Source organism: Prinia subflava, chromosome 1 (assembly GCF_021018805.1).
Source record: "Prinia subflava isolate CZ2003 ecotype Zambia chromosome 1, Cam_Psub_1.2, whole genome shotgun sequence".
In the NCBI taxonomy this organism is placed as follows: Eukaryota; Metazoa; Chordata; class Aves; order Passeriformes; family Cisticolidae; genus Prinia; species Prinia subflava.
The window spans coordinates 39,890,742-39,962,830 of NC_086247.1; the positions used below are offsets into that span (position 1 = coordinate 39,890,742).

General features: G+C 39.1%; 1 protein-coding gene across 1 annotated transcript; it reads left to right on the forward strand.

The window, feature by feature from the left end:
- Nucleotides 1-1,157: 1,157 nt before the first annotated feature.
- Nucleotides 1,158-49,014, forward strand: ATP6V1H (ATPase H+ transporting V1 subunit H). The gene is made up of 14 exons (XM_063394224.1): nt 1,158-1,324; nt 2,659-2,785; nt 11,147-11,249; nt 13,037-13,126; nt 18,274-18,387; nt 21,058-21,162; nt 22,200-22,253; nt 24,378-24,475; nt 25,897-26,089; nt 29,053-29,231; nt 29,995-30,120; nt 32,306-32,407; nt 37,224-37,337; nt 48,666-49,014. Exons 2-14 carry the CDS (start codon nt 2,682-2,684, stop codon nt 48,724-48,726), a joined length of 1,443 nt encoding a protein of 480 aa, XP_063250294.1. The 5' UTR covers nt 1,158-1,324; nt 2,659-2,681; the 3' UTR covers nt 48,727-49,014.
- The last annotated feature ends 23,075 nt before the right edge of the window (nt 49,015-72,089 follow it).

The following is a 72,089-nucleotide window of genomic DNA, read 5'->3' on the forward strand; positions in this document are numbered from 1 at the left end:
TAATGGATTTATTTAGTCTCTATTTATTACAGACTAGATGACACAGAGTGTGCACAGGGCTTAGAGAGCTTTTTTCTGATGAAGCATAAAGACATTCAAATGCTGTTACTTGGACTGTACCTGGGATTTGTGCTTGTGCTATGAAAAAAACAAGTTTTTTTTTTTTCTTCTTTTTTTTTTTTTTTTTTTTTTTTTTTTTTTTTTTGTGGTATGAAGGAAGACCCATTTAGAAAGAAAAATTCAATGGAAGAAGTATAAAACAGCACCACAGTGACAACTGTCCTGGAGTTAAACCCCGCCCCGCCCCGAGATACTGGCCAGGCATAATTTAAAGAACAGTGTATCCTCTAAATGGAAAATTCAGAGACCCTAGAAAAATTAAGTTAGCAGCAGACCAGCTCTAAGCCAGCTCTACATTGGCTCTCTTGATCTGCTCACACACAGAACCCTGATTATTTTTGTTTTCTCCTTACATGTTAGCATAATGACTTTTTGGGATCATTTCTGACAGGGAGTGGCGTGTCTGTGCACTTCAGCATGGTATGACTGGAAAACCTCACTCAGCAGATGAATGCACGGAGATTTTTTTCCTCGGAAACGAAGTTTAAGCCCAAAGCTTCTGAAACACTTGGGCCTTTACTCTCAAGTTTCCTTCCCAGTCTCGAGCTGTCTCGGTGGAAAAGCCGAGCCGTTTCTGCAAATAGCTCAGGTGGGCACCTGTGGGCTCATGCTCTATTCCTGTTCTCCCAGAACGGGATTAGATCCCCTGTACAAAGTCAGACACGTATACACAGGTCTGGCATGTCAGTCAGGGCAATCCCAGGCACAAATACAGGCTGGCCAGGGAACGGACTGACAGCAGCTCTGAGGAGAAGGACTGGGGGGTGTTGGTTGACAAGAAGTTCGAAATGACCCACAATGGGCACCCACTGTCCTGGGCCGCACCTCTGGCAGCGGGTTTGGAATCAGATGATCTTGAGGGTCCCTTCCAACCAAAGCCATCCTATGGCTGTATGGCATATGCAGAAATATACACATGTGTGTATTTTTGTGCTCTAAACACCCGCGTACACTTCCACCCTCACAGCCGTGCAGTCACTGGCCGGGCCGCGCGCAGGCGCGGGCGGGGCGGGCTGTCCCTCGCAGGCCGCCGTCGCGCTCACGTGAGCGCCGTCACGTGACGGCAGCAGCGCGGGGGCCGGCGGGTGCGCGGTGCTGCCCGGGCTGCCCAGGGCCGCCCGCGGCCTCCTCTCGCTCTTCTCCCTTCCCTCCTTCCGTCCTTCCTTCCATCCCTGCACGGCCTCCGCCCCGGCACGCCCCTGCGGTGAGTGGGAGCTGCCCCGAGCCCCGGCGCGGTGTGTCTCCCCGCACGGCCTCTCGCGAAGGGGGGTGCGAAGGGCTCCGCCGCTCCCACGAGGGTCCGGGCTCTGCCGGGCCCCTCAGAGGCGGCCGTGCCCGTGAGCCCGTGCAGGACCGTGCCTGGCCGCTCCCTGTCCTGGGCGCCTCTCTGCTTCTTGGGCTCAACTGCAGCGCCTGAAGCCGCTGTTACCGACCGCCCTCGGGCAGCGTTTAAATGGCTCTGGGGAGGGTCAGTAAGAGCCTGGAAACCTTCGGTGGTCACTGAAGGACGTAGTGGTGCCGTCTGTGTGCGTGTCTGCTCATAGAAGCGGTTTCAAAGGGAGGGCATTTGTCCTCCACTGTTTGCTCAGGATAGTTCCTCATTTTTTTCCTTCCTTTTGTTAGAATTGTGTTTTCCTTCAGTCATAAAAGCAAGGTGTGCTTGCTAGGGGTAGGTCTGAATGTGCCAGTTTGCTCTTGCTTGGTCTGTAAGGGGGGCCAGAACAGTCCAGAAATAGGCTGTGTGGAGAGGCTGGGTACAGTTTAGGTTGTAAGGAATTCCAGCTCTAGCTGGATCTGAAGTCTCTGCCAGCACACTCCTTGTTTTGGCATCAAAGTCAGGTGGAGATTGAAACCATAAAGGAAGGGGAAAGAAGTGGTGAAGGTCACTATCCGTGGTGATGTGGTATATCCTCATAAAGAGCTTCTGTTCCTATTTATTTTTCAGTTTGCTTTCTGGACACTAATGATACTTATTTTCTTGTTAAATCCGTGTAGCATGGTTTTCATTTATATACTTGTTTTTTTCCCCTGAAGTTGTAGTTTGCATGTTTCTAATGTCTAAATGCTCTTAGACAAATGCCTGAAGTAAATCAGTCCAAATGTGTGGGAGTGGGGAGGATATGCACTGAATTTTAACCCTGGAAAGAAGATTTGGAAAGAAGACAGGTTCTCTTATCTGTAGAGCTACTTGGATGGTGCAGAAGAGCCACATTAATTCAAATAACTTAATTTCATTGTTTAAGGATGCAGAAGATTGGGAGTTGTTTATTGGGAGTTATTACTGGGACTCTGTGCCTTTTATTTTAATAAACTTATGATTGGCTACAGTTGAGTGTGTAGGTGTGGTTTATTTTTGTTTGTTTCCAATACGCCATGTTTTAAATACTTCATAAAACTTGGATTTTTTTCAGAAGCTAACTAGCACAGTGTTAAGGCATGGGACATCTGAAAACAGATTTCCTTTTTTCATTTCTTTAAAATATAGGACAAGTACTCTGCTGTTTAATAAGAGGCTTCAAATCTGATTTGCATTTCTAGGTACATTTTAATTATCAGTCAAGATGGATATCCGAGGTGCTGTAGATGCTGCTGTCCCTACAAACATCATTGCTGCCAAAGCTGCTGAAGTTCGGGCAAACAAAGTAAACTGGCAGTCATATCTCCAGTAAGTAAGAAATGTCCTCACTTTTTTCCTCTTTTAAGTGTTAGGCCTTTTGAGATTTAAGGCTACAGTGGAGCATTATGTTGCAGTGAGGAATGTTCTGTCTACATGGAATTAGTTGGAAAAAGTCTACATTAAATGGAAGTGGCTGTGGAAAATTTTCTTATGACTTATTACCAGAAGGGGAAGTCTACTTTTGTCAACTGAATGCTGTAATAGCAGATAGTACTGGTTTGCACATATGTGTGGTAGAACTGGGTTTTTTCCCTGATGATTCAAACACCAGTGCCAATTTTAGCCTTATTGGTTGACTGCTGAATTAAGAGGAGTTTACAGTAATAATTGTCTTAAGTGTAGGTATGGGATGTCTATTGCTGAGGTGCTCTTTGTGGGGATACAAACTGTACTAGCAAAACTGGAGTGGGAGTCCAGGAAAATGAGCTGTACTGCAAGTAAAGGAGCATTAATACTGGAGGACAACCTAAGCAAGTAAATCTGGGAGTAGGCTGAAACAAATACTTCATTCAGGGGAGAGATGTACTGCTGTTCCAGGCAAGCTCGGAGTTTCCTTTGGCATGGATATGATGGCACTAGGAGAAGCAAGAGAAATATTGTCCTGAGAGGATGTAGAGACAAGCTGAGGAAAACTTTAATGGATGAGGGAGGAAATGGGGAGAAGAAACAGATTTTCACTAGTCCTATATACCCTGAAGTGAAATGCAACATTCTTGCTGCCTGTTCTGTGTAACAGATGGGTATGAGAAATAGTGACAAAGTGTAAACTACTATTTATAATAGCAAATAACTTTATAGTTAATTGCTTTGTAACTAAAGTGGCAGAAATATTCATGATTGTAGAGGTACAAACCCAAACCATACTGATGATTCTTTGTATTACCAACATTATACCACTTAAAAAAACAGGGTTTTTTTTTCAGATTGCTGTGGTACATATAAATATGTCAAATATTAAATATATCAAATAACCTTGCAAAACTGTACCCAGTGGAAGCTTACCAATGACTACCTGCTTTGGCCTGTCCTGTGTATTTCAGACTTGCTTATTCCATTAATTGAATTGTACTATTCTTTTCTATGTGATTGTATATCTGCATGACAAATCTGCATAAAGGAACTGATCTTCTGGGAAAACTTGTTTTTTTTACTAGGCTGTTTTTAAGATGGATCAGTTCCTGGTTGAGTGTGGGACTCAGTGGCTTTGCAGGCAAAAGAGAAGGGGTGGTAACGTGACAGTGGCAGCTCCCAAGCACTTTTCACACGATCTAAGTGGCTTTTGCTGTGACCGTGTGCCCTGTTATCTGGCTGATAGGAAGTGTGTCCCAAGGATACCTGAACAGCTGTTCCTGTGCTGTCCTATTGGCTTGGACAGCAGGTTTGCGGTCACTCAGGATGAAAGTGGGAGTACAGTTGTTCACTGTGCATGGAAGTGAATATGAGATTCTTTCACTGCTTCTCTGGTGTTTCTGTAGGGCTGGTGAGAAGAAACTGTTACTTTTGTTGGTACAGGGGATGTTCTATTTGACAAGGAGTTGTATTTACATAGTGTTATTTGTTTGGCTATGTGGTTTGCTGTTGACTATTTTCATTCATTCTTGGGATTCTCTTTCTCTGGTGCAGTATTATAAACAGGGAGGTTTGCTTGTAAATCTGGCAGCAAATTTTTATATCACTTCTTTTGACCAGAGGGCAGGGTTCTTTTTCAGATTTTACCTGTAGAATTTGACTTGATTTTGTTCTGGAATCTGGGAAGGAAGAATAAACTAGTTATTTCTTCTCTTGGAATTAGCCAGGTTTTGGAGGCTCTTGTAGTGCATCTGGCTATTGTTTGTGATCCTGTGAGAGGACGAGTGAGACTTAATGATGCTCAGTGTCCTTTGTGTGTCAGTAACAGTGTGTCCTCTTTATTGTTGCTCTGAAATAAGTGTAATTTTTATGTCTCGTATTTACTGATAACAGCCTGGCTGTCTGGCTAAGCTGGTTTCAAGGATTGATTTAAATGGTGCCACAGGGGCTGTGGAGCATCTTGAAGATAACTGCTTTAGCTGAGGAGTTTCCTTTTAATGAGTTACTCAAAAACATCAGAACTTTTGGTACTTCAGAAGGAAGTAAACTCATACTTTGATGTGGGCATGTCCTTTCATCCAATGGACAGGTTTGGATGTGATGGTGTCTTTGAGGCTGAGCTTGAAGGGATTTCTTGGAAAGCCAGTCAGTGCAGTTATATTGATTCATTTCTGGAATGAAGCACATTATTAAATGAGTGGAAAGTACTTTCTTTGATGCACTTGTTACAGGGAGGTCAGAGTGGTTTGGTTTGTTCTGGATTGTAGGGCAGAAGGAAAATGAGGTGCTTGAAAAGACAGTTCTCTTTCTTTTGAGCTTGTTCTGACTGCGCACTTACTGTGATAAACTTGCATATAAATATATGAAGGCATTACTTCAAGTTATCGGATGTTTTTAAATTAGAGGAAATACTTTTGTTTTCCCTATATTAATACATCAGCTCAGGTGTGACATGATTTATGCTTCTTAAACTAGAGACAGTATTTATGTAGTTGAAGAAACTACAGATAGTACTGATGTAGTTGAAGTCAAAGATCTTGAGAAGAAATTCTGATGAAATGTTTTTTGTCCTCTGGCTGTGGCAGTTGTATGTGTATAAAGGTGCTTTAAAGATCAAATCACTTTCAGCAGCATTGGACTCAGGGTCACACAGAAGGGCATTCTGAACTTCTTTTCTGCTCTCTCTGTTCTTCAGTGCAAAAGTAAAATGGTTTACTTGTACTGGTCAGACTTCAATAGCCTGACTTTTCTTGTGGAGTCAGTTCAAGCTAAAGATTAACTGGCATAGTGTTTATTCCATCTCTGGAGGTTGTAACTGTAAACTAAATATCAAACTAAACTAACACATAACTGCTGACTTTTGATGTTTTTCTGTATACTGTTAGATATGACAATTTTCTGTATTACCAGCTTGCTAGTGTGTTCACTGCTCCAGACAAAATTAGGATGTGGAAAAAGATAATTTGTTTTCTGGTGCTAAAAATTATCCTTTCTTTATGTTGGATTCCAGCTGGAATCTGTATCTGAGGGAGAAGAAAGTAACGAAGCTTGTAACAGTGGAGGGTGATGTGTAGATTTGCCACGAGTCCATTAATTCTGTATGAAGTTTGCTGCCTTTGGATCTTGAGACTTGCAGCAGTTTAGAGGTGTGGGTGCCCTCCCTGAGTTGAAAAGGCAAGTCGCTGTTTTGCTCTGTGTGGTTGCTTTCAGCATTTGCCTCAGGGTGTCAGAATGCCAGGGGAGGGTGTGTAAGCTCACTTGAAACAGGTTTGGATTTGATTTCTTAGGGTAGTAAATGAGTTCTGTGGAAAATTGAGCTTGTTACAGAGGTTAACTTGCACCTTACTGCACTGTAGGTTTTCTAGATACACAGCATTTGACAATGTTTTATATTCAATAGATGAGATACTTGATGGCTATTTATTCATAGTTTCCTGCATGTTTTCCAATACTTCACATCCACGTTTATGAACTCTGATGCTAAAATATCTTTTCTATTTTCCTGGGCGTGGAAGAACCTTCTAAAGCAGGTTAAATATCTCAGACTTTAAAACTCAGCCCTGTCTTAGAGGAAATATAGAAGTTTCCTAATTTGTAGTGTATGTGGGGTTTCCTTCCATTTTTTTTCTTTTTTTCTCAAATCTGGTTGAGTCTTGCAGACTACATTCAATCTGTTTTACTGTTTTAATTTTGTAGTGCTAAAACTGTTGAGCAGTTGGATAAATTTAGTCTCTAGGTACATGCAAAGCACTGTAGATACATCGATATAAGAAATTAGGCCTTGATATGATGGCTTCATATGAACTTCATATTTGCTGCATTGACTATATAGTCAATTTTTTATATTAAAACCCCAAACCAAACAAAAACCAAACAAAAATACCCTAACCTCCAGAGTGTCTTTTATTAAATTATTCAAACAAACAAAAAAAAAAGGAACAAGAGTTGCTGGAGGAAATGCATAATTGAAAGAAGGAATCACAAGCTTCTGAATCATATTGAGTGACCAAGTGGATTTAAAAATGGTGGTCTTGCAAATTCGTGCTTTCTAAATCCTAGAGTTTCAGTTTTGTCTCCTCTAGCAAGTGCTCTCAAAAGCAGCTCTTGGTATCCCAGGCATAGAGCATTGAAAGGTGGTTACAGAGCTCCTGGTCTAAACCTAATATGCTCAGACAGGAGGAAAAAAAGAGAAATTTTTCATGTGTTGAGATAAAAAGACTTTAATAGGACAGAAAAGGAAGAGATTAAAAAAAGATAATAAAGGGTTCATACTAGATCTGGAACACAGAGCTGTACCAGCTACTGGGAAGAATATTGACTATCCCAGCTGAAACCAAGACACAGTTGAAGCTCAAAGTGACTTTTATCTTGGCAAAAGACATAGACACATCCTAGAAAATAACAAATTAAATGGCTGCTAGGAAGAGGGATGGAGAGAGGCTTTGGTTGCTTGTTAGCTAAAAGGAGATGGAGGGAGGCTTTGGTTGTGTATTTGCTAAAAGGTGCTGGGAAATTTCTGTTGCTTTGAAGAGGGTGTGAGGAAAATGTGTAATAGCATCATGGGACTCAGTATCAGCCATCTGAGGCTGTTCTGCCCTTTCTCATGTTTTTTGGTTGGTTTTTCTTCCCCTCCCTGCCCAGCACTGGTTAAGCTTTACTGTATAATCAGTTATCTCATTTTAAAAAGAGATCAATGGAAATAGATACATTTGAAATTACTAAAACAATTAATCAGATGTATGAGTTCCTTGATAAAATATTAACAGCTTGTTTAAAAAGCTGTCAGATCCCTTGTAAGATCCCTTGTAATGTTTTATATGAGTTGGAAGATGTATTTTTGAATGGTGCTAATAAAGCAATAAAAAGTAAACTTTAATGTCTTTTTTTCCTCACAGTAATATCAATCCCCACATTTTTTTTCCTGTGGCCTAATGTAGGATAAAAGCAAAAGCTTGAAAGCTTTTTTCCTTTGCAGTTGGCTGACCTCTTCTAATAGCCTGACTGTAAAGAAGTACCTCTCTTCATGGGCTGAGGTTTTCTCCAACATTAAAGCTGAAAATTAAGGGTTCATCTTATGTTGTTTGTGAAGTGTTTTGTAAATGGCAATATTCATATAAACAAGCAGCTTATCTGGTTATTTTTGTATCAGTAGGATCCATGAGTCCCTAGCTTGGTCAGCATTATTTGAAAAAAAAAGAGGCTTCTAGTTATGGGTCTTTAAATCCAGTATTTGTGGCAGATGGGTTGTTCACCTCTTCCCATAACTATTCAAATCCATGCTTAATAGGCAAGAAAGAATGTAGGTCAGTGTAAAAGGCATGGTAGCAGCATGGTCCTCATTGGCTAATCACGTACGATTCATCTATATTTAGTTAAGCTTTTGCAGAAGTTGGGCAAGGACTACCCTACCCTTCCTGGCTTTAGGAATCTTCCATCTAGTAAATCTTGGTTGCCTTTCCTCAGTGCATATGAGGATATCTGTAGCGAAGCAGCTGGAATACAGGAAGAGCTCACATGGCACTGAACTACTTATGTTCTTCACTTGAATAGTAAATAGATAAAGATGGCTCTGTCATGGGGCCACACTCAAGACACAAGCATTTAAGTAAGAGGAAGGAAAAGAACACGTAGGTCTTACTTCTCTATTCCAAGAATCCAGGTGAGCCCATTGAAAAAAAGAAGTGAATGCTTCCTGTAAAGTTTACAATGTCTTTAATGTTATCTCTAGTCATGGAAGGTCTGAAAACTGACCTTGAATATGGAAAAGATGGGTGGAAAGTCCATGCTATGTAGTTTGCAAAGTGGAAGAGGCGTTTCATTGAGTGAAAATGTTAAGAGATGAGTCTTGGAAGTAAGTGAAGCAGGAATGTCTAATGCTTTCATCCCCTGTGACTGTGCATGGTTTTCTTCTTTCCTGAAGCCCTCCTGGTATTATCTAGTAAAGCTAGTCACCTGTTAAAATCTTGGATATTTTTAGGATTACTTGATTTAAAATTACTTTTCTTACCTGAAGAGTACCTAACTGTACTATTTTGACAAGTTTTTATTTCTTGTGATGTGAAAATTTGTATTATAAAAAAACCCAGTAATGTTCTGGAAGTCTGTCTCACTGTTCAGCTGAGTCAGCAGCTTTGAGATAGCACTGATGATGGCAGTAACAACTTGAATATTAAGCTGAAGAGAAGATTAAGTAGACATCTGTTATCTCACAGGTGTCCACAACAGTTCACTATATCAAGCTGCCTTGCTATGTATATGAATGAACTTGCATGATTATCAGTTTTTAAGCTCAAAATGTAATTAGTGAAAGCTAAAAATAAATTAGGAACCATGATCTCTGTTCTCCTTACAATTTTCTTCAGTGCTTATGGCAAACTTAAAGTAACAATTAATTTTGTTTTTCAGCACTTATTTCTTATTTTCAGCACTTATTTCTTGATTGGATTGGAGTGTTATTCATCTTAAGCATTATCATTTTGGTGTAACATGCTAGCTGTGTGTATTTCAGTTCTTACCTCTGATGTTGCATTCAGCCCCTGGAAGTTTAAAAATTATTTAGAGAATGCTGTTCAGAGGCGATGCATAGGGAAGGCTTTTGAGAGATTATTCCACCATTAGTTTTATTTTTTTTTTTTTTTACATGAGGCACTTTGCAGGAGGGAGCGTGTTATGTTTTTTGTGGGATACAGTGTTGGTAAAGTGATATGGTTGATACTATATCCCCTCTGCTCTGCCCTCACAAGACCCTGCCTGAAATGCTGCATCCAGCTCTGGGGTCCTCAGCACAACAAAAACATGGAACTCTTGGAGCAAGTCCAGAGCAGGGCCACCAGGATGGTCAGAGGGCTGGAGCACATCTACAGAAACAGGCTGAGAGAGCTGGAGTTGTTCAGCCTGGAGAAGACTTTGGGGAGATCTTCCAATACCTTAACAGGGCTTATGAAAAAGAGGGAGAGAGACTTATGTATGGGCATATAGTGACAGAACAAAAGGCAATGGTTTAAAACTGAAACAAGGCAGGTTTAGATTAAATGTTAAGAAGAAATTCCTAACTGTAAGGTTGGGGAGACAGTGGAACAGATTGCCCAGAGTGTTGTGGCTGCTTTATCCTTGGAAGTATTCAAGGCCAGGTTGGATTGGACCTTGAGCAATCTGATCTTGTAAGTGACATCCCCTGCGCATGGCAGAAGGGTTGGAGCCAGATGATCTTCAAGGTCGCTTCCAAGCCAAACCATTTTATGGTTCCTCAAGATGAAGAAAACGAGGTTTGTATGGTGGGTTGGCATTTACTGGTCACTAGGTGCCCATCAGGACAGGACTCTCTTGCTCCATCAAAAGAACAGAGGGAAAAACATGACAAAAATCTCTGGGATTGAGGTGTAAGGACAGGGAGATCACTGCCCACTTACCATCATGGGCCAAACAGGCTTTACTTGGTGAAATTAAATTAATTTATTGCTGATTAAATGGAGTAAGTTGATGAAAAATAGGAAAAAATCTGCAAACCACCTCCTACCCCTCCCATTTTCTCAGGCTCAACTTTGCTTCAACTTCTCTGGCTCCTTGCTTTGAGTGGTGTAGGACAATGGGGTATGGAGGCTGTGGTCAGTTCATAACACTCAAATCTCTGCTGCTCCTTGCTTCTCACACTCTTCCTCTGCTCCATCCTGAGGTTCCCACTCAAGAGTTATGGTCATTCACAAACTCTTCCAGCACGGATCCTTTCTGCACATTCCAGTCTTCCAGGGGTGGACTGCTCCAGCATACATCACCCTTGAGGTCCTGCAAGAAAACCTGCATGGACTGCAGTTTCCCATAAGGCCTGCTTTGGCATGGGTGTCCTCCATGGACTGCAGGTCTAGGACTTCCATGGGCTGCAGGGGGACAGCTGCCTCACCATGGTCTTCACCAGAGGCTGCAGGAGAATCTGTTCTCTAGCACATGCATCACCTCCTCTCCCTCCTTGTGCACTGGTCTGTCAGTCTGCAGAATTGTTTTGTCCACATATTGTCAGTCCTGTGTCATGGCTGCTGTTGCACAGCAGTTTTTACTCCTTAAATATGTTGTCACAGAGGTGCTACTGTCATTACTGGCTCAGGTTTGGCCAGTGGTGGGTCTGTCCTGGAGCTGGCTCTGTCTGACATGGTGGCCACTCACGGTGTCTTCTCACAGGAGCCACCCAAGCAGTCCCCTGCTAACAAAACCTTGCCATGTGAACCTAGTACAGTTATTTCCAATTTACTGTTCATGTCACTTACAGTTTAATGTTTTCTTTTTCAGAGGTCAGATGATTTCGGGTGAAGACTGTGAATTTATTCAGAGATTTGAGCAGAAAAGAAATCCAGAAGAAAAACAGGAGTTGTTGCAAACAGAAGGCAATCAAGTAACTTTCTTTTAATGAAGTCCCTTTTGGGGAGGAAAGAAATTTTCATATCAATTCTTATTTTATTTTTGGCTGTATACAGTTAAGATGTTATGGAATAAGTATAAAGCTTGCTATTGTGATTCTTTTATTTTTCCTTTGCATGGGTTGCATGTTATTTCATTATTTTTAAAACCTACTAAACAATTGTTAAATGTTGTCTGACTGACTTTTGTGGGACAAGCTATCTCAAGTCTTCTCTCATCCCAGTTTACTTAATCATGCACACTTGTGCTTGATTTTTTTTTTTTTAGCTTTTTTCCTTATAGTTTATTGATGACAGCTGCTACCAGTAAGATTGCTGCTTATTAGCTAAGCAATTATAATTTAGTTACAGCGTGGAGTCCATTGGCTGCTAAGGTGCGTTGAGTTAGACATGGGGGTGTCTTGTCATTTTAGGCATGGTAAGATAGGAGACCTTTGCAGTGGACAGAGCTGATTCAGGGCTGAATCAGCCCTTTGCTCTTACAGAGTCCAAGCAGAATGCACAAAGACACTTTAATAATATTTGAACCAGTAGAATCTCAGCCTGAGGTTCTAGTACAGAACGTCAGACATCAAGAGGATTGGGAGAAGCAGGGAGGAAGGTGAAGAGTAGATGCTTTCAACACACAAACATTTCTAGCCATTTTTAACTTTAATTTTGGGCTGTTTGTTTTGATTTTGTATTTTTTTTTCTCCAAATTGTGCTGTGTTACTGTTATCTAATGGATCATAGTTCGCATAGTAACAAAAACATATGTGGTGTACCTTATGTCACTATACTGATGCCTTAGGGCTAGGTTTTTTTCTGTTTTGTCTGATAGCACTGAGTGGTGCTAGGATCTTCACGGTGTGATGGGGGTAGGGCGGCCTGTTTCAAGGACATTGTCTCTAAGCTCCAGGCCCGAGTATAAACAACCTGGAAGAGAATGGCAAGTCGAGAGGGGGGTGTTTGGTGATTCGGGGTTATTGATTGGACGGTGCATTGCTATATGCAAATGAATGGAAACGTGTAAAAGGGGTAAGACCTGGGGACAAGCCCCTTTTTTTTCGTCTCCATCTTGGGAATATTCGGGTTGGGCCACCTCTGTGGGTCCGGAGACGCAAGGGCATGGGCTTGAATAAACACTCATTTTGTTCCTTTCACTCTATTTAGTCTCTGTTTCAGCCTCAAGGCATCAATACAATTACAACGTAGCAGTTCAGAATTCCATTTTCTTTCTGTTTTAGTTGAATGTGGTGAAGGGGAAGGAGGAAGTGTAAAAAGTAATGTTGTAACTGTTTCAGCCTGTTGCTGAAACTGTAACATTCTTCAAAGACGACCAAAGGTTTTTCTACAAGGTATATAGTAAGTGAATGGAGGAGTTACCTGTCTTCATCCATTCAAATTGCTGAAACTTTTTTTGTACTCTCAGTTGCTGTTCTGTCAGTTTACTTGATCTTCTCATTGGCATAAAAAAAGGGATTCTGAGGCACACTTTTCTAATCTGACTTTCAACCAAGCGTATTGGTGACTTTCACTAGCAAGTACTTATTTAATTTGAAAGCCATAAACCAATTTGTAAAGGGTAGCAGCCAATGTGACAGAAATTTTTCTTTGTGAGATAATGTCAAATATATTAATCTCTTACTGCAATTGAATAAGATGTTGGGATGCTCAATGCTTATGTAAGACAACTGTGAATTAATAAGGTCCTGTTTTATATTATCAAAAGGAAGAAAGACAATTGCTAATATTAATTTTAATGTCTCTTTTATTTTTCTAGTGTGCTAAAACATTTATAAACTTGATGACTCATATCTCCAAGGAACAGACTGTTCAGTACATTCTGACTATGGTTGATGATATGCTGCAAGTAGGTCAATAGTCTGTATTATTTTTAAGTCTTTAAATGCATACTTGAATGTCTCCCTAGTGTAATTAATGTATTTTCAGGTGTTTGTCATACTGTGTTAAAAATATTCTGTTAAATTTTCAGATCCTGTCTTCAGAGATTAAATGCTAGACCTAAAGTTGTAAGGGTAACATAGCTTGTAATATGTTCAAATTCTGGAAATAAAACAAACTTCTATGCTTGTCTATTGGTTCTCAACTATGTTTAATTCAAAACTTGGTCATTAAGGCTAGGGTTGCATAGTGTTGTCATTTTATGTGATCTTAATTTGCAGAATTATTTTCTAAGTAGTTTTCACATTTGATATGTTGGCTTATGTTGTGGTAGACTTGCCAGTGTTAGATTAATGGTTGGTTTTGGTGATCTTAGAGGTCTTTCCCAATTTAAACAATTCTAAAATTCTGTGACCTCCTGTGGTACAGGGAGGATATGACTTACCACTTGAAGTTGTTGAAGCTTTTCCTATGAAGATGATTTGGCCACCCTCAGCAAGAAGGTGTAGTTTCTTCAGCTTCAGGTTGCCAACATAAGTTAGGTTGTTTTGGGACAACATGTTCTGAAATTCTGCATAGTTTAGTTCTTAACCAGGAAGTTTTAATTCAGTGTAACATACAGCTCTTTGTAGCTGTGGACAACAGTGGCTTATAAGAGTAGGCTATTAAACTTGGTCTCAGGACTGCTGAGCCGATTGGCACAACTCAAGAAGAGGCTTTACTCAGTCAGATAATCCTGCTTTTATGTTTCCTTGCTCTGAAGCTGGCTAAGAGAAGGCATTTGGAGTGATGTAACAAGATGGGTTGAGTTATGTGAGGTTTTTTCCTGCTATTCACAGGAAAAAAAAAAGTTAAAAAACCCCACCTATCTGTGTTTGATAGTTTCTCTTCTCTTGTTTTATGATATATTTGATCCAAAGTTACAGTGAAATGTGTTTGGGGTATTGCCCGAGATGAACCATGTGAGTTTTAATTCCAGCTCTGAGAATTCAGTATTTCAGCTGGCAAGTTGAAAAGTGTGAACCTCCCCACAGTTTGTGTAACACAAGGACCATGATGTTCTTTCATGTACCTTTCATGTGCGCACAATAGAGCCCTAAGTGAGTGCCCTAACATCTAGGCTAATAGGATAATAGCTAGTGGTGGTGGCAGCAATTTACTCATCTGTAGCTTGGTCACCTTTTCTCATTTAGTTTTACTTTTTTTTCAAGTGTGATATGAACATTGAGAAGCAGAGAAGACGAAAATGATCCTCAGTGCCATTCTCAGATTAGGACACTGAGTTGGGAATACCTTGTTTCGGTTTACACATTGGATGACAAATTTTGGCTCAGTGTGTGAGAACTCTGTTTATTACGGCTATTTTTGTGAGGCATGGGTGTTGCTCTCTGTGCATCAGTGGCCAGAGAAGTCATCTTACTTGCCCTTTTTCAGAATTTGTGAGTGTTCGTAGGTCTTGTTTTGCTAATGTGCTTTGGCATTAGCACATAGCCTGCAGCTACAGTATATGATAGCTGATGATACCTCCTGTGCTGTGGAATTAATATCCCACAGGTAATGTTTTCTGTGGCCCAGTTTTGAACAGATAAAATAGTTCTAGGTAGTCACAGAAAGTAGTTTTGAGTAATAACTTTTTTGCTCTGTTGTTTCTGTTGTAAGTGCTTAGATGTATGTGTTTTCTTGACTCTATGACGTGGCTGTATTTTGGGCCTTATGCTGCTTTAGAAGTGTCATGTATGGAATTCTTACTGTTAAATGTAATGGCTTTAAATTATTCAGGCTTTATAGTGATACAGCAGAATAGGGATATTGGTGCACACTACATATTTGCTTTTGTTTGAAGTTGGATGCCTTTTTCACTTTAGAAATTGTGCTTCAGTATCCAAAAGGCTGTGCTGACTTGTGCAATGCTGTGTGATATCACATGATTCAGGGATGCTGGCATAGAAGGCTTGTGAGCAAGCATCCACATGGTATGAACTCAGAGTTTCCTAACCTGTGATATCTTCACTCAGCATGGTTGAAACAAGTCTTGTGTTTTGTTTTGGTCATGTTCAGGGGTTGGAACATACAGTCAGTGGTGCCTTATGAACCCCTGGTTGCATGTTTTCAAGGTGTAAGATTCTTGTCAGAAAGCAGCATATTGGTCAGTAGTGGTGTGACTGTGAGTTTAGGCAGGGTCTCTGCAGACTGCCTGGGCACAGGAGCCCACAGTATATAGAACTGCAGAATGGTTTGAGTTCGAAGGGTACCTTGAAGATATGTGGTTCCAGCCCCCTTGCTGTGGGCAGGGACACCTGCAGCTAGACCAGGTTGCTCAAAGCCCCATCCAGCCTGTTCTTGACCTCCAATGATGGGACATCCCCAGCTTCCCTGTGCAACCTGTTCCGGTGCCTCACAGTCTTTCCCTAATACCTAAACCTACTCCCAGTTTGAAGCCATTCCCCCTTGTCCTGTCATTACATGCTCATATGAATAGTCTTGCCCCATTTTTCTTGTGGATATGCAATGTCCAGCCTTTGCCTGTCTCGTCTTAGTTCAGTACATTCAAAAATTTTAAGCAAGAAATTGTTCAAGGACATGGCCTGACATGGTGCCCTTGACTCTGAGTAAAATTTGCCTTGAGAACGTATATTTGCTGCAGTTTCATGAGATGAACAAATAATATTTGAAGCTGATTTTAATACCTGGAACTTCTAGAAACTATCACAGACAGCAGTATCCAGCTTTTGTCTGGTAATGACTGACTGTGGTTCTTTTATTATCTTTCTATGCTTTGCTTATGAGATGGTAAAAATTATGTCAACTGTGTTTTGAGCTCACCAAAAACTTACCTGGGTGTCTAGGATTGTTCCAGCAGTTTTACGTACTGATTTGATGGCCTTTCTTAGAAAGATTGCTTTTGAACACTGAGCAAATATGAAATTAGTGTGGTGTTTGCCATATAAGATTATTTCCATTCTGCTTACTTCTGAAGGTGGAGAGTATTAGCATACTACCATCTTGAGGAAGCATTTCTTAGCTTCTTCATCTGGTAAATTCTTGGAACAGTTTCTTTGGATTAGTGACCTTGTTGTACTGCATAGTCTGTTACTTATGAAATCTTTAAGGACCTACACTCTAGTTGGTGCAGGCAGCAGTACCACCCAAGCTTCATTATGCTTCTTCAGAATTGACAGCTACTAAATTAATCAACTGTTGATGTGAGAGGTTCAGAATTTCCTTGTGATCAGTGTAGTCAGTAGCTCCCTAGGAAGGTGCTACACTTCCTATTTCAGGGCTGCAGGTTCCACTTCTTCCTTTCTGTCTTGATCCTGCACCTTAGCATCAAACCAGACAAGTCTTCTGACTGACAGCATGTTGAAATTATTTCAGCATTCCTGCTTCCAGACTTGTCTGTCTCCTCCTTAGTCATGTTGTAAGCTGAACTCACTGATCTGGTAAGTGTTGATCTTTCTTAGCTAGACTGTTCAGCACATGCAGATGCTGACAGTGATTGATTTGATCAAACTGCCATTTCTCATCAAGCAAGCCCTCACAGAGTAAAAGCTCTCCACCAAAGGCTCTGTGTTCCTGAGATCTTACTTTTATTTATTTCATAGTTTGAACAACAAATTCTGAGAACGTTTCTGGGTGCCTTTTTACACATGCCATGTAGAGAATGGATCACTCTGAGGGTTATAACTGGCAGATAACTCAGATAATCTGAGCTTCCCTAGTCAGTGATCAGGGCAGCAATTTGCAGCCCATGTGGTACAACACTGTTGTGGTTTAACACTAGCTGGCAGCTAAGCACCACACAGCCACTCACTCAGTCCTCCAGCAGGGGGATGGGGTTGAGAATCAGAAGAGTAAAAATAAGGAAACTTGTGTTTTGAGGTAAGGACTGTTACTTTCAGGGTTGAAGCTCTAAGGCATAGTAAGATGTCACTGTTTGAATCATGGATAGACTCAGGTTGTCTTGTGCTTAATGGTTCATATTCCAACAAGGAGGCTTGCGTAGCTGGTTCTTCACCCCTAGAGTTAATAACAGGGTGCAGAATTGATGGAGAAAAGCCTTTCTAGCTAGGGGAGTTTGAAAATTAAAATGTCTAGATAGTGGAGACTGAGATACTGTCCTTTTGTGAATTTCTCATTTGCCTTCCTTGGGAGGAGTTGTGTATTTAATGGTAATAGTTTGACTTCAGTGGGGAGACATCTCTTCAGAAGGAAAGCTTCCAGTCCACCAGGCTGGAAAGCACATGGAAATGCTTGGGGAAAAGCAAGAATTCAAATGTGAGATTTTTTTGGGACTGTCTGTCTATATTCTAGGCTAGTAAGAAACAGCAGAGCTTTTCTTTTTCCTTCATGATTGTATGGCCTGTTCTCTGGCCTGCTGTAAGGAGAACTATAAAAAATTAATAATTACTACACAAAACTATGTTTTGTGTAGTAATTATTAGGGGAAATACTTCAAGAGTCTGTCCCCAGTGCCCAGGCTCAGGTAGTGGTTGGTCTCTTGTGGTTCAGTGTTGGAGCTCTGGGGAACAGACTTCTGGTGGCAGTGTCCTCTTATAGATATGTAGATTGCCTGAGATAACTGCTGAATCAGGTGCAGCCTCATCTGGAGAGAAGAGCACATTTCCCATTGAGAGGAATGGAAAAGGTCATTTATGCCCCCAAGGTTTCACTTATAGAAGAAGTTGAACCACAGCTGTTGTGTGGAAGTAGCAGTACATTGAAAACTTTGTATGGACTTTAATCAAGCATAATTGGTTAGATGAAGAATAGTGTTATTCTTAAAAAATTGACAGTATTTAGCTTGTTTCTCATTTGCCTCACTCCACTTGCATATTCAAAAGAATATATGTGGCTTTGCTCAGGCAGTTGTTGCAGTACAGGGGTACAACTGAGGCTTCAGGGTTTGTTTCCTCCACCCCAAGTCTCCAGGCTTAATGTTGAGTGCTGAAATTACTGTATCCACAAGTCATTTTTGAGTCTGAAAAATTTCCGTGGGCTCTTACAAGCGAGGATACACTCTGATAATCTATGCCAACATAGCAAGGAGCAAATAACTGCTTTATCTCAAATGCTTTTACAAGTCTGTCATCTTTTCCTCTCTCTCAATTTTTACAGGAAAATCATCAGCGTGTTTGCATCTTCTTCGATTATGCAAAACGTGGTAAAAACACGGCGTGGTCCTATTTTCTGCCAATGTTGAATCGACAAGATCTCTTCACTGTGCATATGGTAAGTTTTAAATGAATCTGTCTCTGAAGATGGTAGAGAAAAATGCTGGTGCTATTTTTCTTCAGGAGATTTTGGAATTTGAATCTAAACTTCTGCTTGGACTGGAAAGTTTTCCTCTTGCAGTCTAGATGAGTTATTCTTAATATAAGCTTCACCTAACCACAGTTTAAAAAGCAATGTTACATTGTTAATTTGCCTTGGTTTATTTCTGGGAGATTAGGGCAGCTTTTAAAAGTTCAGAGAAGCAGGGATTTTAGAACAATAAATACAGTAAAACATACCTGAAAATCTTTTATCACAACGCCAGACAATGCTGTACAAATATTAGAATTTAAGTTCTCATCTTGTGCAAAGGAAATATCTTTACTTCGATGAACCTTATTTTGTCATATGCTCAGTTTATCAGCTGACTCACTGGAAGTGTAGAGTGAGAAACACAGAAGTGCTTGATATTGTTCAAGTGCTGCTCATGAGCAGGTAAAACATTGATATATTAGCTGCACTGTTTTGGACACCAGTCTAAACCACAGCATCATATGGACTGCTGTGAAGGAAATAAAGTCTGTCCCAGCCAAACCCAGTACGGTCATGTGCAGCATATGGTTTCTGCTATACTTTGACTACTGTTTGCTGCTCCTGTATATGGAGTGGCTTTTCTGGAATTTTAATGTGCTTCTGCTGTCAGTGGTAAGAACTGGCCATTACATCTCAGCAGATTTTTTTCTAGTGGGACAAAAAATGTTTTTATTATTGTAAATTCCTAGAGGAGAGCACAGTTTCCAACAGTGAAACATGTATTATTAAGGCTTGAGGAGGAGAAAACTGCACAGCTGTGAATTGTTGTACACTACATATATTTGTGCTGGAATGATATGATAGTGTCAAATCAGAGACTCAAACTGGAAACCCACTACCTGACTTGCATTAGGCTGTGGAGGCACTACTGGTGCAAGGATTCCAGGACACCGAGCAAGCCCTGCTGTTTGCTCTGGGCTGTGGCCAGTGCAACTGTGTTTGGGGCTGCACTGCACCTTAAACAGTGAGCTGGCATGTTCTCAAGAAAAATGTCAGGCTTGAGTTTTTTATTTATTTAATCTAATTGGTTGACTGAATGGATGTGAATCAGTTTTCTTGGTGTAGCTGAGGGAGAAGATGGCTGGTCTTTTTTTTTTTTTTTTGCCAATGCAGTTTGTTTTGTGGTTTTTTTTGGTGGTAGTGCTACAGAAGACCCATCTTGCAAAACTGCAGTTTGAGCAGTCAGACAGTGCTGACTGCCCAAATATGCAGGTAAAGGATAATTTTTAGACCCTTGCAGTGCAAACTATTTAGTCTCCCTGGAATGTTGTTTTTTGAACATATGGTATAGAAATTTTGATAGTCAGCATTTCTCTTCTCAGATTTGTGTTATTCAGATATTGTTTTCTTTATGTACTGCAAAATATGCAAATAATTTAACAAGACACAGAGAATCTTATGTGAAGTGAATCCACTTAAAGTGCATCTACTAAGTTTACTGCCTTATACATTTTAGTATAGTGCATGTTTTTTTAAAGCACATGAATGTTTTCAAACCCAGGTTTTAGGATTGTGTTATTTTTGTTGGGTTTATTTTATTTTTCTCCTTACTATGCATGCTGGAAGATTTTTGACGCCACATTGTTACATCTGCCGAGGCAGATAAAAATACCCATCCTCTGTGTAGGCTCAAATTCAGCTAAACATAAATGGTCTCTCATTTAGGGGCCATGTGGCAGTTTTAACTCAGAAGAATGGTTGACTAGAGAGCTAATATCTTGTGTTGTAAAGCTGGAGGGATTTTATAGGGTGACTTGCATTCAGAATGGGATTTGACACATTTTAGTGATGACGGTTGTTACAGACTCACTCTTGTAATCCCCTTAGAAATCAGTGGTGGTGGTGCTGCACATATGAATGTAGTAAGGTGGAAAGGTGGCTGGAATAGTGTCCTCACTGCATCATGGAACTGTGTGCGTGCAAATGAACCCTTGCTTCAGTAATTTCTTGGTTACACTGCCCCTTTATATGTAGAGCTGGCTCAAATGCTTTTGGAAATTAACTGCAGGCTGCAATGTGGATTTACTTCAAATATAATTTGGAAAAGCTGATGTAGAAATATACTCTTGTTTAAGTATCCTTAAAGCCATAGGCATTATGAAAATTCTTAACCTGGCCACATTTTGACTCCTCAACTTCATTCTTAAATGGTACCTTCTGTTTTACTTTTCTGCTCTTCTTTTTCTGGACTTGAAACTTCTCCATTCTTGAAGGTGACTTCCTTCAGTTTAAGTAGAAAACCCCTTCAATACTGTGTTTGTGTGGCACATGCCATAGTTGCTTAAACCAAGCCTGTGTGTGTTAGGCCATCCAGTGTCTTGCTTTTGATTGATTTCTGACTGTAGTGGTGTCCTACAGCAGTAGCCCATCGACAGCTTCCCTCCATCTCCTTCTGAGTTCTTTATTGGTGTTTTGTGAACTTCAACAGCTACAGGTAACTGATACCAGGCATAAAGAGTTCCCTATGTAGAAAACAGGTAGGTTTCTGTAAGGGACTATCTTTTATCTAAAATTGGTTTCCAGAGCTTACAGAACTTCTCACTGAATTCTGAAATTGCTGTGTTTGAAAAATCGGTTTATTGCATTCTTTTTCAGGCAGCAAGAATTATTGCCAAACTGGCTGCTTGGGGGAGGGAGCTCATGGAAGGCAGTGACTTGAATTACTATTTCAACTGGATTAAAACTCAGCTTAGTTCACAGGTAAAAAGCTGCCTTTCTTTAAACTTTACAGTAACTTTGGAAACTAGTTTGCACATGTATACATTCATATTCTTGAAAAAAAAGAATTATATTTTTGGTTTTGTTTTTTTTAAATGAAATTTTACTTTGTCGTTTTTAAAGCCAAATATTCTTTATTCAGGAACTTAGTTTTTACCTTAGTATTTTAAGTGTTTTACTCCAGTCCTTGAAATGTAAATTAATGATAAAACTTTTTGCCTTTTCTGTTGGTTGTTCTGTTGTTCTGTTGTTTTCTTCTGGACACAGAAAATATGAGACAAAGGTTTTTTTGTCTTGCCTCTACTATTTTGGTTATCAGAACTGTTTGCTGGGAAGAAAGGTCACATGGCAGCAGAAACTGAATATCAAAATCTTTTTCCTGTTTACTGTAGTACAAAGCCTGTACAAAGTCCTGTGTCTTGACAGTGAATAAATTCTGACTTATTTAGACAGTGTTTTTGTGGTATTAGCTCAGTTTGAACCACTTACTTCTGTCTTGTCCTTCAAAGATGAATCATTCTCCTTTGTATTCATTTCTGAACGTTTCCCTTGAAAACATTCTTTTTCTTAGTGTTGTAGTAGAAGTGGATTCTGGAGAGCCGAGAAACATTCAGTAGATTTATTAATGGTATATTTTTAGTGTTTTCTAAATTTGGCTTATTAAAAAGGAGTTTTATTTATTTCCTCTGGAAGGAGAATCTTAAAGTTGGAATTTGCTTTAGAAAGATGCAAGAGTACAGTTTGAAAATTCTAAGATAAATAAATGTCTTGAATAAATCCACACTTAAAGAATTAAAAATGTTGATGTACCAGATCAGCTCCAAGCACGTTCTTCTAGACGTGAAGTGTGTGTGGGAAATAAATACAATGTATTATGGTAATATGTTAAGCATAAAAATATCTAATAGATTCTAATTTTTTTTAATGACTAGAAAGATTGGTGAACTGAAAGAAACTTGGTAACAACTGTTCCTTAAGGGTTAAGAACAACTCTGATTTTCAACTTTTTCTATTCCTAGAAACTACGCGGTACAGGGGGTTCTGTGGATACAGGAGCAGTCTCCACAAGTGATGTGAGTATATCTTTGAAATCTGTCAATCTGCAATTTTGGGCAGGTGATGTTCACTCCTTGGATTAAGGTGCAGATCTCTTCTGGTGCCAGTGATAAGAAGTACTTGGAATCAGAACTGTACAACAGAGTGCCAGGTGATGGCGCCAAGAAACAAAAGTATTTTTAAACACTGATTTCACACAGAATATTGGCAGTGGAAGTGTATATTTTACAAGTTAGTTTGTCTTGTTAAAGCTGTAGATGTATCTAGGATTCTCTTCTTTAAAACTTGAAAAAATTGTATAAAATTAGTTTAATATTCAAACAATTTTAAGTCCCTGACTTGGTGATCTTAGAGGTCTTTTCCAGCCCAGATGATTCTGTGATTCAGCACTATCTGTTTACCACAGCTGTTGGATTTGTAGGAAAAACCTGAAACTGAGAAGCTTTTGACTGTTGTGCTGTGCAGAACTTAGAAAAGGGCACATCAGATATTAAAGCTGATATTGCTCCTAAACCACTGTAGCATGAAATTGCAAGAGTGCTTTCAAAGCTATAAGCTTTTCATATTTTAATAGCTTGAATTCAGAGGAAAATAGATTGTCTTTTTTTGCATCAATATTTTTTTAAATACTGAATTTCATGTAGGTATAATAGCAGCTGAGCTTGGAGATGAACTGTGGCAGTATAACAAATGCAAATGATCATCCTATCTGGATTTTCTGTGGTGTTGTGGCATGATGAAGCAGTTTATCATAGTTGTGAATGTGGAGTAGAATTCAGTTCAGTCTTTTGTTTCTTTTGCAGCCTGAAAGTGCTCACAGTTTCTCAGAAGACTTAACTTGGGATTTGTTGTTCTTCGAAGTGTAGTCATGGCTTTAAGCTTCAGCTTCCTGTAGAGGAGAAGCCTCTTAAATTACTGCCTGTCTGGAGTTTAAAGAGAAAAGATTCAAGACTGTTGTGCATGAGTACGAGTAGGGCGTAAAACAATGGCCTGAGCATATAAGTGGAAGTATTTCAGTATTTCCTGTGCAAATCTGTGTTCCGTAGTGTTAGATTTTGTTAGACTGACAGCCCTCTGTCATACAGCCATAAAAGAGTAAATAGTATTGCAGCACACACCCCCACTTACTATGGAGCCATGAGCTCCTCTGACTGGCTCAGAAATCGATATTCATTGCACTGAGGCACTGCATGGATGTACTTGTGCCATGGCAGGGTCCCAGAGCAGCAGAGTGCAAATATGCTTTAGGGTAATTAAAGTGAATAAGTGTTGTCTTAGCTTCATTAGTGTTCGGATTTCAGATCTAGCTTATGCAGGATTTTCAAGCAGGTCCTGACTAATTTCAGAATAAATGCAGTTGTAGCATTTTATACAGGAAATGAGAGCTGGAATCTATTATGAAATTTCAATTATAACGGTGTTGGAGGACAATGCTTTTATGACAGACTCTTTAAAAAGAAAATTCCAAGTTCAATGGGTTGGTGATGTAGATAGATGCATTATTTGGAGTGGGAGAGCTGTCTGTGTGTTTATAGCTGTTTTATTTGCATGGGGTGTGAAAATGAATACTTTCACAGGGAAATTGATGTTCTAGATGATTTGAGCCCAGATGCACAGACTTAGTTTTTACATAAAGGACTTAAATCTCTCATGAGAGACACAGAATGAGTTACTCTTTATTTTCAATTCTGTTTATTGCTTCCTTTCTTTTCATGTGGGATTGCCTAACTTCTTTACTTCATTAAATGTTTGAAAGGTTTTATCTTGTATTATGTCAGTGAGCTACCATGAGACTTTCAAGGAAAAGGCTTATAGAGAGGAAAAAAGCAAACAACATTTTATCAGCAGCAGATCTGATTATTGTATGTGTTAGTGAAGGTAATGCTGACTGTTGAGCAAGAAGGGAGGAAAGCATGCTCTGGCAAATTTATTCAAACAGGAGACAGCTTTCATTCATAGATACTGAAGAAAGGCATGTTCAAATGTTCTGATAATGTAAAGTGGTATCACTTGCATAACACTTCTTTAATATTCAGAACTCTCTCCTTTTATGCCAGTAAAGCCTAATTAGGGAAACTGTACTTCAGCACTTACTACCTGACTCTTCTGGTAAGAAGTGATGTGTTGTTGTTTTCACCCAGAGTTCCCAGTATGTACAGTGTGTTGCTGGATGTCTGCAGCTGATGCTCAGGGTCAATGAATACCGCTTTGCATGGGTAGAAGCAGATGGAGTCAATTGGTGAGCACCTATTTCAATTTGTATGGATATACATGCACTTACAGTAGTACCTTACCCAGTGACCCTTTTTTTGGAATAGAATAGGCAATTGCCTCTGTTTGTATACAAAAGAGATTTATTTTCAAACATTAGCCCAGTCAAATAAACAAATGAAACTTGCACTGTTGAGGCTTTAATGCAGCTTTCCTGTTCAAGAAGAACGGCTTAAGTATGTATCTGAAGATGAATATAACCATTTGTCTTCAGCTGAAGATGTTCTGTTTATTTTTTAATAGAACAAAGACTAATGAAATGAGTTTATGCTGATCATCCTAGTCCTTGAGTCTGAAATTGTTCTGTCTGAAAAGATTAGTGAAAGGAGAAACATTTTCTAGAGCTAAGACAAATTTTTTTCCACATATGGCTTCAAGTAGGTTATTCTTTTATCCAATTCTTCTAATAAATAGCTTTGCATAAGGCTAGGATTTCAGCATTAATCTTATTTAAAAAATGATTGCCTATAAATAATTTTTCTGCCATCTATGCCTTTGCTGGGGATGGTTGGTACATAATTTGCACTTTAATGAAAATACCTCTTAACACTGAAATGGAGAAAAGTCAAAATTCTTAGTGAAGTAAAATTTTAAGTGATGCTCCTGTGTGTCAAGATGACACTGCTGAAACCAAAGAAGCTTTTTAATTGAGTATTAAAGCATTACAGTAAGTCTGTGTTTCACCATGTTTGAACTGGTCTTAAACTTGATAATGATTTTGAATGTAGATTCTTTTTTATATTTTAAATTGACTTAGCTGTTTCAAAATTGACCTGTAAATTGCTTACGAAATTTTTAAAACTTAATTTGAGCAAGCCTTCTGCATGATGTCTTCTTGAAGAGCTTGTGATATTGTTTTCTCCTAGCAGTACTTTGTATATTTCTATCTAGAGCCATTTTCTGAGAAATGGCTGTTAAATAATGAATACCTCAGCTCATTTCAGACACTCCTGTGGACAAGTACAATTAAGGAACTAAGTTCAATTTGTGTAGGTTTTGTTCTCTTCATTTTTTTTCAAGTCTGAAAGAGTAGCTGAAATTTCTCTGTTTCTTCCAGAATGATAAATAATGCTTTAAACATACCAGTAGAAAAAGCTGTCTTGGTGAACCAGAAGATGAATACAGTAACACATCAGTTCACATGGGAAAAGCTGATTTACGGCTCTAAGGCTAATAAGAAAATAACCATCCCTTTAAAAGATGGCTTTCTGAACAAGCTGCTTATACAGTGATAAATAGTGATGCAGGTTACTGTGAAGTGTGTGTTGTATGTTCATCCTTAGCAGCTGTTTCCAAGTTGTTACCATTTCTTTTAATGTTTCAGATGAGAGCAATGCAACCTATGTAGTCATTACTTAAAATTAAATGTATACTATGTCAATTTTTTAGCATCATGGGTGTCTTGAGCAACAAATGCGGTTTTCAGCTCCAGTATCAGATGATTTTCTGTGTGTGGCTGCTGGCATTTAGCCCTCAAATGTGTGAATATCTTCGGCGGTACAATATTGTCCCCGTGCTGTCGGATATTCTTCAGGAATCTGTCAAAGAGAAAGTAACCAGGATCATCCTTGCAGCATTTCGGGTAAGTATCTGTTGACTGCAAATCTCAAGTAGGTCTCAAATCTAGCTGATGCACAGCTATTTCTTCTGGGCCATATCAATAAGCTGATTGAAAGCTTAATTCTCTGAGTTTTTCTTTTTGTAAACTTGAGTTTTTGCTACAGGTAATATACAGGCTATTACTGGTAATAGATATCTGCTATTCAATGTTGCCTTAAAATAAGATTAACTAAAAAAAAGTTAACACAGGCACTTGTGATTTCTCTTTTTTAATTCGATTCTTTTTCCTCCTGGTACTACTGTAAAACCCTGGAGTTACTAATAGCTGATAAATTTTACCTTATGAAGCTTTAATTAACTAAATATTGTTTTGAATACGTATGTTTGTCCAACTGAGAAATTATTTTTATTTACTAGTCCAAAAATCTTTTCTTGGTGGCTCCGTAAAGGCAGATGAGAATACCTATGTAAGAGTGATTATTTAACTTACTGTGTCTGCATTACCTGGAAATTCCTGGTTCTATTTAAGATAATTAGGAAGAACTGAGGACCTAGGCCTAATGTTTTCACTGTGAGAATATTATTTTACGTTCATGGACGCTACTAGTTTTATGTGCACGCTTGCCAAATGTCTTGTGAGTAATACAGGAAACAACTTGTAATGCTGTTTTCAAGCAGCACTTGATATCCTGAGTAGGAAATGTGGGTCTTGGAAGATGTTTGTTTTCCTGCATGTGAACTGTCTTCTAATAGTAAGTGTTGCAAGCACATTAGAATGGGGAAATTGTTGCTTACTGACTTGCTGATTAGCAGTGATAAGCTGTGTGAAGGTGCTTACTCTGTGTCTCTGTCTGGAAACATCTGCCACTGAAAGAGTTCTGGATAAGGCAGATCATAAGAATCTGCTGTTTGTCTTATTGAAGGAGAACAGTGGTATGAGGTTTTCAGTAGGAGCTAGTCTTACTATATTCTTACTGTTCTTACTCTATAGATGTTGTAAGATTCTTAAAGATCTTAATGTTAGGATTAGGCAGGGACATATAGCAAGACAAATTGGAAAAAAAATTAAAAGAGAAAAAGAAGCTGAGAAGCTCAGCAGTTAATATCGAGTTTCTTCTTATTCTGAGGTCATAAAAAGTAGGAGAAATAATTGCTAGTTCTTAGATTTCCTGTGTTTTGCAAGAGGAGACAAAAAGGAAGCTAACTTTTTAAAGTAAAGGCTAAGAAAGAAAAAGTTGTTTCTGTAACAGGCTTGGGGGAGTGTAACTTAGCTGTTTCCTTTCTCCAGCATTAAAGACTTGTGTTGGCGTGAAGATGATTTGTTAACTGGCAGCCAGGAACATAATAGATTAGAAATTAGACATCAGAGCTGTGAGTTCTGAAGCCAAATTAATATAGGTGGTAGAAGCAAAGTAGTCCTTTTCCTGTATGAGATCTATCAGTTTAGGGGAGGGGAAGGGAATTGAATAAAAGGCTAGGCTTGATGGTTCCCCAGATATATCTGTGCATTACTGAAGGTGCTCCATGAGTCTGGGCAAGTTGGATGTCCTGTCTGCTACTTGATTTCTCCTAATTTGACATATTTCACTTTTATGTCAAGTTAATTATCCAAAGTATATAACTGCAAATGAAATTTTTTTTTCTATAAAGCAACGAATATTGGGCACTCTTATCTCTTTGAATCTACTATTTTCTCTACTTATTATTTTATTCCCTCATTTTTCACACTTTTATTCCCTTATGTGTCTGTTTCCTGCCTAGAACTAGTCTTACACCATAAGATTTTGGTTTTTATTACTGAGTAGTTTACTGATCCATTCTATATAGTCATATGTTTGTGTTTTTACTTTGTTAGCATATCCTTTCAAATTTGCAATGAAAAGCTTGAGTATGTCACTGTGGTGTGAGATAGGTTATGATATTTTGATATTTGGAATAGCTTCCACATCTGCTTGCAATTATCTTAACTGGGCGTTCTTTGGAACCTTTATCCACCTGCTCCTTGAACCTGTTGAATTGTCTTCAGATTCATTATTTTTTCTTTCGTTCTCATTAGCAGTTTTAACTCTAAGTAAATTAGCATTATTTTCTGTGAATTACCTTTTAGTTCTGTTACTGAAGTAGAAACTGGGGTGGCTCTTTTTTTGCACATTAAAGCTAATTGTATATGGCCATTAAAAGCAGTAATATGACTTAATTTGCAAGTTTTAAAATTGATTTGCAGTGTTCTGCCTCAGTAACTAATAGAATGTCTGATATCTAAGAAACCTCAGGTGTAGTAGTTCTGTGACAAGACTGATGCAGTCGAATTCCTTCTGCATAGTTTCACTGCTTATTTCTGGCAGATGTTAAGTCTTATTTATATGAACACATGTTCTGTTTATTAAGGACTTGGTCTTTTATATGAAATTCATGTTTTCTGCTTTATCAAAAAGTGCAGGTGGCCAGCTCTGATTGAAAAATGTAATTGAAAGCTGATTAAATTGAGTAGAAATATAATGAATAAATGGTATTGGAACTTGACTACTGCATTCTGTGCTTATAATTCCAATCTTACCAACAAGCTTCTGTTTAAATAAAAATGTCTAGTTGAAATATTCCCAAACTTGAAAAGAGCTGATCTAATCCAGATGGTAATTTTGAATTGGAAATAAGACTTCAGGTTGTTTTTTAAAAGACTCTCTACTTTGTGCTGTTGCTGCACAGAAAGCTAAAATGATAATCCAAGATAAAAGAGGTTGTGTGTGGTGGATGTTCTGGTATTTGGGATATAAGCCTGCCCTTTTTCTTTGAATAGTGTTTGAATAGTCACCTCAGTTTCATGTGGAAAATATTCAAAACAGGTGAATTAGTACTTTCTATTATTGAAGAAAAAGATATTTCAGGATGTGGTCAATTTTTTCACTTACTAAATCAAAAAGTTCCAATAAGAGTGTCTTTAAAATACTGCTTTGTTTCAAAGTAGTCTATTCTTAAATTCCCTAGAATTTGTTAGAGAAATCCACTGAGAGAGAAACTCGCCAAGAATATGCTCTTGCCATGATTCAGTGTAAGGTTTTAAAGCAGCTAGAGAATTTGGATCAGCAGAAATATGATGATGAAGACATCAGTGAAGATATCAAATTTCTACTGGACAAGCTTGGTGAGAGCGTGCAGGACCTTAGGTATGCTTTGCAGTGTGCACTTTAAAAATGCAGTTATGTGAAGGTTGATAGAACCTTTTTCTTTTGTAGGGCTAAAATATGTACAGAATTATGATATGTAAATTCTATTTAGTAAGATAGAACATGCAGAGATGTTGTTAGTTTCCTATTGTATGTCAGTATTTAGAGGCTGAATAGAAAATTGATCTTCAATGAATCTGTGATCTTTGTAACTGAGAAATTGTTAAAGCACTCAAAAGTGATCATAAAGGATTTCAGTCAAAGTCTACCTGATTAGAATAAGTTCTACTGTCCAGATTAACTCAAGTTTTTGCTCCTGTTTATCTAGTTCTTGTTCTTGTGCCTAAATTGAAGTGCGTATTGTAGGTAGTGTCAGAAGTTTAAGTGGATGGAAAGTAAAGACTGAAATCCTTGACTGGGGAAGTTAAAACCGAAAAACCCATCAAAACAGAGAAATTCTAAACTGTTGCATTTGTGTGACTTAGGATTTTCCTTTCTTTATTTTTTATTTATTTCCTGGGAATAGTATTTTGGGGTGGATAGAGGGTTCTGTTTGAAAACAATTTTTTGCTTCTTGCCTCTCATGCATTTTATTACTTACAAAATGGTGAGACAGGGAACAATTCTTATACTCTGCAGAGCACTGACTTCCAAATGTGTCATAGCAATTTGAGTTCCAGCTTTGTTAGGGATAGGCTTGGCTGTATTGTTCAAAGTGTTCATAGAAGCTTGGCCAATATCTCATTTAGGTCTTGTGTTGCAGCTCCTTTGATGAATACAGCTCTGAGCTGAAGTCAGGAAGACTGGAGTGGAGTCCTGTGCACAAATCTGAGAAGTTTTGGCGGGAGAATGCTGTAAGACTAAATGAGAAGAATTATGAACTACTCAAGTAAGTTTTCAAGTCTTGAATCGCATGGTCCTATAATGTTTTGTGATTAAATGAACTTGAATCTAATACAGGTTTTACATTTTAACATCAAATAGTGTCAAGAATGAAAGCAAGTCAAAATATCCTGCTTATTTTAGAATGTATGGTTTGCTCTGTTCAAAATCAGGCTGTTTGTTTGCTTTTACTGGTCAAAATGTATTTATGATAAAGGGAATATCTTTAGCTTAACTTGCATGCAGGTTTAATTTGATTAAAAATGTTTTTACTGTATCTTAATCTTAGTTTTGTATTGTGTGGTGATGTTGATCTGAGTAATGAACACCTGTCTTGGATATTTGGAAGTTGAAAGTTGTGGTGTTACCCATGAAAATCTGACTCAACGCATTATGTTGCAATGTGTCTGTTTTGTGTTGGGACTGTGTTTGGAGTACATAGATTGTTGATGAAGTGAACCTGAACTCATATTTATTTGCAGTCAAGGACTGGCTGTCTGGCATATGAACTATGTCCTGAAATGATGCCTGGCTCTCAGTTGTTCCATGTTCATTGTCATCAACTGATAACACGTGGTGTTCTTTCAGTTCAGGGCTTGCTAGTAAGTGCCAGATCTAACAGAAATCAGGAGGTCAAATGGAGCATGTGAGATGTTAGAAGACATGGTGAGAGCAAGGTGACCCTGAGCTTTATGTGCATTTCTACTGGCCTAACACCTCACCAGAACTGTCTGATAAATTTTTCCCTGAGTGCATATTGCTGAATATGTAGGATTATAGACTTAAAAGTTTCAGATGCTGAGAAGTACAGCATAAAGTTGATATTGAGGCTTAGTATTTCCTGTAGTGATTACAATGTTTTGCTGTATTTATTGCTCCTGGTTCTGGGACTTAATTTCTTGGGCTTCTGCTGCTACAAAGACAGTGATCTTCAATAGTTCCTTTAATGCACCCCCAGCTCTCAAAAAAAATCCCCAAAAAACTCAATGCCACAATATCAAACCAAACAAACCAATCCACAAAAAACCTACCCACCCTCCTCCACAACGTAATGGGGAGACTCTTGCACCTCAGAACTTCATTTTTTGTCTTGTACGGCATTTGACAGACAATCCTTATTTGCTTTGAGCCTTATATTTTTTATCTGCCTGCTTATTAGTTTTCTAAATCTAATACTCTTACACTATTGTTAAACATAATTGTTTTCTTGCTTTCTGCCATTACTGCCTACTTTGATGTTGGACTTGTATTTTTGTTCAACATCATTATATGGATCTTTGGTGTCTTCTGCTTAGTGTTATGGTTCAAGTTTCTGCTTCCTCTTCTTGTCAAAAGTAGGAGTTCTTTTCATTTGAGAAGCACTTTTTCTGTCACTTTCTGGCCTCTAGGGAAGCAGTGGTTGTGGTAATTTAATTTTATCAGTATGTTCCTTTTTTAAATTCCAGTTGAATTTTTAACTTACCTATTTCATCCTGTTTCTAACTTTCTCTGATTAGAACACATTTGTCATCTCACTAAGCATAGAATACTCTAATTTTCTAGTGATCTGTATGTTTAACCTTTTCAACTGTGCCTAACCTTCATAATTTGTGTCATTGCTCCCCCTTCTCATTACTGACTAGGGAACAGTGTTACTTGTAGCTGTTTTCCAGTAAAGGTGATTTTACTACTTAATTAAAAGATACAGATAGTATTAAGAGTCTAGAAGCTGTTTTCTACTTGTTACAGCTCTGTGTTTGTATGCATGCTAAGAAAATAACCTGTGGTACTGGAGTAATTTACAAGATAGTATAGCTTTCATCTCAGTCTTTGAGTTAGGACAGAACTGCTTTTTAGTGAAGCTTATCTAGAACTCAGAACTGTTGGTCTTGAAGTCAAAATATAAAAAAAGGAGAGATTTTGTAATCCTTGGTTATAGCTATTTGTGTATATAGCTCATTACACTGACTCTAGTGAATACTTTAAATAATTCTGTTAATTAGGGCAGGTTCTCAGTTTTGTTAAGTATAACTGCATGTTTGGAAAAAATTCTGGCTTTACTGTTTGGGTACTTGTAAAACATATTTATGCTTACGGGCTTCATTATTTTAAGTTATCACTGATTAAAAAATCCTCAAAAAATGAGAAAACCAGAACAAAAGAGAAAAACCAACACAAACCCTGGGACTTGATTGTTTCAAATTCTTTCCTAGAATCCTGACAAAACTTCTGGAGGTTTCTGATGATCCACAGGTGCTGGCTGTAGCTGCTCATGACGTGGGAGAATATGTACGACACTACCCCCGTGGCAAACGGTAGGAAAATGCCAGTATGGGGTTATCCTGGAGGGTTGCTGGACTGTGTGCTGTGCTTGTGGCATTTTCTGCTTGTTTATATTAAAATATGCTACAAAGGGATTGCAGGTTATGCTTAAGTTTTATTCATTGGGAAGATAAGAAAACAAAACTAGATCAGATGAGAAACTTCCAACTGGATCTTTGAGTTAATATGCTTCAATGTCCCTTAACCGTGAAGGAAGACAATGTTAAAAGTAATATTGAATACTATGTTTAGACTAAAGCAGAAGCCAGGCACCAGAAGAATTGGAAGATCTACCAAGAGTTTAATCAACATATAATTTTTCCTCACTGTATGACTAATTGGACTGTAATTATTTGACTTAGGGTAGACATGGACTATTCTAACAATGGTAAAGACTGTTTTGTGACTTAAGACTACAGAGAAGTTTTTTTCCACAAACAATTGCTGTTGTGATTTCAGTGATGCATAGATTCAGTTGTCAATCTTCCATTTAAGCATGTTTTAGCTACACAAATACAAATTTTGGTGAAAGCTTTCATTATAAACTCAAATTCCTGTTGAAATACACACAGACTTTGCTATATTTTCCTTCTTTAAAAACCTGTAAGCAAAGATGTTTACTGAGTAATTGCAGCTCTAAGGTAGACAGACCAGTGAAGCAGAAAGAAGCCTTTGATTTTTGTGGGAATCCGGCTCATCACTCATACAGAGGGATATGTTGACTTAATTTTTGTAGCAAAGAAGCAGTCTGTTCCTGATTCCTGCACAGGTTGTCATGGTTTAACCCCAGTTGGCAACTCAGGGTCCATACAGCCACTTGCTCTCTCCCCACAGCAGGATGGGGGAGAGAAACAAAGTAAAATTGAGAAAATTTGGGGGTTGACATAAAGACAATTTCATAGCTAAAGCAAAACAGGGAATTAATTCACTGCTTCCCACAGGCAGGCAGGTGTTCAGCCATCCCAGGGAAAGCAAGTCTTCTTCATGCATGATGGGTACTTGGAAACACAAATACCAGCACTTTGAATGGTCCTCTCTTCTGCCTCCTCCAGTTTTATGCTTAGCATGTTGCCATTTGGTGTAGAATATCCCTTTGGTCAGCTGTGGTCAGCTGCCATGGCATTGTCCTGTCTCAAGGCTTTGTGCAGCCCCAGCCCCCTTGCTGGTGAGGTGAGGAGCAGAGAGGGCCTTGATGCAGTGCAAATGCTGCTCAGCAATAATGAAATCAACACTGGTTTTAGTACAAAGAGGAAAATCAATTACCTCAGCCAAAACCAGCTCAATAGATGAGATGAGAATGCCCTTCTAGCCTTGTTGGGAATTTCATGAATGCTTCTTGTGCAGACTGCTGTCTTGACAGTAGTAGAATCGTGGACAACAGACTGAAACTTCAGGCCATATGTATGCTAGGAAGATTTGTTGACTCCAGAAATACTCACAGCTCTTGTACTCTTGTAAGAACTGAAATGGTATTTGGATGAGAGGCAAGATATCCTTCAGTAAGGTGGAAACTAATAGTGCTGCCTGCAAGTGGCAGAGCTGGAGGACTGGCTAATATGGATTGTTCTTGCTTTGAGCTGCTCTTAATATGAAATAATTTTATTACGTTTGCCATAATGTTTAAACAGCTTGCATGCATTTACCTTAATGTGTGGGCTAGTATGGCCATGCAGTTGCTGGACCAAAGCTATGAAATCAGAAGAATGGATGAACAGGACCCTTATCCTTCTGTCTGTAGCTGGGAAAATGTATAGCTGTTAGGACTACAGCTCCACTCAGCTCCCAGGCTGAGCCTATTCAGCAATGTGCCAACCTTCAAAAGGACTGGTCATCAGCAAATAAAAAGTGTCCTAGATACTGTTCTAACCCACATTCTTATCTCAAATTCTAATATTTTAGCTGCTTTCTGTTTACAGACTTGGCTTGTTTAGCTTTCTGTTCCATTGAACAAACTGAAATGAGCATTGAACAAATAAACTCAATCTCTTTCTTTTAAAGAATTTAATTTGTAATCCAATGTATTCGTACCAAACATGACTTCAGCAATTTTGGAACTAACCAAAAGCTTAAAATACCTATGGATTATGTGTCTGTTCCAGCATAGTAGTCCATTTCTTAGGGTTTTTTGATCTATAGTCCTGTACTGCTCCCACACGATTGGTATTTGACACTCTCATTGCGTGACACTTTAAGAATGGATACAGTTCCTTGGTTTAGAAGAATAGATGATTTCAGATGTCTTAAATACTTTTGTTTCTGTTAAGTGTTTATTATCGTCTCTTAACTAGATCATCCTTCAGCCTTTGAAGGTTGCAGAGATGAATTGGATACTAAAACTACTTGGCTTCTTCACCTGCTGTGCACAGTGGAGATTTAGAGTTCGTGTGACAAAAGAAATGTTTGTTAATGAAATACTGCATTTTTGCATGGGTCTTCTTCTATACTTAAATAATCATAATTTGCTTTTAAAATTACACATTGTGGACCAAATTGTTGAGACAGTAGCACTCTGGGCTTCTCATGGGTCTCACCAAGATGCAGTTTCTGGGAGTGTAATAGCAGAAATAAAGTAAAGCACTGGTGCTTCCTGTCACTAAAAATAAATGCAGGCCTCCAGCACAGCTTCCATGTGGTCCGAGGGTTATTGTTACATGTGATCAACACTTAGAATTTCTTGAATGCTATGAATGTGGGCTTTGTGTTGTACATGTGTAAGAGGTGGACACCTAGAGCCATTCTCTTCCTTAGCTCAGGATTCAGAAAAAAACTTGCATTTTCTTCTTCACCCTGGTTTTCAGATAGGTACTGTGGATTTTATGTTTGTTTACTGCTATAACAGTCTAAATTGTATTCGTTTGTCTTTATCTTCTGTGTCTTCTTTTTCCCTTTAATGGAGAAATAACCTAAGTTTGTGTTAAAACCTGAATCTTCAGTCTTCAGAAACCTTTTTGAAATTCTACTATTTTGGCTTAGTGCAGTGATGTTATGGGGAGCAGTCACTGCAGAAGATGTGCACATACAACTCTTCCACTCGGCTCTATTACTTTAGGAAAGCAAGCAGCAGTTGAGGAGAGGGGAGACTAAATGTAGTGTTTTGGACACATTTGGAACTTGAAGGAACACTATTCACTGTGAACCTTCTTCACTGTTTAGACCTTTGCGTTGAAAAGCCGTGGCTGGGAAGTGATTTGTACCTGTAGGCAGCATTATGCAAGAATGATAATGCTGTTCTTCAACTCTTCATGTTCTCAGACATAATTTCAGTGATGTATTGTCATCTGAAAGTGCCTATTACTATTTGTGATTATAGGCTTTTAACCTTTCATTTTGGTTCTTGCATTCTTCTAGCATATGGAAGCTTTTGAGTTTAATGCCTTTTTCACATCCCTTCAATTCCTGAAAATCCAGTGGTTTAAGTCAGTCTTTTAATAAAAAAAAAATTGTGTTTCATACTCTTGCCTTTGTGTGCAGTGGTTTTATATTTAACTCATTTAAAAGGTGAAGCAGCATAAGGCAGGCATAAAGGTATTTTTGAATCTGTTACATTACTAATAACTTCTTGAATTCTTGGCAAGCATTTTCCTGCTTGAAACAACTTCACTTTTCTGAATCCATTCCTGCTTTATGAAATAAATGTTTTAATATTACTGGGAAATAATACTCCCTGTGGTCTTAAGGATGCTTTTGACTGAGTTATGAAATTAAAAATTCTTTTTCGTCTCTATGCTATGTCTTCATACCTGTTCTGTGATTTGCAAAAATGCATTGTGTTGTGCAGCAGCGATGCATTAATCTGGCCAAGAAAAGAGCAGTACTGCATGCAGATAGCTAATGCAAACTTAGAATGGCAGGACAACATCAGGTTAAGCCTGAAGCAAATGATAGTGTCTGCACAGGATAACATGTTTAACTACTAAGTGACCTGTGACAGAACTGATGTAAAAAAAATTATGAAAGTCAGTGAGTAAATCACCTTATATATTCCTTGCAATTTCCTTCCAAACTTACTGTTATGACAGACTGAAATTTTGCATGTGAAGCCATCTGGATAGTGATACTTTTCCAGGTTTTAAGTGTGTTGCCTTCCACTGTTATTATTAAGAAATTATATATTCATGGCATGCAGCACAAGGTTTCATCATTATTCATAAGGGATTTGGTATAGCTGTTAAAAAGCGATGTCTGACTATGGTGGTGAAGTTTGTTGTGAAAGATGCAGTTGAAGCATATTCTTTTTCTGGGAATGGTACCTTAGCCAGTTCTGCATCTTGTTCAGGAGTAGCTGTTGCTCTGGTACAGTTTGAATGTCAGAACCTCATACAGTGGGTGATTTAATAGATGTTGGTGTGATTACAAGCATTTTTCTGTGTTAGACAGTGACAGAAGAGACTGAGGTTTTATTCTTGCAGAAAATGGAGTTACCTGGTTGTCATCCATTTATGGAGTGGAAGGCAGACCTGCAAACCCTTTTACAGAGCTGTGTAAAATAAATAACCCCTTCTGAAAAGGGTTCTTTTCTTGATTATTTATTTCAAAGTAGCAAACAAGAGTCCAGTGTGAACACTTTCTGATGTTGTGAATCCTTAAAAAATCCTTTTTAAAAAAACCCAGTAGTTATTACAGGAGGTAATCCATAATTGTAACACATCAGGGGATATGTATATCTTGACAAATAAATAATGTTAATCAAATAAATATTATGTAATTTAAACTTGACCTCTTAATGCCTCGAATGTGAAGTGATTGGATAGGATAGCTACCCAGAATTGAAAGCAATGTCAAAAAACCTGCTCCTCTTCTGTTTTTCAGAGTGATTGAACAGCTTGGTGGTAAGCAGCTGGTCATGAACCACATGCATCACGAAGACCAGCAAGTTCGTTATAATGCACTACTGGCTGTGCAGAAGCTGATGGTTCACAACTGGTATGTGAAGATTGTTTAGCATACTGCTAACCATGAGAAATCTTTGTTGTGGAGAGAGGATTCAAGACAGTAGATTCTTTTAGGGGAGAAATAACATTTTTATGTTTGAAGACAGCAGTTTTTAAGTAGCAGGTTAATATGATGCTTATGGTAAGAACTTAGTTTTCCTGTGTATTTTGAGCAGTTGAATTGAGTAGCTTCCTTACATGGTTGAATGTGACACAAGTAATTCACTTGAACAATGTATTTTAGCTTAGGTTGGGTATTAGGTTCTTCATCCAGAGGGTGATTGGGTACTGGAACAGCTCCCAGGGGAAGTGGTCACAGCACCAGCCTGACAGAGTTCAAAGAGTGGACAATGCTCCCAGACACATGGTGTGACTCTTGGGCTGGCCCTATGCAGGGCAAGGAGCTGGACTTGATGGTCCTTGTGGTTCCTTTCCAGCTCAGGATATTCTGTAATGATTCTGTGAATTTATTTGAACTGCTTGTGGAATAGCAGAAGTTTGTGGGCTGACTGAGTAGTTCTTTAATAACCCTGAAGTCTTGATAAGTTCTGCCACAGAATTTGCTGGTGGGTGATGCTGGATTTCCAGCAGAACTCAGGACCTTTTTAGGGAAGCATTGTAGGGCTGAAGCTCTGAAAAACTTCAGCATTCATAGAACAACTTTGGATAAGTTGCCAAACTAATTAGGTATGCTAAGCATAAAGCATGGAGAGTTAAAAATACTAATTAGGAGTTTTTAATCTGGTTATTAATTATGAGTGCACCAGAGCTCATATTTTCAGCCTGTTATTGCCTTAAAGGAAGATAAAATACAGGAATACATCTGAATATATTGGAACATAAATGTTGGGATACAAAAAACTAATTTAGTTTTGAATTTAAACAACCTTTTATTTCTGAAAAGCTTAGTGCTTGGACATATCTATAATTTCTGTCAATTTTCTCACCTATGACAGAATGTGAATTTTGTAAAAGGCTGAATAGGATGGTGCTAGCAGTGTGAAAGTGGTAAGGGAACAAGGTCTACCAAGCACCTTCTGACAGGTTAAGTCACCTCCTTGATGTGACGGCTGGCTAGGTTGACAAAAAGCTCACATTCTCTCTCTCTGCAGTGTGTCATATGTAAAACAAAGCTAATTTTCTCCCTTTCCTTCTGAAGAATATGGGTTTTAAGGTTTTAGCTCTCATGCATGTTATATTCATTTTATCCTACTCCCTTCCTCACGTACTGTGGGAACCTTCTATAAAAGAGAAACACGTTTGAGTACCCTTCTACAAAAAATCCAGCTAGTACTCTCCACCTGTAAGGAGTACTTTGATAAATCATGTGGAATTTCTGAGTGTGTGGAGATGGAATCTAAACACGTGTTCATGTTAAATCTAATTTTTGGTCATTATTGTATATTATGCTCCACCCTGCTTCTCAGTTTAATACATTTGTTTTCTCACTATACTGTTCTGATACATTTGAAATATTCTGAGTATTACAAATCAGCTTCAACTAAATAGAGATTACAGCATGGAAAGTTTAGTTACTGATACTGTCTTCTGCACTAGGGACAGGTTTTATTTCATGTGTCTTCTGATGTCTTAAAAATCTGGTAGGAAGACCTTTGGTCTTTCTCCAAAGAGAACAATTCTCACTGGTAGTAAAAGTTTTCCTGAATGCCAAGCCTGGCTTTTTCTCACTTTCAGTGAGAGAATACTGCTTGTAAAAACATATCTGGTCTTCTAGATTTGTTTTGGTTTTTTAGTGGTATAAACATTTCTATACCTGCTTTTCACAGTTTGTGAACCTTTAGACTTGAGACTGAGGGGGAGATGGCAAAAGTACCTAGTTACAGATCTTCAGAGGTGTCAGTAAAAAGAATCTGTGTAAGTTAGTGCCACTTCCACATTCTTGTTGTCAGCTCTGTAGGGAATGTTTTCTTGTTTAATTCACAGTGGAACATGCCCCTGGGACACATTGTCCTTGGCTCTTACTTTCCAAAGTAGAGTTCCCCCTGGCATGGACTTACAGCGAAGGAAATAACACACTCTTTCTATGTGGGAAGCTAGGTCTGTCTTTGTGTAGATCTGGCTTTTGGTGAGTGTGGGGAGCTCTCCTGTTTCATTGCTGTCTCTTCTCACCACACGAGCTGAGTCCCCTGACTGCTGCACACACGGTTTAAGTGCCTGCTTACTAAGCTTATTGTCATAAGATATGTTATTCAGCAGCTTCAAGGTTTTGTTTCCCTTGCTCTTAAGAGCTGGGGAAACAACAAACATTTTTCCTCTTGCTCTCACTTATTCTAGAATTACAGTTATTTCAATCAAAGCAATTGTGTTTTTTTCCTTGAGTTTAACAGGCACAGAACAGTTAGGCATTACTGTCTGTGACACGTGTGACAGAGATAGTCAGGATTTTCCTGAAGGCTAACTGAGAGAAGAATTTGAAAATAAAGCTGTGCTCTGCCACAATGAGGCTTGGTACAAGTGCTGTGCCTGGAGCCAGCAGAATAAGGAAAACTTTTGGTACTTGAATTGAGGGAGTGCCATGGGGCAGCTGAGGTAGCATTCTGCCTAAAACACAGCTGCATCATTGGACTGTTAGCTCAACTTTGAGACAATTAACTCCTGAGTAATTTGAGTAGTTCATTACAGGCTGCTCAACTGGCTTTCCCTTAGGGGTTTTTAAGTCAGGGTTTAATGGGGGGAAATCAGACTGTCAGGCATTCTTTTAAGTGGTGAAGCTATGTTGGCAAAAGCAATAACTGCTGTCAGCTTTTCAGATGAGATAAGTTCAATTGAAATATTCCAGTTACATTTGCATGTTAAATGATCATGCACTTGATGAAGCGAGGAGCAAAATGATCTTTTTAGCATCACTTACTGCCTATACATGGGAATTAATCCTGAGTTTCAATCTGACTTGAATTGTGTTAGTCATGGCACCCCATGCTGATAGTAAGAACCTGTGTAGTGGGTTGACCCTGAGTGCATGCACCCACTAAAGCTGCTGTATCTCCCCTCCATGGCTGGGCAGGGGAGAGAAAATACAATGAAGGATTCCTGAGTTGAAATAAGGACCAGGAGATATCACTCATCAAATACTGCCATAGGCAAAACAGGCTTGAATTAGACATAATTAATTGAATTTATTAAAGAGCAAGATAGTGAGAAGTAAATAAGACCTCAAAACCACCTTGTCTCCACCCCTCCCTCTTTCCCAGCTCTACCTCCTCCCCAAGTGCTGTATGGAGATGTAGTGGGGGTAATAGCCAGTTTGTTTTCTCCTTCAGGTTAGAGAGAGGAATACTTCCCCTGCTCCATAATGGGGTCCCTGCCATGGGAGATAGTTCTGCATTAACTTCTCCAACATGAGTCCATCCTATGGGCAACAGCCCCCCCATACTACTGCAGTGTGGGTCACTCTTCTGCAGGGTGCCGTCCTTCAAGGACAGGCTGCTCCAGCATGTGTCCCTCCACAGTCACAAGTCCTACCAGGAAACCTGCTCTGATACGGGTTTGTCTCTCCACGGATCTGCAGATCCTTGTGAGAACTCTGCTCCAGCACAGGCTCCTCTCAGACATTCCCTGTATGGTGCATTCAGCTGCTCCTGACCTCCTCCTCGATACCAACATGAAGAGTATGAGTGTGCTGGCAGGTGCTAAGCAGTGGGAGTGAGGATGTATCGCTTCAGCATGATCAAGTATGGTATGGAAGTGGAATTCATAAAGGGCATACTGAATGAATCAACAAATTGGACAAGCTTTGAATACGCAACAGGTTCATACATGATTTTCTAAATGCACAGCCCAGACAAAATTTCTTGCTCTCCATCTTTTAAAATGAGGAATTCTGCAGTAAAAAATCTGAAACTGCCTAGGATTTGCAATATGCTATGTTTAGAAAGTGTTACTCTGTGGATAGCTTCTGTACAATGCCTGCATTTGGGAATGAGAAGTGCAGGGTGTAGTGGTAGTTAACTGGCAGCCCTGAAGTTTACACCCACCCTTACCCCTTATTTTTTCCCCCATCCCAACACTAAGGTGTGGAATACTTAATAGAGTAGTAGGCTTAAATCTAGGAAACAATACATACAGGATAATAACTTCCACTATGTTTATTTCTCCTGGTTCTTAGCCTTCATTATCACTACAATTCCCTTTCAGTAGTTAACAGAAGTTAACAAAGTGAAGTTTGGGAAGATAGTGACTCTGATAAAAACTAATCTTTTTTAAGAGAACAGTTCCTAGCTAGAATGAAACGAGTTAGGCAAAAATCCAATTAATTACTGGTGCACTTGATATCCAGTGGAGTGTTCCATCTTTTTATTTGCACATAAATGTGTATTCTTGTAAAACTTCGTTCTATGTAGGTGTAGAGGCTGTGTTTTTTATTTGGCATATGCTCTCTGGGATTCACACTGCGCTCATGTTTTCTGTCATAAGATCTGTACTCTTTGCAGAAACATGGTTTAATATTTCTAGAGCTTGCCTTAGTGTGGAAAATATCAGACATTCTGCTCAGTTTGCATTTTCTTTTTTCAAAGAAAAAATCAAGCTGAAAAATGTCACCAAAGAAGTCACTTTTTGATAATTTACTTCTGATTTGTGTTCTTTAAAAATTTGATTTCCTGGTAGGAAAATTCAATTAAACACTCTTGATGTTGGTCATTCTTACATAAAAAGCTCTTAAGTGTTGTAAGCAACAAAATTCTTTGTGGTAATCTTCTGATTAAATATAAAACTATTTTCAAACCACATTGCAAAGTTTAGTCAAGTGTTTTTTTTAAATTCACAGAATGGCTCTGCATGTTGGATCATAGTGCATCTTATAAGTGAAAAATGGCTCATGCTTTGTCTCCCCAATAGAAAGGCACATATTGAATTGGATATCACAGCTTATTTTCTTTTGAAATCAAATGTTTAAGTAATAGCTTTGTTATAAAGCTAATTGATCTGCTGTTTCTTCATAGCTTGTTTGTGAAGTTGTGAACTGAAAGTCCAGAATAACTCTTTCAGAGATTGGACAAAACCAGGGAAACTGCTCAGAGGAAAGGAGCTTCCTGTAGTGTCTCATTTTGAAGACTGACATTAATGCTGCATTTCATGTTGTAAGGAGGGCTTTAAACCATGCTATGAGTAATGTTTGCAGTAATCACAAGATAATCTGTAGACTGTCTATTAATGTTACTGCATTCAGCTGAAGACAGGACTCCATTTGGAAACATAAAGCACCTCTCATGTAGAGTTCATAATCCTTCTGTACAACCATTCAGACTGTTGAGTTTTTATGTGCACATCAGAATGTTGAGCATCTCTTTACTGTGAATAATTATATGGAAACAATGTCCTAGATTTTGTTTATCTTAACAGTTGGCTTTTGTTCTAGTTGTTTGTATGAAGTGGAATCTGTTAAACTAAGTATTGAGAATGGCAGAGATGTTTGCAGTATCTTTTCTCTCTTGAGATCCACAGCCACATTTGTAGGTCAAGAAGATAGTTTGGAAAAAGATAATTTATAAATTATATTTTTATAAGTTATCTTTTCTGTTTGATGTGTTGGAGGCCCAAACTGTTTGGTCAAAGTGGCTTTGATTCTGCTGTATACATTTATTTCTTTGTTTTTGTTGTTGATTTGTGATGGCTTACCTTCAAAACTACTCACAGTAGGCATTGGTATAATAGACATATATTTTATATTCTTTAATACCATTTTTAAGTTAAAATATTTCATATTGCATAAATCTACTGAGTCAAAGAAAAAAATTGTGTTCAGTAAACAAGTGACACAAGAGAACAGCAGTTCTCCAGTGGTGGCATTCTAGCACTGGCAGTCTTCCCAGCCCAGCTCTCTAGGAAAATGTCTCTTTGTTTTTTACTTTACTACTTTCATGACTGTTCTCTTTCTGATAGAACGTGATAATGAGGAGCATGTTATATATATTTTTTCTATATTGTATATAGAAAAGAGATGTGAAAATGTGCAGCATTATAACTTCAGATCCCAGCAGTAAGACATGTTAATATTACATTTCAGGAACCAAACATTAACATCAGGTTTGATTTGCACCTGGCTTCTTTATTTTCTTTCCTGGCTTCTGTGACTGTGGCTCTGTGGGGAGGCAAATGCACCTGTGGTGGCCCCTGTGTAGCTCCACTTGCCTTTCTCCCAGCCACCACCAGTGTAATGTGGCACTGCAGTAACCACCTTCAAGGGAGCTTAGGAAGCAATTCACAGCAATTCACTGGAGAGTTAAATGAACAAAATGTACTGTCTTCACCTGAGTGCCTCGTGAGAAAGACAGGCCTACACAGCTGGAATGGGTTAAAGGGTGGATGTTCTAGCTTTGTCTACATTGGATTAGATGGAGGCTGGACATACGGTTGCAACTTTGTCCTGGTGTTGCCACTTGATGTGTACTGCTCAGAGGTTCCAGGGATGGTTACTCTGTGGAGTGTAACACAAGACAATGTTTTCAAGGGTTAGTTTGGCCTGCTTAGAGTTGAGAATTCATCAGTGGTGTAATTCAAATACCTACTGTAAAGCCACAATAAATTAGTAGAACTGGCCCATATCTTTCTAGTCTAATAACTTCTCTCCAGGTTACTAAACCTCTAGCAGATATGCAACATAAGGCTGGCAAAACTGATCATTTTGTTCAAACTATTCTACCTGCTGCATGTCCTGTGAACTTGTTCAACTATTTGTCATATCTTTATGATTTGTCTGTAAACAGGGCATGTAGGCAATGTTTTTTGAGTGTGTTGAGTCAAGTGGCAGACTTTTTGAAGGATTTCTTTAGAACTAGCTTTTCAATTTAATTTTCAAAAGTATGGGATTCTAGGCTTATGTTTGGGTAGAAAAAAATAAATTTTTTTTTGTTTGTTTTTGTCAAAGAAAGACATTCTGTTCCTTGGGAATCTCAGTCTGCTAAAACAAGCTAGAGATTGCAGATATTCAAGACTGTCAAATCTTTCTTGATAACTTACTTCTTTAGTAACCAGGAAACAAGAGTACATTTGCTTCATGTTAGAAAAGAGGAAATATGAAAATTTCACCCTTCCTTTATTCTGTGCTCCATCTACTTTTCTTCCTTTGCCTGTTGATTTACAGTGTTCTTTAAAGGACAGGTGTATCTGACTGTACTGGAATTTGGAGTATAACACTGAAAGTAGTACTACTTAAACTTCAAGGCTTGTTTCTTTTAACACATGGCCTCTAGGGATCTGTTGTATATGTCTTAAAACTTTCCCTTCTATTACTGATTATTTTTCATTGACAATGATCTTATAGTATATGGTATAAATTAGTATAAAATTTGTAGGTAGTGTCTTTGCAAGTGCCAGTTTGCAATTATCTCCTTATTCCATATTGACTGAATTTAGGGGCTTACATGTTGGATCTGTTCCATGTGCCTTTTCCTAAATAACTTTAAGTATTTTTTTCAGTTATGACGTTTAAGTATATCTCTGCTTCAAGGTGTCATTGTCTCTTTTGTTTCTCTTCTCAGAGGAACAAAAACTGATGAAATTAAAATGAAGAAACAAATTAGAATAAGAATTTGAGAAAATTAGTTCATATATTCACCTCAAAGCTTCCTTTTCTTCTTGGAAAAAGCACTTTGGAAACAACAAAAAATGTGTGTTTAAAAAGAGGCCTGAAAAAGGGAGAATTTCTAGTGTGAAAAGAATCTCACTTGGTTCTAGGAAGGATGAAAAGATTAATTTGCAAATGGAAATTACTTATACTTCACTGTCAGACTTTTGAGTGAACAGAGAAGGGAAAATGTGTGACGATTCAAGTCTTGTTGATCTGAGTTTTAATTAAGAAATTGAAGATTTTATAGTTAGTTTCAAAAGTGATGTACCAAAATTGCATGTTTGATGCTTTTCTGCAATGCAGAGGTAATATTTTTTTTTCTTGTAAATTTATACTGAATCAGTGGTTTCATGTTTGAATGCTGTTGTCTGTAAATGCAAACTTGTTTGCACTAGCTTCATCTGCTTTTAATAAGTTTTTATTAAGTATTTATATTAACCTTATTTTATAAGGTTTTATGTTGAAGGAAGTGAGACGATGGCTAAACCTGACCTTTTTATAAAGGCCTTTCTGTTACAGTGTGAGGAAAATGGTTCAAAGTATCTTGTAGTGGTCTAAATCATAGGCTTATAGCTTGCAATTAAAAAAAAAAAAAGTAAGTCTAACACCTATCTCATTACTTTCCATTGTAGTGTCCATCACAAATATCAGATGCTATTTTGAGTATTTTGTTAACTGATTTGTTATCTTGTGACAAGATCCATCCTTTCATCATACATGCTCTTGTAGTGCAATGTGTTGAATGCTGGCATTCTTACAAGCGACTTTAATTTTATGAGGTAAATAGTAATTTTGAAATCCTGGTTTTTCTCTTAAGATTTAATTAAGTATCAGTGCAGGATAAAGTCTTAGATCCTTAATTTGTAGTAGCATGGGGATGGACACATGTTGAACTTATGGGTGAAGTCTGGAGCTTACAGTGCTTCTTAACTTCCTAATGTGATGAAATACCAGTATTTATAAAATATATTTGAATTTTCTTACTCTTTTAATATGTGTTTTAGCAGAGGGAGAACAGGGTGCTACTTAACATTTTGTAGCAGGTCCAGAGGAGAGCTATGAAGATGATTTAGAGGCATGGAACACCTTCCCTACAAGGAAAAGCTCTGAGTTGGAGTTGTTAAGCCTGGACACGAGAAAGTTCTGGGAAGATGTTAGAGCACCTATACAGGACTTAAAGGAGGCCTACAAAAAGGCAGGAGAGAGCCTTCTCACAATGCCAAGGGGTGATGGCTATAAAATAAAACAGGGCTGATGTAGATTAGATATCAGAAAGAGATGATTTCTGGTGAGCGTGGTGAAACTCTGGAAAAGGTTTCTTGGAGAATCTGTGGGTGCCCTGTCCTGTGTTCAAGGCCAGGTTGGAGGAGGCTCTCAGCAACTTGGTCTAGTGGAAGGTGTCCCTGCCCATGGCAGAGAGTTTAGAACCAGATGATCTTGAAGGTCCCTTCCAACCTAAACCATTCTGTGATTCCATGTACATCTAATCTAGACCGTGCAATAACTTGTCCTGGGTTAACCAGTGACCCTCAAATGGAAGAGATAACCAAATTAACCAAGAAAACCAAGCTTCTAACAGCTTGTAATGCAAGGTTTTTGCATTTCAGTGGCCCTTGGTGGTGGCTAAAGAGGTGATAGGACACTATGGGATTTTCACTTGGGTTTGCAGCATGACAAGGTAGAGATGTAACTGCAGGTACTCATTCTGTATGGAGAAATGGGATGAGAGCTTTTCCTTGACCCTGGACTTAAACCTCCACCTACAAAAGGTTTTGTCAGGAAGATTCTGTTCTACCTACTGTAGAAGTTGAATGTCTGTGAAGGTATGAAGTACCTATAAAGTGTGCTACTGCTCTGTTGCCTTGGAGATTATTGCTGACTGCACTGCACTCTGGTGGGGTTTTTAGAAAACCTTGGTCAGGCATCTGAAACAGTGCAAGGTTTGCAATATTTGTAGTGTTAGGGATTACTAGCTTGATTGATTTTCCTACTTGGAAGTAATAGAGTGGGAATTTCACATTCAGTATGGTTCATCTGTGCTTTATAATGTTGTGGGCTTGTAGTATGATGAGCAGAGCCATGTATGCAGCAAGTGTGAGTTGCTTTCAAGGCTGGATGTCAGAGAAGGAATACTCAGACTCAGTCCATGCATATAGGCGTGAGACAAATGGAAAAAAAGGACAACCAAAAACGTGGAGCAGAAAGAGGTTTGGTGAGTGTGGAAGCTCTCCATAGTTGATGGCTGTGTTTTTGTTGACTGTCAAATTTTGTTTTGATGGTACAGTTTTGAGTCCTGCAAAACTACAAGAGGGCAGCTCATTTCCTTCTTTGCCAGGAGGAGCCTCTACTTCGAGGGTGATAACCTGCCTGTTATGAGCAAGAGTTGTATCTATTAAGTGGAGCCCAAGCATTAAAATACTATGATTTTACAGCACCACCAGATGAAACTGTAAATTAAGGTGCTAAATCATAACATATGCTTCAGCATACAAGTTATGTGTTATTTTCTTTGCTAGTGGTGTTTGAAGTTAACATTTTGTAGGAACCTTGGCTTTTCTGAATGCTTAATGTTAAAACTGAGAAAAGCGGTATTGGGGTGGTGCAGTTGAGGTGCTAAACTTCATTGTGCAATAGGAATTGCTATGCATAAGGAATAATTGTTCAACAGGACACTGAGCTGAAAACTAGTTTTTGAAATGTGCAAAAAACTTGATCTTTTAAATTATTTTTTTTAATAAAGCAAAATCACATACTCTTGAGTTAGGTGGGGTTTTTTGAGACTTCTTTCTGAACATCATCCCTCTGAGATGCTTCTAGTGCTTAACCTGTGTAGGTTGAAATATTTGTGTAGTGAGAAAGCACAGTACTAAGTGTATGATCAGCAGCAGAAAAAGAACGCCTACATTTCACAAGTCCTGAAACCTCTCTTTCACTTGATACAGTGGTACAATTATTGTATTTTCTGTGACAAGCAGCAACCCAGGTACTATTATTAAAGACTGCTTCCAGCTTTTTTGTGGTTCTTTTTTGTGAAGTGTTGATCTGCTTTCATGAGAGAGTGCAGGATTGTAACTGTGCAGTATTTTTCCATGGAATTTAGGAAATTGCTCAGGGCAAGTGCTGGTAATCTGGGACATGTTCCAGTGTTGAAAGGAGAGATAGAAAATAAGTGGCTTAGTGCACTTCAAAGTGCAGGTGAGGAAAACACTTTAAAGAAAATGTTGGTATACGGTGGGCCTGGATTGATTATCTTTTCTTTTTCTCAACTTGAATATGTAGTTATTGAGTCATTATCTGTTTTGCTTGCCAATGGGTTGTATTGCCAGTATGATCCTTTGTGTTACTTGTGCTCCTGCAGCCGGGCTGTGGAGAGGAATACTTTTAAATGTTTTGCCATAGCTTCTAAAATACGTATTCAACAAGCAGAATTTATCTGCTTCATGGGTGTTCTGTGTCAGTTGTCAGGGCTTCTACATGTTCCCATTGGGCTCTTTCCTTTTCTATTCAGCTTTGTTGATGTTTGATTTGTACTTTATTTTCTTAGGGCAGATAATGGATATCTAAAGCTCAGGTGCTCTCATTGTTCCAGTTGACTATTAACAGTAGACTTTATTTGAAGGATTAATTCTGAACTTGAAGCTTCTTCTTCTTTATCAACTACATAATGCCCACCACTATTGCACTCCCCACTCTGCAGAACATTTCTCAATCTAATTTTTTGTTGTATTTCAGGGAATACCTTGGGAAGCAGTTGCAGTCAGAACAACCTCAAACGGCCACTGCACGGAGCTAAACACTTCTGTCGGTTCATGCAGTTCGTGCTTACAACTACAGTGTGTGTGTCTTAAAATGAATACAAAGGAAATACTGAAATCACGTGCTCTTTGTCTGCTACAGTTGCATAAACATTCCAACTTTCCTCTAGTGTTGTTGGCTTACTAAAAATTTGTTTGTTCAACTAGTTCTGCTGATTATGCCTATTAGCTTCTTGTTCTATTCTGAATGTATATGAAGAAATGTGGCTAATATATTGCATTTGTTTTATGTATTTATTCTCATAATAAAGACTATTATTAAAGGATATCTGTTCCATAATGGATCTTATAATTAGCCTAGAAAAATGGTTCTCTTCTTTTAGTGGGTTTTCAGTGTTGTCACTTTCCAAGAAAAGCAAGTTGTCCCCCTATGTCTCAGATCAGTTAATGAAGCTTTGACCTAGTGTTTCGTAGAAAGTGCAATAGCCTAAGAAATATTGATTAGCACTACTAAAATATATACCAAGTCTCAAAATAGTGTTAAAATTGTATATAAAAGCAACTGTATGTGGGGGGGTTTTTTGGGGGGGTGGGATAATTCTCTTGTTAAAAACTACAATAAATAATCTGGAAATGAGAAGAGGAATAGAAAATGAGCGCTCCTCCATCAGTGAAAATATACCCGCAGGGTTGTTAATCCAGCTGTATAACACCAGTGGTTAAGGCTGTACATCAGAGATCAAGTTGAGGGTGAGTTGGTTTTTTTTTTTCATGTGCACTAACTGCTGAACTTGTAATTTCATGGAGTTTTTGGTTATTGAAAATACTTGTAAATGTTAGGGTTCTGGTATCATTCTAAAATCTATTGTATTTCTTTTATATTAAGCCAGATAATTTGGTTATCAATATTTTCTGTCTTTTGTAGCTTCTGACAGTGTAAAATATGTAATCAGTAAATTTAAGGCGATCTTGGTTTATCATATGAAAACAGTTTTGTTGCATAGATAGAAGCCTGGCTCCAGGCACTTGCAACACCAAGCAGTTAATATTCTTGTGATTCATTATTAGAATTTTAAAAAAAAAGTGAACATAACTCAATCCTTAATCTTTTGAGGTGCAAGTCTCTGAGGAAGCTTAGAGTACTTTGTCATCAAGTGAAAAGACAAATTGGAAAAACTTTCCTTATCCAACCTGGATTTTCATCATATGTAATTAAAATTTGACTGCTGTTGCAATGGAGAGAGAAAGTTTGAGGGCTACAGGTTGATGATTTCTTGGTCTGCTTAATTAAAATTGGATTGTATACCTTAATGACTGTTTCTTACTTTTGCATACAGAAGGAGAAGGCTTTGATATTGCAGTCAGTATCACAAGTATAGATGCTGAAGATGCTGACAGATGCCTGAAAAGAAGCATCTCACTCCAACTGAAGTCTGTTTATCTTAGGAGATCTTAATGCAGCACTGCATATTCCCACAGTGCTGGGGGATACTGGTGTTGTGGGAAGCAGCTGGGAGAACAAGGCTACACCTACACTGCCATTCTTAGATTGAGTCAGTTGAATGCTCTTGAATTTAATCTGAGTCCTCCCTGCACTTCACATGGTGTCAGCCCATGAATGGGGTTCTTCTCCAATAAAGCTGAAGCTCAGGATGTACAGCCTGCACAATGTATGTCATGCTGTATATCCTGTGTGTCTTGGCTATGTGGTAAGTGTTCAGTCTACTGGACCATTTAAGATTTTGTTTGAAATATGGCCATCAGAAATGCATGCAGAGTGAATACTGAATTAGCACCAAGTGTCTTGCTCTACAAATCAGCTTTTCATGTCACACTTGTCAATGTAAGCAGGGCCTGTGACTACTCTAAAAGATTGGACCTATGGTTACAGCTGTAATCTTGGGTCCTAGAACTGTGATGTGGCATTAATGGGAAAGGAATATCTCTCCACCTTCAAAACCAAGTGTGTTCTTTCCTTTTCCAAAGGGAACTCTAAAACACTGCTGGGTAAGGAGATCTGGGGTTGTTGAATTGTAGGACTAAACATGACAAATACTTCCACTGGAAGCCTCTTCAATTTCTGGAGGAACTAGAACCAAGTTACTCATAATGTGAAACAAAATTGCTTACAGATGTTGACCTGAAACATCTGAGTATTATTTTCATGTATTACACAAATAAATTTTCCTCTTCTGCTTTGCTAGTATTATCTTGTGCATAATTTCATTCTTCATCATGTGGTATGTTTCTAAGCTGTGTGATACCCGGCATTCTCTGACATTTAGTTACCACCTTGTGTCCAACAGCTTTCTAATTAGAGAAATGGTTCTGAAGTTTCACTTACATCCCTGTATGTTTCACCCTGTGAAATTGAAAAGCCTGCAAGCTCTGAGATTTCCAGCTGACAATGGTAATGTTCAGGTAGCTCAGAGGCTGGATCTGAGTGAGTTCCTGCCAACAATTGTACCTTAAGAAGCCTGGAAGCCTGCAGGGAAGGGCATTATGGAGGACTTTGCTATGCAGACAGTAATTTGGACTGAAGTTGCCAGAGCTGAGATCTCTGCGGAAGTCAGGCTGCTCATGGTGTCCTGCAGGTCCTGGGGAATCTTGGCATAGCAGGGAGGGGCAGAGCAGTTTCCAGTCATGGGTTCTTCATCTCCCATCCCATGGCTGGCCTGTTCTTGTTGGCACTGAAAGGCCTTCATCTGTGGTCCCAAGAGAGAAAAGAGGACAGAGCTGTTGAGCTTTTAACCTTTGGAATCAGAAAAATCAACTGGAAGTTTGTGTTGAATTTTAATTAATTGATAAAGCTTCCGACTGAATCTATTTTTATGTCTCACAAGCTTAGTGCTAGCTTTTGTGACCAAGTGTTGTCTTTAGTCTTCACCTGTTCACATTACTTGCTTTATTTGCGCAGCCTCTTTGTCCCAAGATCTGGCATGGTGCAGGCAGGCAGATGCCATGGTGGCAGATCGGGTGCTTCAAGGCTGTGTGATGACAATGTGGGTAGAGCTCAGTGTCACGAGGAAGAGAAGTGTGTGCCAGCAGCTTCCTTTGTTCCCTCTGGTGATGTGAAGATTCAGAGATGGCTGGAGATGAGCTGCCATGGACCAAATGACTAACTTGCTCCTAAAGCGAGGAGATACAGTCACCATCCTCCAAATTAGGGTAATCAATCTTATTTTTGTGAAAATCACCATTTTCCTAACTTTCGATTTCATTCTTATATTTTGTCCAACAATAAATGGAGTTTAATTTTCCTTTAATTTTCCTGGAGTTTAATTAAATGAACAGAGCCTTTGAAATCTTTATATAAACTGACTTTTAAGTTTTGCATTTGAGATTTCTTTTACTTTTCTGGTTAAATTACTTTTTTTGAACTTTGGTTTTGGTCTGAAATCTGAAAGGGAAATAAATTCAAGGAAGTTTGCAAGATGCAGCAACTGTGAAAAGAATTTAAACCTGTAACAATTCTATGTAGGAGGGATGCATGATGAAGTACTGACAACTAGAATTAAGGCAGGAAAAGACCTTTAATCATGTGCTTACTGAGTGTTTATTATTCCCACAGGCTGGTTGAGATCTTAAGGCCTGCAATCAGGTGAGGAGAAGGCCAGATTTTGCTCTTGGCCAGTGCTAGAAACTCTGCTGGAAACAAACAGGCTGAGCAGGGAAAGGGTTGCCCGGGCACTGAGTGTACTATGCTACCTCACACCTCTTTTCAGTGAACAAATGGAGGTGGTCACTAATTTCTAATATGTGGGTCTACACTTTTCCAGGAATATGACGTACTGGTTTTAGTGCAGTAAGTGACAAGGACTCAGAGGGAAACTGGTTGACTCATCTCCATACAAAAGCTTTTGCTTTTCTCCTTGGCAGCTTGTGCAGAATAGTTGGAGTTTTCCTCTTAGAGCCACATGTTACAGCTGAGAACAGAGCTTGTGCTCTTGTGATGACCAGGTATGTTATTAATTGTATGTGCTTTTTCTTAGACTCCAAAATGATTATTAAAAAATCTGAACTGCTGTTGAGATATTTCAAATGGCCAAGGGGATAATCATTGGAATAACACAGAAAGCAGCAACCTGTCCTGAAAATTTAGGTGCTGCATTTAGGGAATTAGCTCAGAACTCTTTTTACCTTGGGGTGCACATATTTCATTGGCACAGCTGGTTCTGAGATGCATGAGATACTGCTGAACACAAGTTGTGCTAAAAACTGCCAGTATCCTTTGTTTAAGAATATTTTTCATGGCCCCTTGGCCTTACTGTTGCTTTTAAACTAAATTACTGTATAGTAAGGAGCCTAGTAGGAAAAAAAAAAGGAAAAGGAATAATGACTGATTGTTTTGCAGTGTTTTGTTTCTGTTTCTTGGTTATGTCCAAGATAATTTCTGTACTATGGGAGTGTTATTTTAATTTGAGGCAAAACTGGAAAAAGAAAAAAAATCCCTCTTCATATAAAAGTGGACAGAAAAGTTATATATATATATATATACATGATAATCGCACAGATTTTCCCAGAAGTGCACAATTTTTTCTCTCTGTGTGAAAACTAAATCTGCAAAAGGAAAAAAGATTTTCAAGAGCTGTCTTTGGTGCCCTTCTGAGCATAATCATAGTGTAATTTTTCCAAGGCTCTTCAGTTTGCTGTGTCTGGATTCTGTGCAGAGACAAACTGTCAAGTTGGAAATAACTTTTTCAGTGTCATTCGTTAACTGTTTTAAAAAGGCTGCATGTATCCAGCCCTGCCGAGAATGGGCAAAGAAACTGGACAGCTGATTGCAGCAGTGACAGTTAAAACCTATTGATTTGGAAATCATAGAACTGCTACAATATCAGACTATTTTATAGGAAGAAAACATGTTAAATTGTGGGCTCAAAGGTCATCATTCTCTAGGCAATTTTCATGTGCTAGGGATGGCTGCAAAGCGAGCCTGTTCTGTCAGGTGTAGGCAGCTAAAATGCAGCTTTGGATTATGAGTCTGTCAGTATGGACATCCTGGCAAAGGCTTTTTTTTTTCTTTTTTCTGCTAGAAGATCACAGGCTATCTCAATCTTTGAGATTTGCAAAGATTGCAATGCATTTACAGGGAATCACTTTATCTGGCTTCTTCAGCTGGTGCATTTGAAAGGGGCTTTTCTAGCAAAGTGTCTGGGCAGAAGATGACTGGTGAAGTACTAAAATCCATCTGGGACATCTTGGGTGAAGTCCTATTACACAAAGTGCATCATTTGTACCGTGTATTGTTTGTCTAAATGTCACACCTCAAAATTTCAGTTCTTAGATGTCGTCTAGTTATTTCTATATTATATCCTAATTTCTTATAGAATTGGTAGAATTTCACAATTTAAGTATATTTTGTTGCTATGTCAAGCAGATGATGGATGAGATCTGGAATAAGGGAAATGTTTTAGAAAAACATAGTTACTTTCCTCTGGTAAGAAAAGACTATTTATGCCTCTTCTATCTTGTTGTATTTTACCTGTTTTTCATATATATTCTAGTTCAAAATCTATCTATCTATCTAGACTGTTTCTAAAGAATAGTTAAGATTTTTATCATATTGCTCTTAACCTGGTAAGCCTGTTCTCCTTTTCTTCATTTTTTCCCACTTAGAGACATTGAATGTCCTGAATTTTATCACCTCTGACTTCGTATGCACTGTGCTGATTTCTTTTCTTCTAAGAAATCTGGTATGGGATGAAATCCTTCTTTGAAGAGAATACATTAAGCTTCCTAAATTTTGTGTCTGTGGAAGTTGCAACTTTCTTATCAGAACAGCCTTTAACCTGGGCTGAACTTCATGACTTTGACTGCCCTGCAGGGACTGGGCACTGTAACTTCTTCATATTAGTCTGTTTGTCCTGTCATGCTTCTGTGCCCTTTCTGGAGATGAAAGGAATGTTGTTGATTTCTGGAATCTCCCTTTTAAGGTCTTTGCTTCGTAATCCCCTGTAGTAATTGATGACTTCCGTGAACTCTTGTGATGTTGTAAGTCGGCATGGAGGACAAGTGGTGGATCATTCCATCAAACCACTGACCTATTTTTTCATCTTCTGTTCTCCATCCTGTGTCCCTGCTCTCAAACCACTGTGTGAATTTCCCATTAGCTGGTTCATTGCATGCAAAACAACTGTACACAAGTGAGGTACTCTTTCATCTCTTGTACTGGGATGACGTCTGGTCTGCTCTAGCCTTCCTTTCTGCTACTAATCTCTGGCACATTTCATGAAAATTTGGGATTCTAAGTTTGTATTTTGAGGAGACAGAGATGTTTTTTTCTGGAACAATGGGGATGCAAACACGTATCTCTTGCTGCTGTGAGGCTGCAGCTTAAACTTTTGTTGTAGGCAGATATGGCAAATCATAGTTTTAAAAAAGGTTTTAGAAGCCAGTTCATAAAGATACTTGAAATTTTATCTGTGTGCCCTGAACTCAGTAGCCTGACAGAATCAGGTAATGTATTACCAATATAAAATAAAATTCTGAAATAAATAAATAGTGGCAAAATAATAAAAAGGTAACTTTTTTCTACGTAGTCTCCTAATTACCATAAATTATTAGCAGAGAAGTGTAAACCACATTTTGAGAAACACTGAAAGGAACTCCATTGCTGTTTGCGTAGATTATGCTAATGACTTACACAAAAAGAAGTTTAATCTTAGCCTTTGTCAAGACTTAGACTGCTCTGGGCCATCAGACTCTCTCAATGGTAAGTGTCTCAAACCATATTTAATTTGAAATATCTTGATGTGATGCAACATCTTAAGCTGTTTGCTTTTCCCTTGTCCCCAGCTGAGGATGTTTGTCAGGTAAAGGAATATCAAAAGAGCTCAGCAAGTGGAGGCTCTCAAGCTGCCCTTCAGCTGTCAAAAGCTCGTATGGCCTTGCAAGAGGTGTACAACAATGGATGCAGTTGACTTTTCCCCCTCTCTCTGCAGACAGACAGCTGGCTTGCCTTAAAAAAATCCAACAAGCCAGCCCTGTGAGTACAGTGTGCTGAGGCTTCACTGCAGTGCCCAGGGGGCTGTTTCACTGTCCCCCGGTGGCCAGGCTGCTTCAGCGCTATGTCTGGATACGAGTGCCAGCTCCAAGGACAGGGAGGAGCTGCTCTGCATTCCCACTTAACCTTCTGCCTCTCTGGGAGCCTGGCAAAGAACCAGAAGGAGTGTCATGGTTTGTGCTGAATGTATTTCATCGCTGTTAATCTGTTCCCTTCCCTAAGCAGAGCTGCAGCTTCATTTTTCTCTCTTCCACCGTGTCTGCAGGAAAACCTGGTCCCACTGAGGCACAAACACCAAGCAAGCCAAGAGAGGTGGTGTTTTCTCCTGGTGTAATTATGGCTAAAAACTCCATGCAGCTTTTCCAGGAGTGAGAATTGTTAGTATTTCCTTTAAAGCTACTATTTTTTAGTGTTACATTCTTTTTTCTATTATGTGACTCTGTTAGAAATCGCAGATAAAGTGTGTCATTTTGTGAAGTGGTAGGTAAGCTATTACCTACTGAAGTGCCCGTGAAGCAAGGGAAATAGAGTCGGACCTGATCCAATGATACTTCTGAGACTTACTCAAAGGACCAGTAATAGTCTTGTGGTTTTCTGCTTTTAGGCTGACGTGTGTGCCATGCCCAAGAGGTCATCATTAACCAAATGGGGGCAGGAGGAGCTGGGTGGGTTGTCCAGCTAAAAATACTTGGCAGCAAAGAGTCTGTGCAGGTAAAGGATTCTGCTGAGTCCCTGTAGCCTGGCGGGGGAGTTGAGGTACGGAGATGGCCTGGGAGGATCCTTGGTTGTTATCCAGGCCAAGGTGATGGGGAGGTTTGGGCTCTGTGAGGGCATGCTAGGGGGAAATGGGCAGCTTCCTCTAGCTTCTGCCTGCATTCTTGTTAAGTTCACCTTTCCCAAGCCCCAACATCCTGGTTTTGTTCCTGATACTGGTCTTGGACAAATTAAAGTGATGCCTTATATACCTGAAGTATGTAGCCATTTCTGATTTGGTTTCAGAGAGCCTCCGCACTGATGACCAAAGGCTAAAACCCTTAATGGTTTTGTTGAATTTTCTGAGCTTTAAGAACCTCTGCTGCCAGATCAGGTAGTAACTCATCTGTCCATTTAAAGTACCTTTTGAGTATTGTCTTTTGAATACAATAATTGCCATGAAAGGCCCTTACAATGGGGCCCAGATAAAGCTTTTCTAAATGTTTGGGAATTTGCTTCTAATAAACATTACTTTAGCTGAAATGCATGCCCTTTTCCTAGCATTTTTGAAAATGAGTATCTGGTGAGTACTAAGTGGTACTACCAAAGTAGAGGAAAGTGCTTTTTCTCAGCACAACTTTGCAGTAAAGAAATTAAAACTAAAGGTTGCAACATTATCAGGAGCTCCTGTGTAGCATAAATAACTGAGTGATGCTGCTTAATTAAAGCAGTGCTTGGGAATGCTGTTTAATCATCACTGTTTTAGCCCGGGATGTGTAATAAGCCGAAGAGGTTAAACAAAAGCAATCTGTGTTCTGATGCAATTTGTTATGAAAGCAGCTGAGTTTAGCCAGGGGAAGTGAGCAGGCTCCACAGCAGACTCCTGAGGCACAACATCAGCAGGTCCCTGGTTTGTGCTGAACAAGAATGTGTTCATGAGAAGAGCCCAGCTCTTTTGGCAGCCGCCATGAGCAGTGCAAGGCATTGCTTGGTCACCCCGTTCTGCCCAGACCGCTCTGGCAGCTTGGGCAGGGCACCAGTGAGGGATCTGCTGTGTTTAGCTGCTCTGGTGCACTGCCCCACAGTAAAAGTGATTCCTGGTTTCATCCCTTTCAAAGGCTAACTCAGTGATCTGGTTTCCCTGGACAGATCCTTGCAGAGACCTCTGTCTCCTGAACCAGAGGATTCAGGCATGAGCAGGTGTCTGTGCACGAGGTGATGGTGCAGCAAGGAATGGAGGAGGTTTGCATGGGAGAAGAGAGGGCTCTGAAGCAAAGTCACTCCCCTGCTTCTCTGTTAATATTTCCTAGGGCTTAACCACTATCCCTGAAGGACTGTGAATCCTAGAAGCAAATTATTGTGGAAGCAGATTATTGTCTTGTAAGAGACAATAAGAGAGGTTCATGAAAGATCAGCAAAGGCCTGGCTTGTTGGTTCTGGGTCCCCATTATGAGAGAATGCATATCAACTGCCTTTAAGTGTTGATCCTTTCTCCTGTTCTTCCTGTTGGGAGACTGGACAGAAACCTAATGCCTTAAGTTTTAGCTTTCACGTTTCCAGATTCTGTGCTGCCCAGGGATGTAGTTTTGTGCCTCATATTAAGTGCCAGTAAGCTCTCTTCACAGAGTAGGTAAACAAATCTTTCCTGCTGAGGACCAAGGACAACTTTCAAGCCCAAAAGCATAAACAGTGGACTGAAGGAAGTAACAAGAAGGATGAGACCTCACAACCCAAAGCTGTAACTGGACAACTAAATCCCAATATGTAAATGGATCAAAACTTATAAAAATGTAAGATCTAATAACCAGGGGGCCACTTGATGGCCATTCTTAGTCCACCCTGGGTGCAGCCTTGGTCAGGTTCCTGTCCTGCCCAAGTGGATCCTGGAGGCCTTTCAGTAAACATCTACTTTATTCTCTAGCTCTGTCCAGTCTCTGTTTCAGGCCAGCCTTCCAAGGCATCAAATCCATTCCTCTGGTGGCTTTAAACCATCCTGCTTCCAGATCTCCTGAAGTTATGGTAAGGATCACAGAGTCTCAGGATGGCAGGGGTTGGAAGGGACCTCTGAAGACCACCAAGTCCCCTAGCAGGTTACACAGGAACACATCCAAATGAATTTAGAATATCACCAAAGGAATCTCCACACCTTCTCTGGGCAGCTTGTTCCAATGCTGTCCCACTCCAAATAAGGAAGCTTTCCCTCATATTCAAATGAAACTTCCTGCATTTCAGTTCGTGCCCTCATCCTGGGTATTATAACTCATTCTTATGCTGGTATTTTTCTACAGCTGTTAAACTTTGATGACAGCAGCTCTCCCCCAGACACCTCCTCTAGTAAATTAGAGAGATATCACTTAGAAACAGTTACCTCTGTTTCTAATGGGTACCTGATAATATTGCAAGCTCTGCTTTCGTCCTCGAGCCAGAATGCAAAAATTAGGAGCACCACTGACTTGATGTGTAAAAGAACTTTCTGACACAAACATGACATCCATGGTAGAGAGAACTGGTTTATGAGACGTGACTGCATGTCTGTTATCTGTAATGGAGCTGATGCCTCCTTCCAAAAAGAAAAATCTTAAGTGTGAGGGCACAGGCAGAACTCCTAAGGTGGTGTGTAACTGGAGCCTCAGTTACCACATGGATATGCTGTGTTTTTATTGTCTTTGCCAGGCCAGACTCATGACTGTCTGGGAAAGGTTGCAGTGTTAGATTTATTTTTAAAAATGCCTTAATTAAGTTGTTTCCTCACACGACTAATTTTTGTTTCCTTCTGTAAGAGAGCCAAGCTGCTTTTGTTAATATAGTACTTCATCATTATCTTGTGACTGAGTCTGCTGGCTTGTCTTTATTTCACACAAAAAGAACCAACTGTGATATGACGATAGACTTCAGTACCATTACCTGAATTAGTTTTTTTTTTTTTTCTTGCATCTGAGGAACTCAATGGTCAAATATGTCAATCTTCACCTCCCTCTTAACCATCCTAGTCATTTGTGTGTTATATACTATTGCTGTTGTCCATTCCCATGGCAATATTCTTTTGAAGATAATAGGTTAGTTACTTCTGTTGTCTGAAAATCCATTCCCCCAAAGCTGTTTTCCCGCTTTGAGTAGTTTCTTTTTGATCTAAGTGCAAGGATGTTCTGTTCACATCACACAGGTATTCTTGTTTCATCAGTGCCATCACAGTGACCTCGTAATTTATTTCGTGTTGAGCAAGATGAAGATATGAGGGGAAGATACGTAGCATTAAATAGGTGTTCAATCAGAGATTACTCTGTGCTACCTTATTAATCTGATTGTCCTTGAGGAAAGAGTTACTGCCTTTCCTGTGCTGACCCATTCACATCAGTATTTGGGGTCTACCTGTCCTCCCCCATTTGTGTCATTCATTCTCTTCATCCTTCACTGGCTGATAACTCAAAATATCACCAACATAACCTAAATATTGGCTGCTGTGAATGAGCTCATCTGCACTCCTGAGGAAAGTAACTAGTATGATTCTATAAAAGCCTTTAAAGCTTTAGAAAATCATTGTATGTAAGGGGAATTTTAATATATTTTTTTAATGTGTGTTTATGTGTGTTTTCCTGATTTTGTTAGCAGAGAGGATGAAGCTTTCCTGCTTTCTTTAGTTCTGGAGCTAAAGAGAAGCTAACTCCTGGTTTTGCTTGCAAGACTTAGAAGCCTTCTAATGTGTTTTCCTGAAATGCAGGACTGCTTTTGTAGTAGCTACATAACAAACTCTAATTAGGAGGATTTGCAGTCTTCTTCCTGAGCTGATTTGCTTTGAGGTGTTTCTGAAGTTTAGCAGAGTGATTCTTAATGAAGTGGAATTTTTTTCTTATTTTTGTAATCTTAAAAAAATGTTTAGGTGATGAGCTGTTAGTAATTTGTTTACCTAAAATAAGTTGTTTAATAATGGTATTGGTAACTACTCTGACCATGTTACCATCCATCCTGCACATTTACCTTAAAAAGAGATAATTATTAGCTGTTGAATTAATGATGCAAACATAAGGTTCTCCAAGAGAATGAGCTGGGGGCTGGAGGGTCCCCAGTTTGAAATCAGCACCTGTGGTTGGTTGTAGTTTGTATCCAGCTCCAAGTGGACGGTGGAGCTGATGCTGGAACTGGGCTGTTGCATGATGCATGACATGTCTCACCTTGGAAATTCAATATTGGGGCAGAGAACGGGACAAAAGAGTCTGAGCATTTGCTATAGACACAGAAAACAGGTCAAACCTGAGTCAGTGAATCAGCTACACCGAATGGATCTGCTCCAGCAAAGCAAATGGGGAGACACTTCCCTAAAAAATCCATGCTGGTGGTCACAGCACCCAGCTGGGGAGGGCTACCTGGTTTAAAAATGATCGTTCAAATTAGGTATTTGAATGTGAGTATTTGCAGCCACGAGTAGTCAAACCACTATTTTGAGGGCTGGAGATTTTTTCACTTAGATTTAAGTTCATAAACAGCTTAAATGCTTTTCAGACTTAATGGAAAGTCTCTCTAAATAGAGTGGAAATTAAATCCAGCCAGGTAAACTTGATTTCTTCTTATATGGCAATATAAGTTTATCCACTTAACACCTGGATTGGAAATGGCTTTCATGAACACAGAGGAGCTGAGATAATATTGTCTTGATTTATAATGTAACAGTTTATTATTTCTCGCTAAAATTCAATGTAAAATATTATCCACTTGGATAAAAGCAATATTGAGTGGATAACTGCAGAATTTATTGGATTTATTGAGATGAAGTTTTCTCATAAAATGCCTTATGAGCAGGTTCTGATTCCATCAGGGTGATTTGTTCTTTAATTCATTTGACTTAATTTTCTGTTTAGAACTGGATTTTGTTTGTTGGATTTTTGCCAGCAGTTATGTGATTAACTGATGCCCTCGGTCTGAACTGGATGAGCTGCTGTAATTGCACAAGTCAAAATCTATCACTTTATATATCTTGACTGGAGGAAACCAGCTTTGTTATTAAGAGAAAAAAGGAGGCCATGGGATAAGGAGAAGAATTTGATGCTTGGGAATCAACAGTAAATGAACAGGACCAGGAAACTTTCTTGACCTAAGTGGTATCTAAAATGCCAGTCCCAGCCACAATAACCTGTTTTTATATCTGTTGTGAGTTCAGGTGTGAAATGAAATCTTCTTTTGCAAATTACTTCTATTGCAGCAGTTTCTCCCTGCCTCAATGGGGCTGTTGCCCTTTTTGCTTGGCCTTGAGCACATACAGAGCATCTCCTATGTTTGCCTGGAACAAGGTCCCTCATCCCTCATGTGTTGTATTAGCTGCAGAGCCTGGGTGTTTAGAAGTTGAGCACTATCATTTATTATTAGAACTTGAGCATGTGCAGTGGTAAAAAAAATTGTGATCACATTCAAGACAGCAGTTTACTACTCAGCCTCTTTCTTTGGGTGTGTGGAATACAGCAGAGGATGAATTACCAGCAGGCATGGATAGTGACAAATGTTAATTTGTTGAATTAGTTTGGTAGGGGACAGATCTCAGTGTTAGGAGGGAAAAAAGAGCCATTCAGATAATTTTTGGTTACTGCACACTTTTCTTCTTTGTGGAAAAGGCATCAGCTCTGCATTTGTGGCCACAAGGTTACAATAATCCATAAGCAGAAGTCCATACTGTGCTTTCTTGGAAATTTGCAAGTTTTTTTTACCTTTTAGACTGCAAAGTAGCAGCTTCTTCTTTATTTTGTAGTACTTCACTGAGATATGAGTCATAACAGATGGACTTGGATGCTCAGTTCCTGAGTTTTATTGTGAGTCTTCATGAACAGAGCAAAGCCAACAGAGGGAATCACAGAATGGTTCGGGACCATTAAAGATAGTCTGGTTCAAGCCCTCTGCCAAGGGTGGCAGGGACATGCTCCACTAGACCCAGTTACTCAAAACTCTGTGAAAACTTCCAGATATGGAGCATCCACAACTTCTCTGGGAAACATCGCACTCAGATGCCCACTAGCCAACACATTACTAACCTCCTTAACCAGCACCACCCCTTCCCATCCTTGCTGTAGCACGCAGATATCATTCCCTTAGTATATGGAAAACCCCTTTAAAGTATCCGTAAAATGTCCACAAATATTTACAAAATGTCAGTAAATTCTCCCTGGAGCCTTTGGCATTTTTGATTTCAGAATTTCTGTGACATTTAGTGACCCAAATTGTACAAAATAGGGGAGTAAGGGTTTTGCCAGCTTTCTGTAGTGTCTTTGCCAAGTCTGACTTATCCCATCCTTCTGGGGGTATATCTGCATGATATATGATATATGATTTAGGAAGGGAATAAGCTCTGGCTGCCCAAGAGAATGGGTGTCTGCAGCATCCTCAATCCTTATGTTCTCTGAAAGGGCAGTTGCAGCAGAGCTCTGGTCTGGCTGCAAAGGGATTAACATCTATGGAAACAGCAGGTGTTTTTCACTGGCTGGGGAACAACCATTTAAAACAGGGCAGGTAATTGCATGTAAGAGCTAAGGTCAAAAGGAGAATTGAATCCTCTGCACAGCTCTTTAGCGGTGGCTTCATTTGCATTTGTACAATGAGCTGGATAATCTGCTTTTTACTGGGGAGGTGGTTTTGATTTTGGTTTATTTTTTTTTTAAGGCTGAAGCCATATTCTCTCTGAATATCTCTTGACATATAGAAGCTCACTAATAGCAAAGGTGAAATGAATGACTTTCCATGGAGTGTGAGCAATATAATTCTTATATAGTCTCTAAAATTCATCCCCAGTTTTCTGTTCTAGAAAGGAAAGTTCTGGTTATTCTGTTTATTCTGCCTATTAAATTAAGATGTTTGTCCTAAAAAAACCCCAAATTCTAAAGTTCTCTAAAGCTCTTCACAGAATTATGTTTCTTTATACTCTGTATTATGAGGAGTTCAGGGTTATAGAATAATATTTATTTTGCTGAGTTTCCAGTGCTTTTGAAACCAGTGATTTATGTTTTGGGGTTTTTTTTTTGATCACTTGCTATTACAAATGAACACTCTAAAGCTTAAACTTTGTTCTCTGAAAGCTAGAAGTGCTCTGGAAATGCTAGCTGGCAGAGATTTACTGAAACTACCACTTTGTTATTCATTTTGCAATACAGAGGAAAAACATGCTGGCACACGTATTTTACCTGGTCAGGTCTCAAATACGCTGTTTAGTTGAATGAGAGGATATTTTTTCTTAATTTAATTCTCCTGAAAATGCAGAACAGTGATTAATGAACCACCAAAAAATTTGGAATAATAAGTTTATGTAAAGATGTTAGTTTGGGTTTTTTTGTTTCCTGTTAAACGGTAGGAAAAAAGGAGAGAAAAAACCCCAAAAGAACTATTTAATGGGAAATTTAAATATATGCTCACCATATACATTTTGAAAAATAATTTATGATCTAAATTTCAGAGTGAAGTAAGCAAGAATGGACCATGGACTTCAAGCTACACAATCTTGTTCTCTTTGATCATTATTTGGAAAACAAAAATACTATTTTCTCTGTTTTATGCCATACTTTTCCAGTGGAATTTACAGCCTATTTAACACTAGAGCAAGGGTTATCACTTCTTTGCTAGGTCTTAATTTCTGTCCTCAAAATGCAGTTCCCCGAAACAGGTGTCTAACATTCCCCTAACAGTTTATCTGCTCCAAATACCTGAGAGAAGACATTCTTCCCTTTCTAGCTATGGCTGCTCTGTATGAAAGTCTCATGTATCCTTGATATATATACATATATATATATATAAATATTTATGTGCAGATGCAATTTGGCACTGCACAAGAGACCATGGAGACTGAAGCAGACTGACGTGAACAAAATAATTTTGTAGGTATAAAACCAAATAAATGAGACATGAGCATAAAGGCTGTGACAACAAAGGCATAGCAAAAATCCAGGAATCCAGAAGAACTCCAAAACGGTAGAGACAAGATACTGTAGGAAGCTGCAGCCATTTTATATTGCTGTGGCAGAAATGCTGGGGAGATGCTCTATTTACAGCAGGAGCTCTTCCTTTGCAAGCATCAGAACGGGTGGTGGCAAGGCAGGTGAGCCTGCTGGGAACATGGGGATGTGGCCTTTGTGGCTGAACTGACAAATGAAAGTGCCAAAAGCATTTGCAGGGCACATCCCCACCTGCTTGTGGAGCAGCCCTTTGAAGTGGAGCAGGGGGGTGTGGTTGCCCTCCAGGAGATGCACCTGACACAGCCGTGTGTGCACAGGGCTGCTGTTAGATGCACGATGTGCATGAATTTGCAATGTAACAAATGGTGCCACATCAACCCTTTGGGTCTATTTTTGCCTCTGCACCTAAGCCTGTGGGTGCTGGAAGCTGTGCTTGTTGCCTGTGTGTCTGGAGGGAGGCTGTGGCTAGGGAGTGCTGGAGGGTGAGTGTTTTGTCCCAGCTGCAGCAGAGCAGATGCAGGGCCAGCAGCAGCACACGTCTTACAGCTCTGTGCTGCCTGTGCCTGCATCTGCTGGGGATCAGTGTCTCTGAGGGGATAAAATCAGGTTCCCTGGGCTCTTCTCTGCCTGGAGGCTGAACTCCAGGGTTCCCAGAGTGCTGTGAGGAGCAGGAGCAGCAGAAATTAGTCACAGATGGGATCACAATCCAGATCCATGTTTTTTCAAATTTACAGAGGCATCATTTCTCATTTCCTTGCTTTACATGGTCTCTAAATTGTGTGGAAATGAGGGAGTGAAAAGCATTATCATCTCTTTCATAAGCTCAGGTTGGAAGAAACATCCATGACATCTGAACAATAGTACTTCAAAGGAGAGGTTTAACAAATGCCTACTGGGCTGCTCTCCATGGTTGCAGGAGGAGAGGGCATAATGAGATTTGTGGGCTTTTAAAATGATGAAAGGTGTGTTTGCAATTGAGCAGTTGCCAATTATTTAAAAGATGAAAAGTAGGCTTATTAATAAAGTTGAAACTTGAGAAAAAGACAACAGGGGAATTGAGAGTTAAAGAGATTTTGGCTTTCTCTGTTCAGTAATGTATTGCTGGTTGGTTGGGCTTTGTAAGGTGACATAGGTGCAGTAACAACAGGATCACGATTCTATTGCTTAATAAGTGGGTGCAAGCAAAGCATCCTCAGGTCCTTTCTGTGGATAACAGCATTAAAATTATGTGTATGATGAATTGAACATAAAAGCATAGCAATTCTTTCGGCCAATTCAGTTACAGGTGGCTGGGAATAATTTAAAACCCCTATCCCTGTGGCACTTACATCTGATAAGCATTGTCTTAAACTTACATGGACAAATCCTCAGCAGGGATTGTAAAACATCAGATTTAGATAATAGCTTTATAAGCATGCACTGTGCAGAGTGTCTGCCAGGGTACAATGAACAGTGAGCTTGTGAAACCAAATCAGTGAAAATGCAATAGTTTTGAACAAAGTTTTCTGATTATCTGTTCATCTTGGGTCTGTTTTTAAAATGAGGAAAAAAGTATCATGAGGGGTTTTTTGAGTTTGGTTTTGTGAGGTACAGTGGATATTAAGGAAACCAGCTCTCATGGTCTCATGTCTGGCACAGAAGAAAGCTGGAGTTAATAAAATGAATTGTATGGCAAATCATCTGGTGGCATTGCTGGATTTCACCTCTCCCTGTAATGATTCTTCTGTGACACAAAAATATGTATGTATACAGTTTTCAGGAAGGATATTGGTTATAAATATTTACTTGAGTTATGTTTAGTTGGGAGAGTACTCTGAGAAGAAAGTAGGTCCATTAGGAAGGCACCAGCCAAAGCCACCACGTTTGTAGCAGGCCAGAGGGTAAAATTAATCCTTGTGCAGAAGGTTGGCATATGAATCTCAATGGTATTAACAGCCATGGGAGAAAGAGAACAGCAATAAACTAGACTGGCAGAAATCCTCTGCTTTCCTGGCAGGACTCAAGAGGGAAATACATACCTCCATGCTAGATAGCTAGCTGAACACTTGAGTCTGTCGGAAAGCTAAATCAATAAATATTTGTAAATCACTGCCCAAGCACTGAACAGCTGTGTGGATATTTTAAGCCTATTCTTCAGACAAATCACTCTGGGAAGATGACTGTGCCACAAGCGACTTGGGACAATATTTATCAGTCTCCCGTCAGGACTTGGAAAATTACGTTGTGAGAGTTGTCATGTATTTTTGGTTTTTTTTTCTGGGAAGCAAATATTTTTGTCACTGAACTTTGATCTGTTGTAGGATCAGCCTGCTTGGAGAAGTCATATTGTCATAAGTTAAATGTGGCTTAAAAAAATGGCTCCTTTAGTGACTTTGTTTTATTCCCATCAGTCTTGGATGCCTTTCCAGCACATTTCTGGCTGGCTGCAGGAGTGGTGCAGAGAGGAAGAGCATGGCACTGTGAGGAAGGCTGCTCTTGGTGAGCCTTAAGGTCCATTTGGAAGACCAGGCAATCTCAGAAAGCCAGAGAAGAGGGAAAGGGCAGGGTAAACTTGGTAATATCCTGAGTGCTTTGCCAGTATCCGGTAAAGTTCAGGAACTTCTGGAGGGAGTTTATTTCTGTGTGCACCAAAATCAGTCTTTAATAATCTTCAGATTTAATTGCTTTTGCATTAATTTGTCCAGAGTGATTTTGAACCCAAGTCTTCATAATCACAAAGTTCTGTGATGAAATCCTGCAGCATAACCACCTCTGGGGTGAAGAAACTCTGTTTTGTTTCCTCCCAATCCCTGTATGCTCAAACTTTCTGGAGCCATCTCCATGTCAGTGTGTGGGAGAGACACTGGCAGGTGGCCTCCACACAGCTCAGTAAAGCATGTCGAGGAGACAAAATTATTCCTGGGAGCAAGAAACTCTATAGGCATTCAAACTCATCTGCTAGAGGTCTGTTTTCCCTGCTTTACCTCCATCCTGTTAGGATTTAGTCAGAAAGCAATTGCACCCTTACTCTTGCTGCCCCTTTTTTGGGAATAAGTGCAGCAACTCAATTTTTTTGGGTCTCTTTCCAGCTCTGAAAGGTCTTGAGGTAAAGTAGTAATTCAAATTCATCCTCAATAAAGGCAGAGTTTTATATATTGAAGTCAAGGGAAGCTTTCTTGGACTCTTCAACAAAACACGGGCTTGAACTCTGTCCTCTTAGAGAACAGGATAATGAAACATCAGTCCAGGCATGAGTTGTATTCTTGGTGTCATTTTCTTCACACACTGTGTTGTTGCTCCTGGATTTTACAAAATACATTTTAAGAATGGTCTTGAGCTGAATAATGTGATGAATAATTCAGTGCATAATTTTCGGTATACTTGGCAATATTTCATTAGTATTTTTTCCTGAAGCTCATTTTTAACTGCGGAAGTCTACAAACATAAACAGAATAACACTGACCTCTATAAAAGTGAAATTCAGTACAGTCATGCTAAAATTTATCTCCACAGAAGTAATACTTTGAAGGGATTGATTTTTAAAATATTTAGCCCTAGTTATCTGTGAGAGAATATTTAAATAATGCAGTAGAGAAAAAGAAAAGCAATGGCCCTAAAAAGAGCAATTGCCCAGTTGAAGGGATTAAAGTTACACCACTAAACCTAGGAAAAAGAAACAAGAAACCAGTTTGGCTGAAGTGAGAGTGATCTACTTGAGGGTCTTGTTGTACCTAAACAAGTGGGCTGGTGTGTGATCCTTAATCAGGACAGGAGCCAGGGGTGGTGATGGTGTAACCTCACCTGCATTCTGCTGTCTTCAGATACTCCCTTCATACTCTGTCACACAGCAGGATTGGAAATTCTGCAGAAATTATGTCCTTTCTACATAGTTTCTGATTCTGCTCTGTGACATTGTTGCAGGAAAATGCCTAATAGAAGCGAGAAGGATTTAATCCAGAGAAATAATCCATTGATATAGTGGAAGTTTTTCTGGTCAGCTTTGAACCAAGCTGTTTATGAAATGCTGCGCTGAAGCTGGGAGTGATCAGAAGTCTGTGATGTCAGCCTGTGTATAAGCAAGCCTGTTGGTTTCAGATTATTCTACACTTGAAAGGAACCTTTTTTTCTGTTACAATCTTTTAGTCTTTTCTTCATCTATGCAAACAGTTTTGTGAACTTTGAGAATAGTCCTCTGTGCATTAAAATGTATTTGCTGCTGAAATGTTAAATCAAACAGCAGCTTGAATATTTCTAAAGGTCAGAGTAACTGAAGGAAAATACACACTGCATACACCTTTTTTGACTTTTTCTTAAAATTTAAATGGAATTTTGCAGTGTATACACAATGCTGCCTTTAAAATTTGTAAGGAAAAGTATCATTTTGTCCTACAGGAATTAACAAGCGTGATGATGTTTGCATCTTCTGTTTACAATTAATGGATGATTAACAAGAACACTTGAAAATGGTAATGATATTTCCTTAGGAAGAGCCCGAGACAAATAGTAATTCACGTTTTCAGTATTTTCTCTGTCGCTCTGTCGCTCTGAGGTTCCAGGAGCATGTCTGGATCAAGTGCTTCAGTGGCTTAAATGAAAGATGGGGTCTGGGAACTGCAATTCTGCAGCTGGGGCTGAATGACGCAGCTGCAGCTGAGGGATTGCTGCTCATGAGACTCAAAAGAAATACTCTGGCTGCTACAGCAATAAAGCACATTAAACATACAATGTCAGACACGGAGGATGTTTTATTATCTTCGAGTTGGACTATGATGAACCCCGTGAGTCCTTTCCAACTCAGGATATTCTATGATATTTTATTAGGGTGATTCTGGTTTTAGTTATACCTGGATGCCTGGATATAGTTAATATCTTGAATCCAAACTTAATGATTCTCTTCTGGTTGTAGGTGTAAATGTTTGGAATATTTACAAAAGTTGTAAGCAACAGCAAGCCAGTAGAATTGCTGGCACTGGTTCTTTTGGATATACTATGTTCCTGTGCATTCAGAATTGAGAATTGCATACTCCAAAGTAAAAACTAACTCAGAAATAACATCACTGATTTAAATGTCCTAAGTATTGCTGCTCCAGATGACAGACACAAAGCATGAGAGGAGACCAGAGAATTTAAAAGCTTTATCTTGGGGTCAGGTCTTGGCTGCTAAGACAGATATTCAGCCTTTCAGCATGGAGGCACTAATGCTGCTTCTCCCTGCTGGAGCCCAAGTGTCTCTGGAGTTTTGGTTCATAGGTTCACCAAGGCCACATAAGAAACAGGGATGGTTATTTATTCTATTCAATGTCTGTTATCTCCTGCCTCATTAATTTTAAGACTGACTTCCTCCATTTATCCATCCTGTGCACATTCTATCACATGGATTTTTTTTCTTCTTCTTTCACCTTATTTGCTATTACAAGGCAGAGGTGATGGTGTAATTATTTCTGTCAAGGTAATTATTTTAAAACTTAATTTCATAAAAAGCACTTATTAAATTTTTCAACTGCAGTGGATGAAATTAAAAATCTAATCTTTCCTGTACACAGGAGGGAGAGGATTATTCTAATTTGCATAAGTTTACATTACTATAACAACAACAAAAAAGACAAAAATTGCAGTTCAATGTAAATTAATACTTGAAAAGCATTTTTTTCTCAAAAGGATGAACTTGTCCTACTGTGGTACAGCATCACTTATTCTCAAAGGTTACTCCAGTTTAGCAGAAATTGTACATCAGAGTTGAGTCCTGGAAAGTGCTGGATGTCTTCTGTTTCTTCTTCAATCCCTTTGCAAGAAGTGCTCAGCATCTGATGGACCTTGATCAAATTGTTTGTAGTTAAGGGCTTGGATCTCCATCCCACAAGTTGTTTAGTCATTTGCCTCCTTTTATACTGGTTATCTCTACTTGAAGCAAACACTAGGTTTATGCAATATAAAAGAACAAATGCTAAAAGAAGACTCTGTTTTCATATTAGCCCCTGCCTAGGCCATCCCATAAGTCTTTTTCTGAACCAGTATTGCTTTTTGTGTCTATGTCATTAACAGCTTATACTCTAGATCAAAGTAATAAAAAAGCCCCACCTGGAAGCCACACACAGCTGGTGCCATAAATGACAGAGTTATAGTTTATTAATTTGACAGACTATCATCTAGACAGGTCCCAAGCCTGCAGTTAGAAATTTTGCAGTGCAAGCCCCTGTTAACAGCAGGACATCAATATGCACATGGCTGTACATGCAGAGTGTTTCAGCAACTGAGGAAGAAGAATGCAAAAGTCATCTGTGGGGATGCTGGTGCAGGCAGTCAGAAGGAAAAATACCAGTGGTTTCTGCAGCTGTGAGGTTGTTCAGTCATCAGCACATTTTCATTCCCTGAAAACAGAGAAATGATTGCTTTCAAATCCGAGTGCCTCTCTGACTCTTAAACAGAGTGTTCTGCACAATCTGATGCTATGGATGATGTATGGATGTAGAAAGACTGATGTGATTTGCATGTTTTGGGTGTGACTGTGAATGGCAGGACCAATTAACAGAAATTAACTGCATGTGTTTTTAAATAGAGAGCTGAAACTTTGGGAAAGCTTTTGCAAAATACTCATATGCTTTACATGCAAAATTCTCTCTGAAATTTATTGAAATTTTAATCATTTAAAATCATTTCACTGAAAGGAGAATACTGTACGGTTGACTTAGAAACAAAAACCATTTGTCACCATGCTAAAATTCATTAACTTGATGGAGTGCTACAATCTGGACAACATCAAATTATTGTAATTAGCATTTCTAATGATATAATCAGACAGGAAAAACTGAGCCGCTGGTTTGCCAATTTTTCTGCATTTTTATTAATTTCTCTTAGTGGCTGAGACCCTTCAGCTCCTGGGAACATCCACTGTGACTAAACCTCCCTCCAAACATGATTATGCAATAACTTAAAGTTACATGAATTCAAAAGGACTGCCCAAACTGCTGCAATTCTGCACCAAAATATGTGAGTGGAGATCCACAGTCTCTTGCTGCTGACACTCCTTGTGTCTGATGGGGCAGCAAAATGAGCCATGTGAAATACCTTTCCCCCTGCCCTGGATTCTGCATAACTGCTCTGCTGGAAGCAGTAAAAGGGGGAGGTCATCTGAGAACCAGACCTTGTGGTGTGTGACTGTGCATTAGCCGCTTTCCTTGGGGTATTGTAAAGGGACTGAACCCTGCAGTGCTGGGAGCATGGGGGCCTGGATTCTCCTCATGCCCAGTGGGTGTGTAACAGAGTCTCAGGATAATGAATGGACATTTTAAACCCATTCACTGTGAAAACATATGGGGTGAAGTGTAATATTTTTCACAGAGCAAAATATTTCAGTTCCAGTTAGCTCCAGATTAAAATTTGTGTGTACTGTTAGAGTGCTGCTGAGAGCATATGGTTTTTTCTTGATGACAAGGGGACATTTTGCCTTTTGTCATGAACATGTATTAGTTACATGAGGAAGTTATTTCTTGCTTTCTTTTTCAGAGTAGGTTTTTGCTGAACCAAACCATCCTGAAAAGCTGAATAGTGCAAACCACAGCTGCTGTGGCTGAAGCCAAAGCAATTCATTTGAGAAGGAAGCATGGGAGGTTTTAGAAAAATGAGTCTTCATGTGGCATTTATTCATGATTAAGAGCTAGCATGGAGAGAAGAACAAATGGGGTGGTGCTGTTGGGGAAAGGGGAGCAATGCCATTGCAGAATATTAGCAGACAATTTGGAGACCTTAATTAAGGCTGTGGATACCCTCCTTCTCAGGAGATAGTGTACCCACATGCCACAGT

Excerpts from the sequence above, each read along its gene's own strand:
- ATP6V1H (XM_063394224.1), top strand. The coding sequence starts at position 2,682 with ATGGATATCCGAGGTGCTGTAGATGCTGCTGTCCCTACAAACATCATT. Across the intron at positions 22,254-24,377 it reads GAGCAGTCTCCACAAGTGAT|AGTTCCCAGTATGTACAGTG; the intron begins GTGAGTATATCT and ends GTTTTCACCCAG. Across the intron at positions 29,232-29,994 it reads GAGAGCGTGCAGGACCTTAG|CTCCTTTGATGAATACAGCT; the intron begins GTATGCTTTGCA and ends CTTGTGTTGCAG.